We start from the raw sequence: 72,089 nt of genomic DNA on the forward strand, positions 1-72,089 counted from the left end.
CTTAACTACTTCTCCCCAAAGCCCTGAAACAGTGGTTATTTAACTGCTTTTGACGGTTGCTGAACCCTTTTGGGCACCCAGGGTATAAAACATCTGCTAATTATCGCAAACACATCCTAACACTTTTAAATTTCTTGAACAAAGGCAACAGATGTGGCGAGAGACTATCAGTGAACACTAGCTTTTGTAGCACAGACAGATGAAAACTCAGTTTTAGCCCTCAGGCCTTTATCAAGGGGAGTGCAGGAGAACAGAGCCTTGACTCTTTGATAGAGGCCTTAGGGTTGAAACATTGGGGGTTTCATTTGTCTCTGTTGCAAAAATAGTTATAGGTGCATTTAAATTTGTCATGAAACTTTATACATATATGTTGTTAAGCCCTTTTTGTCTCAATAGCTGTGCATTTAGGGCTAACAATTGGACAGCTACTGTGCATGGCCTTGCTGAATTCAACCAAAGGCTCTGATCCTGCAAGCCTGTGTAGAACAACTTGCAGCATTGGACCCCGAGTTTTGGTTTTGATCACAGATTTTTCTCTTCATTCTTCGAAATATGCATTGCTAAGCCGCCCACCTAAATGGCTACCTGCCTGTATAGGACACTAAGAAGATGAGCATGCACCTAGGCTCCAACCCTGTGAAGACTTAAGGTATATCTACACCTCAAGTGATGGTGTGATTATAGTATGTGTAGGCATACCCGTCCTTGCTAGCGTGGGTAACAATAGTGGCAAAAACATGGCAGCACAGACCAGAGTGGGCTAGTACAAGCCTGCTGGGGACCCCAGGTACATACTCTGGTTGGTAGTCCGAGCCTAAGTCCGTTTTACCACATCTTCACTACAATTGCTTCCTGTGCTCGCTAGATTAAAGATAATAAAGGTATGCTTCCATGCATTGCAATCATACCTTAAATTGCAGTGTAGATTTACCCATATGGCCATGATGTTAATAAGATTACTTGCAGTGAGTGAAATTAATCATGTGTAAATTGCTGCAGTGTTGGGGCCCTAGTGAACTATCAGCTAGTATAGAAGAGGAGAGGGGGCACATTTTAAAATTGCCATTGATGTTCAGGTTTAAATATTTAGTATATCACATTCTCTGGAAACTTTCTTCAGTTCTAGGTTAAAAATTCAAACTGATAGATTCAAGTTGGCTAATAATCTGGTGGGTTTTTTGTTGTTTTTTTAGAGAGACAAGGTGGACGAGGTAATATCTTTTATTGGACCAACTTGTTAGCTGTGAGCAAACTGCACAGTTGAAATAATACCCTAGACTCATTGCTGTCAGTGGATAGTCTCACAGTGTTCTTTCCCAAAGCAAAGCTATTTGTGGCCTCTTTTGCCCAATACTGGCAAATTGTGAGCTTTCTTTGCATAATAAAGTTGGGGAATTTGCTTCCCACTATGTACCATATTAGCTCATGACACAGAACTGATGTAATTATACAATGTATGTGATTATATTGACATTGATTTTAAAAAAGTGCCTCATATGGCTGCTTCTAAATGGGTCAAATGTTGACATTGATTTTTACACAAAATTTCTGTTGATTTCAGATGAATTTCCATGTGTAAAATAATGAGGTTAGTTCAATCAGTTCATCCTTGAAGACTGTGAATGGCTAGCCAACTACAAAAGCAGTTTCTCCTCCCTTGGTTTTCACACCTCAACTGCTAGAAGAGGGCCTCATCCTCCCTGATTGAACTAACCTCGTTATCTCTAGCCTGCTTCTTGCTTGCATATATATATGTGCCCCTGGAAATTTCCACTACATGCATCCGACGAAGTGGGTATTCATCCACGAAAGCTCATGCTCCAGTACGTCTGTTAGTCTATAAGGTGCCACAGGACTCTTTGCTGCTTTTACAGATCCAGACTAACACGGCTACCCCTCTGATACTTGACACCATGTGTAAAATGATGACTGGATTTGGCTCAAAGTGTCTGTAAAAATGTTGTTCACTTTTATATTTAATTAAATAAGAATAATACAAATATAAATATCTTTGTCTTGTTAATAAACAGTGCAATCAAAGGGAGAAAACATGCTGTATTATAGCACAGTAAAATGAAAGGATAATTTCTAGCTCCCTTTGCCCTCAGGTGACTGCTTTTTGTGGAGATCTTCAAAAAAATTATTTTAAAAAATCAATTTTTTTTCTTGGAATGTCAATTCCCCTTTGTTAATATGCTACAGCATCCTGGTTACAACTTGCAAAATTTCAATGGCAAATTATGAAGGAAAAAATTCTTTTGCGTGCTATTGGATGACCCACTGTGTAATCCTAGGGGAAGTATTAGCTGACTTTATCATGAGCTGGCTTTCTCTGCTCTCATCTTAGAACACAGCGTGCATCTTTCTTTCCTTCTCTTCACATTCTTATAGTGATCCCTCACCCCAAAGAAATGGTGGTGTAGAAATATGCCAAGCTATAGACTTGCCAAAAGGGGAAGGAAGCTCTGGGAAGCTGTATAATTACTAATTTTGATCTTGGGGAGGAGGGCAACCAAACTATTTCCTGTTTCCTATAATTAAGGACCTGAGACTCAGTTCCTCCACGCACACTTTTTTGTTTGTTTATTTTTAATGTACTTTAGTCTACATGGAGTATTATCCACTACTTTTATTTCTGTATCTTAGGCCAAAGTCATATGTGGTGTGAGCTATGTAGATGAATATCAGACACTCTGGTGGTAAATTTTTCTCAAGTTTTGCACTGAGTATAATAAGGGAATCAGAATTAAGTGATCAGAACTTTATATATTAAGAAGAAAAAATAACTGCTATATTTTATAATGACTTGAATGGCCACCAAAAGATTTCTACATCTCATGATACTCAAACCAACAAATGATACACACACACACACACACACACACACACACACACACACACACACACACACACACACACACACACACACACACACACCCCTCTGAGTTAGACTGTACATTCTGTGAGGCAGATACTCTGTTTTCTTATGTTTGCAAGTTACCAAACAAGCTGTCAAAGTTCAATAAATAATTAAACAAGTAGATGCAGCCTACTTCCCATGTAAGTTGGAGATCTGGAGAAAGGGGTAAACAATGAAGTGGCAAAGTTTGCAGATGATACTAAACTGCTCAAGATAGTTAAGACCAAAGCAGACTGTGAAGAACTTCAAAAAGATCTCACAAAACTAAGTGATGGGGCAACAAAATGGCAAATGAAATTTAATGTGGATAAATGTAAAGTAATGCACATTGGAAAAAATAACCCCAACAATACATACAATATGATGGGGGGTAATTTAGCTACAACTAATCAAGAAAGAGATCTTGGAGTCATCATGGATAGTTCTCTGAAGACATCCATGCAGTGTGCAGCGGCAGTCAAAAAAGCAAACAGGATGTTAGGAATCATTCAAAAAGGGATAGAGAATAAGACGGAGAATATCTTATTGCCCTTATATAAATCCATGGCATGCCCACATCTTGAATACTGCATAAAGATGTGGTCTCCTCATCTCAAAAAAGATATACTGGCATTAGAAAAATTTCAGAGAAGGGCAACTAAAATGATTAGGGGTTTTGAACATGTCCCACATGAGGAGAGTTTAAAGAGGCTAGGACTTTTCAGCTTGGAAAAGAGGAGACTAAGAGGGGATATGATAGAGGAATATAAAATCATGAGAGGTGTGGAGAAAGTGAATAAGGAAAAGTTATTTATTTGTTCCCATAATATAAGACCTAGGGGCCACCAAATGAAATTAATGGGCAGCAGGTTTAAAACAAATAAAAGGAAGTTCTTCACACCGCGCACAGTCAACCTGTGGAACTCCTTGCCTGAGGAGGTTGTGAAGGCTAGGACTATAACAGGTTTTAAAAGAGAACTAGATAAATTCATGGAGGTTAAGTCCATTAATGACTATTAGCCAGGATGGGTAAGGAATGGTGTCCCTAGCCTCTGTTTGTCAGAGGGTGGAGATGGATGGCAGGAGAGAGATCACTTGATCATTTTCTGTTAGGTTCACTCGCTCTGGGGCACCTGGCATTGGCCACTGTCAGCCACGGGGTGGATGGACCTTTGGTCTGACCCAGTATGGCTATTCTTAATGTTCTTATGTTGTGAAATATCTGTGTGGATCTGCATATCTGAAGACTGTCTAACAACATTTTTTTGAATAAATAATTGGGTCGTCTCAATCCAAAAAGGTCTAAGTAGATTTGGGCAAAACAGTTCAAAACCTTCTAGAACCTTCACTGATGTTTAGATCTAAACTTTCTTGTGGAGCTGAAATACTTTGATTAGACTTTGCTCACTTCTGGTTTCCAGCAGGTACCAGAAACAGTAATGTAGATGAGGAGGAAAAAGGAGACAGTTCTCACAATGATTTGGGGAAAAGGCCTATTCTTCTTCTCCCTGGAGAGGATTAGGGCACTTTCCAGCCACTACTCAAAGAGGAAAAGAGCAGAAGGAGGTGCTGGCTAGTTTATCAAGGGAGGCAGGTGTGGAGGAAACAAAGTTTGGTGAAGATGTCAGAGTGGGATGGCAAGTTGGTGAGCTGTCCCCATAAAACTGTCAGGAAGGGGAAGCCAATGTCTATTGAGGGAAAGGGTTTGTGTAGCAAGGGAGGAATATGGCAACTACTTTGATGGCCAGGATAATTCAGACTAACTTCAGATAAACATCACAATGCAGCAAAGCAAATTTCCCTGTATCATACACCCTGCAAGAGTCCTGTCCTGGAGGAACCATGTCTAAGAGTGAAAAGATAGTTTATGCTTCATACTAATCCATTCCTTGGTCTCTGCTGAGATTCTCAACAAACGGTCAGTTACTGCCAGGTATGATAGTCACTTTTGTGATGAGGACATATGTTCAGTAGGAACAGGATCAAGACCAATTCATTTCACAAAGAACATCAAAATGTTCTGTCATCACCAATCTTGGCTGCACAATCACTGCCAATCTAGGCTAGATTTGAGTTTTCCTTTTGCTGGCACTGATGCTAGTGTGGTATAATGGTATTATAGGTATAAAGGACTGGTACTATCTGTGTCTTAATTCTGAAATTCCCAACTTTTGTCACTTTAACTCCACTTTAGCACTCAAAATGGAGGAGGAAGTAACTTAGGAAGCTCTCTTCCCATTCACTTCTTTTGTGTTCTGCACACCCTTTTCTAACACCTAGCACATCTAGAGTGTTACATACCTAGTAATAACTCCCCCACCCACTCACCTTTTTCAGCCAAGAGGAGTGAGAAATATTGGCATGGACTATCCAATATTATCTTCCCCATCTGAGTACTGCTAATATTTTTGTATTTTATTTTGGTTGGCACTAGACTGCTTGCCCACTGTGCTGCTGCAAAGGCAGGTGTTTATGATTTTCTCAGTCCTTAGAGAACTCAGATTTGCTCAGTAGCACAAATATGTTTGCAGTACATAAATATTATTCCACTTTAGCAGCTCATGCTCCAATGATACTTGTGCTTTTGGTTGCCACCTGCCCCTTATTTGCGTAATTTGTCCTTACAGTATTTATATTTACTTCCCTGACTGTACTAATTTGTTCTGGACTTTTAAAAAAAAATATTAAAATTGCTTGCCAGCGCTCTTTAAGAAAAAACAACCCCGAACCTAAACACACAGCAGAACAGTATTGATTTCACAATAGAGAGGCACAAACGTCAAAACCAGCATATAGTAAACTGGATTGAGTAGAAAATGTGGGATAACACATACTGGCACCGATATGCTAGAGAAATTAATTGTAATAGTTCCAATATGAATTTAGATAAGATCTTTCTGATTTTGTGGAAGTTTAAGGGGATGAGTGAATTACTGCAGATTTTAGACCGTTACATTAAATCTGAAGAAGATAAAAACAGGACCATTACAAACCATGGGCTATCTCATGCCCTTCCACAGAAAAACGCTTGCCTCTATTTCTATTTTGATTTTGACCACCAGTGGAGCAGCCAAGGAGTATGGCCTTACTGACAAGTTGGTGCCTCAGGACATAGGTATGAAGATCTGGACACTCAGTGACCCTCCTCTGGAGCCCATAGCTAGCATTCCTCTATCATCTCCACACCAGCTTAGATGGGGAAATCTTTGAAGTTTTAGTGGGATGATGCAGGGAAAAGGAGCTTTCCCTGCCCATCCACCAGCCTCACCCCTTCTCTACCCATTTTTGCCCCAAATCAAAGAACTGCAGCTGCCTAAGATATTCTGACACATCTTGCTCAGGCTACCCAGAATTATGAGCCACTGAGTTACTGCTCTGCCTCAGCAGGAGTGAACTTTTCTGCTGCTAAGCTGTGTGTCAGCTACTTATCCCACCAGTTTGTCTGCCTTGCCAGCAAACTTTTCAGGGCTCTGGCTGTCCAAACCTTTCCCTGCAGGCAGGGGGGCTGCAACAATTTGTACAGTGGGGGTGCTGAGAGCCATTGATCCAAACTGTGACCCTGGATATGATGGAAACCACATCAAGCCAGGAGGTGCAGCAGCACTCCCAGCACCCGTAGTTCCAGTACCTATGCTTGCAGGGGTCAGGAGTAAGGCCCTCAGCTGCACCTGCTCAGTATTCCTGACAACCTAACAAGTCACCCAGGCTGCCTGATGGACCACCCTGCCTCATTGGCCGGTTCTTAAACCTAGCAGCCGCAGTAGCTCTCTGGCTGCTCAATGCACAAGCCCCTGGACTCTGCCTCCTTGTGCTTGTCTCTCCAAGCCCTGATCCTCCACAGCTGCAGCCCAGACCCTCGCCTGCACCCAGCCTTGTTCCATCCTGTTCATGCCTGGCTCCTGCTTCAGAACCAGCACTGCTCCTGCCTTCCCCGACTCCTGGTAATCTGACTCTCACCCTCACCTCTGACTCCTCCTCAAACCTTGGCTCTGGCATTCGGACTCTGACTTCAGTTCTGATTCCTGACTTCCGACTCTGACTTCTGCCCCTGGCCTGTGGTATTTGGACTCTGACCATTAGGCCTGTCTCCCGCTCTGACCACTAGCCCTGATTGACTATGAGCTGGTCTGTTGAAGTAGGTAACAATCAGGGAAACCCAATTTGCGAGTTCCCCGGAGACATCTCCCTGAAGTGTCCAGTCCTTTTCATTGGACACTCACAGAAGTTAAGTTCAAAGAAACAGTATATACATCAGTCTGTTAGGTTAGCTGAGGACCAATCCTCCACTGTTAATACACAGCACTGAGATGGTTTGGTAATAAAATGAGAATGAGTTTATTGATAAAAAGCAGATATTTAAGAGATATCAAGCAAGAATCAATGAAACAGATTTGGTTACACATAAAACAAAACGAAACATGCTTTCTTGTGACTAAAACTTAAGTTTAGCATGTTACAATCTTTGACTAAGCGGGTTTGCCGCTTACATCAAAATTTCAGCAGCTCTTGTCTTTCAGGCCAAGAGGGTATGGCTTTCATAGGCTCAAAGGGCTGCTGTCCTCTTATGTCTCCCCAGTGATTGATAACTATAATGGCTTTTTAAGAATGTAAGAACAGCCATACTGGGTCTGACCAATGGTCCATTTAGACCAGTATCCTGTCTTCTGATAGTGGCTGGTGCCAGATGCTTTAGAAGGAATGAACAGAACAGGTCAATTTATCAAATGATCCATCACCTATTATCCAGTCCCAGCTTCTGGCAGTCAGAGACTTAGCCCCTGTTATGTTACCCAAAATCTATTGTCTCTGTTTGAAGAGCCACAATGGTTTCCTGGGTGCAGATTCTGTTCCCTGATGTGATCATTAAGTGGTCTTCTCCCTGGCTTGTTTAGCTTGATGATTTTGTTTACCTTATATGTAAATGTACTTTCATTGTTCTCTGGCTTACAAAGCTTGACCCAGACATGAGAATCCATAGTCCTTTGTCTAAGCCAAACTTGTTTATCTAGCTTTCCCCAAAACACATTTTAGGAACACATTGCCAGTACATATGAATAATTATTTACCCACCATCTGTACATACATCGTTCAATGATATTTGTGACCAGCATGTCACCAGTTTACATATGATGCCTTATGTAACACCTTGGAGTTATATGTTATGACAACAGGGCTTTGGGGCAATGAGTGTGTCTGATGTGATGTGAGTGCAGTGTTGTGGGCCCTCTGTCAGTTGGCATTAATGGGCTTCCAGGGTCACACTCTCATTGGGGCTTCTGCAAGGTTGGGGAGATTGGGAAGAGGAAATGCAATATTGCTTCAGTACTCCAATCCATCTCTTACCAAAAAGTGGGCTCTACAGCATTTTACACTGTTATGATCCAGAGGATACTAGTCTATCTTTTACTCTACTTTACCTGACTCTTTTCTGATCTAAATCTATGGAACCAGAATTCCATGGAACATCTGTGTAAGACCATTCCAGGAGACTGATAAGAGTATACCATGGGTGCAGGCTCCTTTTCTTCATGTATGGAAAAGAGGTTATAAAGCTACAAGACTTGAGCCCATACCCTCAGCTGACATAAATTGATGTAGCTCCACTAACTTAAGTGGAGCTACACTGATTTACCACAGCTGAAGATCTGGATGACTGACTTACATTGTCACATCTTCCTTTGACAGTGCAGGATTACTTTCCATATTCTCTAGTGATTTTTCTTCTTTCTCCTTACAGAAATTCTGAGCATTTAAAATCTGATTTAGAATAATCAAAATTCCAAATCAGAGGTCTCTTTCCAACATTGATTTACTCTCAGAGGGTCATTCCTAAACACATTCATTACAGACACACTCCACAGGTGCACAATAACACATCAATCACTGGGCTGTTTATGTTGGGAGACACAATTGAAATTGAACAATATAATTCAATACAATTACTGTTCTTTTTATTTATTCATTTAAGCTATAGTTGCTCAAGCACTATAAATAGAGCTGCTGAAAGCTACTGCTCTCATTATTTTTCCTCTGTTTCATGGCTGATCTATTTGAACTTCTGATTATTCTTAATGCCAGCAAAATGATTTTATTGCTATGAAATAATTAAGAGAAAATGATCACAAAGAGGGGTGTATGAAAGAAAATATTGGATCAAAACATAGCCCGGTGAGATTGACAGTATTGTTAGTTTTTTAAATTGAAAATATGCACATACAAAAAACCCAAATAATAGGATCAAAATAAAATGCTCTTATGTTCTAAAATGTATGGGTTCTCTTTGCCCCTGGTTTCTATTGGGGGTAATCCTAGCAGAACCTGGGATTGGAGGTACCTATTAAGGCAAGCCACACTGAAGGGTGTTGCAGTTGGGCCAGGCTAGCTCAAAAAACCCAATATCTGATTGAAATCCCAGGAGTAAGATCCAAGCTTCAGGGTTTGGTCTTCTTGGTCTCTCTGCCTTAAACTTTGTCATGCTAACTGCAGGGCTTGAATCCCAAGTCAACTGTGCACCAAAACAGATTCAATCTGCATCCCAATGGGGGAGAAATAATGGTATGTCTTCACTACCCGCCGGATCGATGGGCAGCGATCGATCCAGTGGGGATCGATTTATCGCATCTAGTCAAGACACGATAAATCGACCCCCGAGCGCTCTCCCGTAGACTCCTGTACTCCAGCGCTGCAAGAGGCGCAGGCAGAGTCGATGGGGGAACGGCAGCAGTTGACTCACTGCGGTGAAGACACCACGGTAAGTCGATCTAAGTACTTCAACTTCAGCTACGTTATTCATGTAGCTGAAGTTGCGTAACTTAGATCGGTTCCCTCCTCTTCCCCCACCCCAAATGTAGACCAGGGCTAAGTAATGTGTCCAGAATTGTTGTGTGTGTTTACGGAGGGAATTAAGGAATGGAGGCTTCCTGTTAAATGGGGTGGGGGCTGAGAAGTGGGGAAAAACATGCAATGTTCACAGCCAGCCTGCAATAAATGGTTAATATACTATGAGGCTTGCAGTCAGTACAAAACAATGCATTCTCCATCCCATGTAGAATTAGGGCAAGAGCAGTAAGCATCACACTAGTATTGGTGGGCACCCTGGATTATGGGTTCTCCTTGTATCTGCTGATTTGGCAGCATTGTGAGAAGTGACTGGAACCCTGCTCTCCTCAGAGCCCAGAACCTGCTGGGTTGGCTGGAGAGGCCATTTTAGGGATTCCCTAGGTGGGATTCCTCCATTCCCTAGGTGGGATTCCTCCATGTGTAGTCCAGGTTGAAACTTAATTCTGTCCTTTCTCTGTAGAAACCCTGGGGAGAGTAGAGAAGAAAACAGCCTGTGCCAGCTGGGACCACTGTGAGTGACCCAGGTTGAATCCCTTTGGCGCACACTGGCCTCAGATGCCACTGGTGGTCTGATATGCAACCTCATCACCAAGAAGCAAATCTAGCTGTATATATTTAATTCATAAGGAGAAAAGGCTATTCATACAGGTAGGTCTGAACAATGTGGGATCATTAACAAGTAGAAAATATAGGAGCATGCAGAGAAAAGTAGCTTGCAATTGGGTCGATATGTTCATTTATTCAGTACCAGAAGACACCTCTCTTTATATACATCAGATTGCAATCTTATAGCTTTACTGTGTCCATCCCCACCTTGTTCCCTTGCCTAGGTATATAGAGAGCAAGCATTGCTGCTGATGCTAGATTTTTCAACAGGGCCATGACCCAGCCACCTTCTGCACATGTCAGCGGGACCTCGCATCGCATGTATGGGAGGGAGTTCATGGTACACCACCCGGCCATTCCTCCATCTTAAGGATGCCTTCCCTAGATATATACCACAAACGGCCTCCGGTAGCAGGGGCTCTTGTAGGTCTGGGGGTGTAGAGCTGGTATTTCACGAATGAGGTCATATGGCTGCTTTGCTGCCACTGTAGTGGCCACAGGGCAACTTTGAACTGTATTGTTCACATGAGGCACAATGCATAGGCCATTGCCGCTCTGCGCAGCCCCCTATTGTTGTCTGTAGCTTCAAGACACAACAGAATCTTATGGTAACTCTCTCCATTTATTGAATTTTTTTTCCCTTTTATAAATAGTGTCCTGCTTTAAAACAAACATGTGAATCACGAACTCTCATTCTGCAGAGTCATTTAAAAAAAAACTTTAAAGAGGGATGGGAAAATCTTTGATTTTGTTAGGAATAGTTTTCCTGCGTGCAGAATATTGAATGAAAAGTTCTCAAATTAAGTGAAACACTGGTGCGGCATCCCAAGAGTTTGAATCTAGGTCCAAAGGAAACTTTTTTGTTTGTTTGTTTTTTACTTCCTTGCGATCCAGTTTCTTTAAGTCACATACACACTTTTCTATTTTTACTTTCCAATCTGGGCCTCTTTCCAAATGTGAAGTTGTGGAATTCCTGCACTCCCACGTATGTGAAACCCAGACTGAACCCAAAGGTTTGGCTGGTTTTAACTCCCTTTTTCTCCACACCATGCTATTTTCAACAAAATGTGCAATCTAATGTTGAGAACAGTTAGATTTCTTTACAAATAAGAAACTCTAAAAGATCCTTTGGATTGGTAATGAAATATCACTGAGAGGAGAGCCCAGAGAGTTTATGATTTGTCTTGGATCAGAGCCTAATTCAGTCTATACTAGGATCCAACATCAGGTAGGATTGGTGTATCCTCCATGCAGTCTATTCAAGTTAGGGAACACATTGTTCTATTTTCACTGCTCCACAAAAGCATTAGTATATTGAAAAGCTCCACTCTTTATATTTTATTCAAGGAAAAAAATATGTTGCCAGTGCCTTAGCCTTGAAAGTGACTAACCTGATCTACAAGCCAAGTGAGTGTGTGTGTGTGGGGGGGGGGGGGGAGGGGAGACAAGGAAGAAAGCCGCATTCCCCTCCTTCCATTAGTTATTTGATTGACACCAGACTTGTACTTCACTTATTTATCTGCCTTTTTGGTAAGATCAGAATGTGCTTGAATCTCTCTGAAGGTTAAAATATGTTGACTGAATTTTTTTCTGCTACCAATGCAAAAGACTAGCTAACAGCATCACTGACTGTCAGAAGGAAGCCAGCCCCTACATTTCTTATGATAATGAAACTCATTGGGGTTTTTCTTAACTTATATACATCATGGTACCCTTACCATGTACAGTATGTCACATCAAGGATAGGAACAACAGGCATGCCTGCCATTAGATCTGTCAGGCTTTGCAAACACTTGCCTCTTTCTGCTTCTTTCTCGAATTACTAGATTTGTATTGATTTGTGATGATATATGGAGGGAGACAATGATTTTTAATTTTGGTCTTTTTTTCTCCAAATCGTCCTCATATTTAGCTCAACTTCTACCCAAGATGCCTGGCTGTCTACCTAAGTGACCTCTTGCCTATCTTCAAATCCTAACTCAAAGCCCATTTTTTCCCCTCTGGCTGCTGAGTCCCATAACCCTTTCTATTAAAACAAAATGCTACTGCCAAGTCTTCCAGTTTCCCATGCTTAGTTTTTTGCCCTAAATCTTGCCTATTACATCCCTTTCCTCCTACTTCAGCATACAGTACTGACTGATATTTCCTGCCTTTCTAGATTCTTACACCACATCATCCCTGTAGTATCTGGGAGCCTACATTTTCTATTGAAAGCTGTTGTATCTGGTGTATTCGTCACTGCATGGCTATACTCTAATCAATTGCAAAGTCTCTTGTGATATTTCTGTATGAATTGCTGTATGTTACATAAAAATAAACTGACTGACTTCTGCTGTACTATTTAGGGGAGTTTTGTTGTATCATGAGTGCTTAAAAACATTTCCTTTGTTATTTGTAGTCCAGTGATCCTGCAAAATGAGGAAATTCGCTTTCTTTCTGCTTTCTACACCTCTACCTCGATATAACGCTGTCCTCGGGAGCCAAAAAATCTTACCACGTTATAGGTGAAACCGTGTTATATTGAACTTGCTTTGATCCACCGGAGTGCGCAGCCCTGCCCCCCCAGAGCACTGCTTTACCGCGTTATATCCGAATTCGTGTTATATCGGGTCGTGTTATATCGAGGTAGAGGTGTATTTTGTTCTACATTTATATTTAAATCTTTGGAAAGGTATGGGTGGTTTAATGGCTTAAACATCTTTATTATTACTATTTATTTATTATTTGTGTTACTGTAGAGCCTAGTAGCCATAGTCAGGGACCAGGAACCCACTGTGCTAGGTGCTGTACAAACTGAACAAAAAATCATGTTTTCACTACTGCCAAATTTGGCTCTGTGTTGCACCAGTACAACTCTATTGCTATCAGTCACGTTGCACTGGTGTACTGACAGCAGAATTTCACCCATAGATTCTTTAGAACTACAGATTGACTCAGCCCTTCATGTTTCTGAGCTAGATAATTGGACTGCCATGCTGTTTGCTAGGGAAGAGGTATTTCAGAGAAGACTTTAAAAGGTCTTCATGGAGAGTAAAGGTCCCCTTGTTCTTTTTGCAACAACAGCAGATTGCCATGGTGTTCTTGACCAAAATCTCCCTTTCCCCATAGTCATTTGGGGGCACTATTCATTAGGGTGGTTGCCATATTGCACTCTAAAATTATTTCAATGATGTCATAACATTAAACAGTATTGGGATGAAGGCCATCATAGACATATGAAACATTATAATGTTTGTACTGAAGCTGCCTAGGAGCTTGGTAATATGTGTATTAATATGGCACTGTATCTCTCTGTATGAGAAGATCCTGGAGTGAATATGGAGCTGTAGGAGGCTTGCAGTGCATCCAAAATGTGTGAACAAGTACTATAACAAGCTTTGTGTGCATAACTTTTATGCAGGGCCATTTTAAGTTCACAGACATTCATAGAGAGAACTGAACCATAAACTATTGTGCTGCATAGCTGGAGGGGGCGGGGGGGGGGGAGAAATCCTCTCTGTTGTTTTTAGAGAGGGATTTAATTAAATACTTTTTTTTTTTAGTTAAGATTTCTAGACCTCTTATAAATAGAAGGGTGCATCTCAGCTTGATTACCTCAAAACAGCTTCCTGCAACCTCCCACTAGGAAGACAAGCAATTAGTATAATCACAGCAATAAGTCAAAGTCACTTGCTGTTAGAACTTGGATTGCAACTTTTCCTTTTTGGATTTGTTGCTGGGCTATCAGGAAAAGAATAGTATAATACAGATATATACAGCTAAAACACATTACCAGGCCATTCTTCCTTTCTACATGAAAGTTAAAATAATGCCACGAAATGGTCCAACAATGCTGTGAAGCACCCTGGCTAAGGTGGGGGCAATCTTTTGTATTAAGAACAGTTCTGTAGATGGAACTCTTGCCAACGCACTATAAAGCAAAAAGGTCTATCTGTGAGTCCATCTGCCAGTAGTACAAGGTGACTCAAGAGAAGATTCCATCTCATTTTCTGCCAGAAATAATGTGAGAATCCAAAAAATATAGGCAGAAAAATGTTATAGGAACATTGAGGGGGGAGGTGGGGGTTGTTTTTGTTTTAAGAATGAACTAGTCCGCTTTTGGCTAGTTAAAAAAAGTACTAAGAATTGATTTTGAGTAGAGACTGGTGAGGATATTGGATAATACGCACATACCTAGTGAGCCCCCACTGTGAGCTAGTGGGGCCTATTGGTAGACCCTTCTCCAAGCAGTGTCTGTTAGCGCACTCTTGCACCCTCTTCTACTCTCCCTTTGGCATCTCCAAACACTCCGAGGGTGAGGCTATGTAAGGGGAAGCAGTGTCCTCTATCACCTCAGTTTCTTCCAACTGCTTGCTGTTAATGGAAGTGAACTGTTCTGGTCTGTTTAGATCCTGTTTTTTATTCTCTATTCTTAGTGTTAATTTTTAGTTGTTTAGTGAGAAGCATAGGTTTTTAGGTCGTTTAGTAGCTCAGTTCCAGGTTATTGTGGAACTGAAGAAGACAAAGCCAGAACTGAAGAGGTGTGCTTTGTGTCCTGCTGTCTTCCTGGAGCTGGACAACCATGTTATGTGCCTCAAATGTTTGGGAGAGGGCCATTTTCCTTCTTGGTGTTCCATCTGCTGGAGTTTTATGCCAGCGCTTCTCCCTCTGGATCCAAGATCTAAGAGGCCAGTTTTGGCTCCTTTGAAGGTTAATGGCTACAAGAAATCAGAAACTGTATCAAGCCCAGCTACAGTTCTTGCTACTTCAGCCGTCAGGGCTTTGAAGCTGCCTATCTGTCATGTCCAGTGTCAGATTTATCAGATTCATCTGATTCTGACAGCCGCTATGGTTACAAAATCAAGGATGGCTCTGGTCTCAGCTTCTGTTGTGATTAGGGCATGGGTCATCAGGCCTAGTAGTAGGAATCGGAGTAGTTGGAGTAGGAATCGGGATCTAGGAAATCAAATCAAGAGGAGTTCCAAGTAGGGTTGGCAACCCTCCAGGATTGGCCTGGAGTCTCCAGGAATTAAAGATTAGATAACCTTTAATTAAAGATTAATGTAATGAAATCTCCAGGAATATATCCACCCAAAATTGGCAATCCTAGGGCCAGGGTCAGGAGTCAAGCTTGAGGGTCAGAGCTGGAGTCAGGAGTAAGCAGTAGGGTTGCCAATTTTGGATGGATGTATTCCTGGAGATTTAATCACATGACATAATCTTTAATTAAAGATTAACCTTTTATTCCTGGAGACTCCAGGACAATCCTGAAAGTTGGCAACCCTAGCGAGCAGGGAAGCAGATTAGGACAAAGAAGGGGCAAGGCTAGGAACAAAGCAGGCACAGGCGTGATTGCAGTTGCAGGCATAATAGTTGAGCAGCCAGCGACTTGCTGCTGCTACTAAGCTTAAAAACAGGCCTGCGGACTCCCTTCAGCTAGTCAGGCAATCCTACCACAACCCAGCTTTGGCCATTGATCTGCCTGGAGGCTGGGCTGGCTAGTTCTCAGGCTCAGCTGAAGGAACTGGCTCACGACAGCTTTGGGAGCTAAAAAGATAGATCTGAGTATTTCATCGGACTTTGTGCCGTCCAAGTCTTTGGCTCCAGCCTTCAGGTCTCTTGTTGTTTACCACTATTTGGACAATTGGCTGTTGAAGGCTGTTGTTCATGAGGATCCATTAAGTCATGTTGCTTTTACAATCACCGTTTTTTTCGACCTGAGACAACTTCTGAATGTCAAAAAGTCAAAACTCTGTCTCGCTCACAACATTTTATTCATAGGCTTCATATTAGATTTGGTAGTAGGGACAGCCTTTGTACCAGAGAACAGATTTTTTTTTTAAAGTAGTGCACTATGTTTTAAAACATTTAAATATGTCAGACTCAGAAAGTAATCTTTTTTCAGTGTCTCATGGGTTTCATGGCAGCTACTACTTACATGACTTCATTCATGTGTCTCAGAATGAGGCCAATGTAGCATTGGGTGTCTCAGGTCTACAGACTAAATCTGGACAATTTTCAAATGTTAGTCAGCATGCCTCAAGACATGCTGGACTCATTGCAATGGTGGTCAGTCAGAACAAACATTCTCAGTGGTGTCCAGTTCCACTCCCTGTTACCACTGGTGAGAGTAAGTTCAGATGCATTAAACAGTGGTTGGAGGGTGCATATGAATCATCTTACAGTTCAAAGTCACTGGACTTCTTAGGAAAGAGATTTGCACTTCAGTGTGTTGGAGTTGAGAGCCATTTGTCCGGCCTCAGATCATTCTTCTCTCACTTGCATGGGAGCATTGTGCAAGCACTGAAGCACAATATGTGTTTATGTATTATATCAACAAACAGGGAAGTGCTCACTCCACTCAGCTATATGCCGAGCCAATCAGATTATGGGATTGGTGTATTCTTCACAATGTTTATCTGGTGGCCCTGGGTTCAGCACGAGAGAATAACCTTGTTGCAGATCACCTCAGCAGGGACACTTCTCAAAGGATCAGTTGATCCAGAGCATATTTTTCAGTTGGGGTCTGTTTGCTATGAGGTTCAGCAAAAATTGTTACTTTTTCTGCTCAAGAGCAGGCAGGGACAGTCAGTCCTTATCAGATGCTTTCCTCCTGCACTGTGGAAGGGGCCATCTGTATGTTCTCCTCTTTCCATTGATCCAGAAGGTAGTGAGGAAGATACATCAGGATACAGCTTTCAGAAAGCCTTTGACAAAGTCCCTTACCAAAGGTTCTTAAGCAAACTAAGCAGTTATGGAATAAGAGGGGATGATCCTCTTATGGATCAGAAACTGATTAAAAGAAAACCAAGGGTAGCAATAAATGGCCAGTTTTCACAATGGAGAGAGGTAAATAGCAGGGTCCCCCAAGGATCTGTAATGGGACTTGTGCTGTTCAACATATTCATAAGTTATCTGGAAAGTGGGGGTGAACAGTGAGGTAGCAAAATTTGCAGATGATACAAAATTACTCAACATAGCCAAGTCCAAAGCTGACTGTGAAGAGTTACAAAGGGATCTCACTAAACTGAGTGACTGGGGAACAAAATGACAGATGAAATTCAGTGTTGATAAATGCAAAGTAATGCACATTCATTCTAAATTACTTGCTCCTCCTCAAGAAAGATGTTGGAGTCATTGTGGATAGTTCTCTGAAAACATCCGCTCAGTGTGCAGTGGCAGTAAAAAAAAAAAAAGCTAACAGAGTGTTAGGAACTATTAGGAAAAGGATAGATAAGACAGAAAATATCATAATGCCACTATATAAATCCATGGTATGTTCACACCTGGCATACTTCATGCAGTTCTGGTTGCACCATTTCAAAAAAAGATATATTAAACTTGGAAAAGATGAGGAGAAGTGCAATGAGCATGATAGGGGTATGCAACGGTTTCCATTCAAGTAGAGATTTAAAAGCCTGGGATTGTTTATCTTGGAAAAGAGATGACTAAGGGGGGTTATGATAGAGGTCTATAAAATCATGGATGGTGTGGAGAAAGTGATTAGGGAAGTGTTATTTACCCCTTCACATAATACAAGAACCAGGGGTCACCCATGAAATTAATAAGCAGCAGGTTTAAAACAAACAAAAGGAAGTACTGCTTCACACAATGCAGAGGATACCTGTGGAACTCATTGCTGTGGGATGTTGTGAAGGTCAAAAGTATAACTTGGTTCAATAGATAAGTTCATGGAGGATAGATCCATCAATGGCTATTAGCCAAGATGGTCTGGGATGCAAACTCATGCTCCAGATGTCCCTAAACTTGAAATGTCAGAAGCATCTGCCACTGGCTACTGTCAGAGATAGGATACTGGGCTGTCTGGAGGAATCTTTATATTTCTTCCTCTCTCTCCAGATCTTTTGTCTCAGCAACAGGGCAGGATTCTTCATCAGGATCCATAGTCTCTTCACCAGATGGCTTGGGTAATCGAATTTGACCCTCTCTATTCTTGAACCATCATATTCCTCATTAGTGAAGAGTGTATTGCTTAATTCTAGAAAGCTGTCTACCAGAAAATGGTACCATTTGAAGTGGACCAGAGTTTTGCCTTGGATTAGGGGAAAATCTTATTCTTCTGTCTCATCTTCCATACCTTGTATTTTAGAATATATAATGCACTTAAAAACTTAAAGGTTATTTAACTCATCTTTAAAAGTTCACTTGGCAGCTATCTCTGCTTACCACTTTTTAGTTGATGACAGATTGCTGTGTGTGCATGATATGGTTAAGAAGTTTATGAAGGGGCTATCCAATTTGTATCCTCCTTTGAGAAATCCTGTCCCTCTTTGGAATCTTAATTTGGTTTTAAACATACTCATGAAGCCACTTTTTGAACTCTTGGCTGAGTGTTCTTTTTATTATTTATCTCTTAAGATGACATTCATTAGTGCCATCATATCAGCCAGAAGGTTGTGTGAATTAAACACTTTGATGACTGATCCACCTTTTATGTCTTTTTATAAGGTGGTTCTTAGGCCTGATCAAGGTTTTTCCAAAAAGGGTTTCTGATTTTCACATCAATCATAGAATTCTTTTGCCAGTATTTTTTCTAAAGCCACATACTGATAAGGGGGAAGCTGCTTTACCTACTATGCACTTGCATATTATTTAGATAAAACTAAAATTTTTTTGAAAATCATCTTGATTATTCACGTTTTATACTAAGAATCACCTGCGTTATTCAGTGTCTTTCTTCCCAGACTATTTCTAGATGGATTAAACAATTTATTATCAAATGTTCCACGTTAGCAGAAATTCCTGTACCTATGAGAGTATAATCTCATTCCAGTAGAGCTGTGGCAGCTTCTTTTGCTTGCCTTAGCAAGTTTTCTCTGTTACTGAAATTTGCACAGCTGCAAACTGGAACTCTTTTATTAAGCATTATGCTCTCGATTTGGCCTCAAAGTCTGATACTAGATTGGTAGAGTGGTACTTCAGTCTCTATTCAGTTAAGACTCTGTTCCCTCCTCCATGTTATTTCAATACTGCTTATCAAACTACCCTTAAGTGGGACTATGCAGAGCCACTTGAAGAAGAAATGAAGGTTATTTACTTGTAACTGGAGTTCTTCGAGATTGCTCTGCATAGTCATGCTTCTCACTTATCTTCCCCTCTTTCTCAGAGTCCTTTTTTGTTCTGTGTCTTCAGGTTGGTGATGGAAGGAACTGAAGTAGTAGAGAGTGCTGCACTCCCTTATATAGCCTCGCCCTCAGAACGTCTGGAGATGCTGAGGGGAGAGGTGGGAGGGGACATGGGAGCACTCTAATGGACATTGATTGGAAAGGGTTCTACCATTAGGCACCATTGGAAGGTACCTAATGGTACCTAATTCACACCAGAAGTGTGAATATGCAGAACCATTTCAAAGAACCAACCTTCATGTTTAGTCCAGTCGAGGCCTAAGGCCTTAGTATTCAGGCTCCATGGTCAGAAGTAGTCAAAGAAACATAGGAATGCTCTACCAGATCAGAGTCGTGATATATCAAATCCGGTATCCTATCTTCCATGGCCAGCAGTACAGAGGCTTCAGAGAAAAGTGCAAGACCTCTCCCTCCACAACTGAGCATTAATGGAACAACCTGCCCATGAGGAAGTTTCTTCCTACCCCCCTCACTCAGAGTCTGGTTTATGTCCTGAAGTTTGAGTTTCATATCCATTACAAACTATCAATTCCTCTGCCCCCTGAAATAAAGCAGGGAGTCTGAGACTGTTTATGACAGTGAAGGGCACATTTAATTGCTACTGGTTAGCTGCCTAGAGGGGAAGGGCTTAACTGTTTCATCTAGGTAGAAGGTCAATAACTCAGATGTGGTAGGGCTGAGAAGCAGAGTCTGTGTTGACTGGATGGGTCAAGCACGTTTTTTCTTCTTTTGGAAAGCAGGGAGGCGGGGGCGATCAAATTTGTTATACATCCAGTCCTCATTTAGCCCTAACCACCACCACCCCACATCTAGATGGTGGCACTGATTGGTGACACAAGAATTTTAAGACACCTGCAGTGAGTGAGTCGTGCTAGTAATTTCTAGAAGTAACAACTTCCACAGTAATGGTTTCTGGCAATGAAACTTGTAGCTTTTGAGGCTAGTGTCAAATTATGCTGCCTATCTTGTAGAGCTGTTCAAAAAATGCAAGTTATACTTTGCAGGAAATTTTGAAAAAAATTGTGGGTGTAATTGTTCAAGAAAAACATTATTTTTGGCTGGCTGGGTAGGGGTGGTTCATTTTTGGTTTTCAAAAACAGTATTCAATAAAAATGCCAGTTTTCTGTAATATATATAAAATCCCATTTTGTTTTTGTTTTTTTGGCTTCCAGTTTTTTATCAAAAGCCATTTTTTCATTGCAAAAGTGTTTCTACAAGATTTGTGTTTGTGTGTGTGTGTAAGTGCAGGTTTCTGTCTGTGGATTTCTGTGTGTGTGTTTGTTTTAGAGTACTTTGCTGGTGAAAATGTTGTATAAAAATCATAATACTGTCCTCTTTTATCCCTTCTTCCAGCTCCTCATTATGTAAATAACAGCAGCTTATCCTCAGCAGTAAGGGTGTATGGGAGTCTAATTTAGTATAAGAGGGCCTCATTCTGCCCTGCCCATTTAGAGATGTAGCACAGAAGTGCAGCCTTAAGGGTGAGGGGGTAGGCACCGGTGGTTTTATGGCTGTGCATATGAACTTTTGGTTCACTGTGGATGCTCGATCTTACAGAAGCCTGTCCTGGGATACTGGGGGGCTTCAGTGAATCCCTATAACACTATAGCTCCTCTTCTGCCCCCTCCCACTCCCAGCCCTGCCCTTGACTTGCAAAGGGGCAGCACAGGGTTGTTTATGACAGCCACAGTGAGGGACAAAATTTGCCAAAACTGAGTGTAAGTATGTTTAAGGCAATAGCTACACTTAAACTGCTATAGCAGCACAGCTGCAGCGCTGCAGCGCCACAGTACCAGGAGGACATTGCTGTAGGGAATCCATCTCCCCAACCATCTCCCCATCCATAGGAATCCATCTCCCCATCCATCTTCCAATCGACCTAGCACTGTCCACATCAGGAGTTAGATCAGCATAATTATGTCACTCGGAGGATGTGAATTTTTCACACCACTGAGCGACATAGCTATGCCAATGTAAGTTCCCAGTGTAGACCAGCCCTCAGTTAATGTAAGGAGTCTAATTTACACATCACCTCTGAATTTGTCCTTGGAACTGTAAAACACTTGGAATTCAATCATGGCAATATAAAGCACAAATTGTTGTAATGAACCATAAACTAGTGTCTCTGTTTTGTCCATGGTTTTTAATGTCTAGCAGAGTAAGGCCTGGTCTACACTAAGCGGGGGGGTCGAACTAAGGTACGCGACTTCAGCTACGCGAATAGCTTAGCTGAAGTCGAAGTACCTTAGTTCGGGCTACTCATCAGTCCAGACGCCGCGGGATCGAAGTCCGCGGCTCCAAGGTCGACTCCGCCACCGCCATTCACGGTGGTGGAGTTCTGGAGTCGACCGGAGCGTGTGGGAAGTTCGAACTATCGCGTCTTGATTAGACGCGATAGTTCGAACTCCGAGAAGTCGAACTCTCCGTGTTGACCCGCGCGGTAAGTATAGACCTACCCTAATGAATTTAAGTTCCAAGCTCATCTTTTGAAAGTGCTGTTCAGGTTTCTTTGAGGATGAGGACTGAGAAGTCAGATATGGAGTGAATGCTTTGTGAAAAGTATTTACCCACAGGTGATCTGGTGGTTTTGTCTTTATCACTTTCTGGGTGAGTTGATGTGAGAGTATAGTGATTGTCTGGTTTCACCCACATAGTTGTTGTTGGGGCATTTAGTGAGGTACAGCACACGTTGTGATAGGCATGTGGATCTTGAAAGGTGTGTTGTGCGGGTATTAATCATAGCACTGAAGATATGTTTGCAGGTTTTGCATCAGTTGTTATGGCAGAATCTGGTGCTGCTTTTAGTTTGTGTGTCCTGGCCTGTGGGGAGTTGCATCTGATGATGAGTTTGAGGGGTTGTTTGAAGGCCAGAAAAGATGGGGATCACATCCTGAAAGAAACCTTGCCAAACTCCCCAAGTATAGGTTGCAATTGTTTGATGGTACCCGTTGTGGGTTCCAGTATGGGATGGTAGATGACAAGTAGATGTATTGTGTGTGTGTGTGTGTGTTGAAGCAGGTTCTCCCAGGATATTTAGGTGGCCCATTCCATGATGTGATCTACTTCTCTGATGTAATGTCCTTGTTTAGTGAAGGTGGTTTTGAGTGTGCTTAGGTGTGTATCCCAGATAGACAGAGATAGGGTCAAGGACTAAAACCTGGAGTAGGAAAATAAAATAGGATGCAGACAATAGATCAAACTGGGCTGGGACAAAATTCACAAATAAATATACAGGACTGTCAAAGGAAAGCGAAAGAGCAAGCACTGAAAATGCAAAGTCAAGGTTGAGGAGCATTTCCATCAAAGGCATCAAACCATACAATATTGATACAGGTCAGGGGATTTAAAAATCATAGACGATATATTTTCATTTCATAAGACTGAAATAGTAACAATTTACATTGAGATGAAAGAGTGGATACAGTAAAAGTATCAAGGCCTAAATCTGAAGCAGTAGCCAGAGAGCTTTACAAACTTCATGAAGGAATCACCCATTACTGAAATGTAGCCACCTTTGTGGAAAAAAAAGCAGCAGCTGCCTCGCAGTGTACAGTGTTACTAAACAATACGTTAAGACAGAAATTTGGGAAAATACTCTATATAATTGAAACAGCAAGAAGATATTTGGTAGGCAGAAGGCAATTAAACTTATTTTGGCTAGGATGCTGGTGCTAACACACCAATATTTGGAAAAAGTGCCTGGGAATTTTTAATTTCACAAATAGTTAGGACCTCAGTTTTACATAATAATAAATAAAACATAATAATAATTGGAGATATACCTATCTTCTAGAACTGGAAGGGACCTTGAAAGGTCACTGAGTCTAGCCCCCTGCCTTTACTAGCAGGACCAAATACTGATTTTTGCCCAGATCCCTAAGTGGCCCCCTCAAGGATTGAATTTATAACCCTGGGTTTAGCAGGCCAATGAGCAAACCACTGAGCTATCCCTCCCCCATCTAACCCAAAAGAGAGCACCTCCAATAGCATAAAGTCCCCTAACCCCTCCCAGGGGAATGTGTTTAGTACTGACTCAGAGGTATTCTGTTGAATCAGCAGTGCCACTTCCTGCAGCACCCTATGTTTTCTTTGGAGGTCTCCCATTAAAGTTCTGTTACCCACACATTTTTTTATTTTGCAGGAAATATCTAGAACTCCTCCTGTAGCCCTGTTTCATTTTGTTTAGTGGCTCAGCTAACTGCAGTTGGGAGAACCATGGATAAAGCTGAAGCCCAAAGAAGCCTTTGGAAAAACTCTGGTTCTTAGGTTTGTCCCTGGTCAGGGCACATGGTTTACTGAGCCATAGTCAGCCTGAGTTCTGTTACTGTTGTCATTCATCAGCGAGCCCAGAAAACATCAAAACAATTCACCTACTCTGGGGTGAGTATGTCAGCTCTTTCCCTGGCAAGTGATACTCATCTATTGTCATTCCAGTGTTGAGGGGAGGGGTGGATAATCAGATGGAGGCTCAAGACATATTTGTCAGTCTAGCATGGGCTGCTCTCCCTGCCAAAGATAAGAATCCTTTCACCAGCATGCTTTAAATTACTAGCTAATCCATCCTCAGCCTGTGCCTTGTTCATAGGCTTGAAACGGATGGCACCCCACTGACATGTCAGAAGGCTGGGAGATGTTTATGAGAATATTGCCCTGTTGACTTATTTGTCCTTTGTGTGAGGTTGTGAAATTGGATATGTAGATGATAGAGCCAGCTAGAAATTCAAAAGACACAGTTTGTGAACGTGTGTTTATTAGTTCTACATGGTGTGGCCTGGCCATGTTTCTACTTTTTTAATGGTGTCAGGTATCAAGGGACAGCTGTGTTAGTCTGTATCCACAAAAACAAGGAGTCTGGTGGCATCTTAAAGACTAACAGATTTATTTGGGCAAAAGCTTTTGTGCATCTGAAGAAGTGGGTTTTTCACCCACGAAAGCTTATGCCAAAATAAATCTGTTAATCTTTAAGGTGCCACCGGACTCCTTGTTGTTTTTACTTTTTTAATGCATCCTTGAACACCTTTTTTATTCTCACAAATATTTGAGGATGGGCTGTTGTGCGCATAATTACCCAGCTCTCATGTGGACAAGCTTATTGGTGTGTGACTACCCAGTGTGCGATATCGCTGGCTGATTGTTTTGCTGTCGCTCAGTTGGTAGATGGATCAGTAGCCTCATGCAGTGCCTGTTGGAAACATTGTGGTGGCTGGAGGAAGTGCTATGCCATGAGAGCAGCATGTTTCTCTTGGACTCTGCAGCGCAGTCTGTCCCAGGGTTAGGTGCAGGGCAGCAGCCTGCATCATTTTATAATGGAAGATTCAGCTACTGAACTGAACTAATTAAACAGCAAGCAAATTTCCCAGTAGGTCTCAGTAGTTAAACTGAATTTTTAATTTAAAAAAAAATTAATAATACTGAGATGGTGCCAACTCATGCCCAGGCCCTGGGCCTCACTGAACACAGACAAATGCAGTAACTGGAAACCAGTCAGGCTCACCTGTGTGTTAGTATTGTTAAAATAGAGTTATAAGAATGTTTTTAGTGTTTAGACTTTATGAAATGCTTGCAGAATGCTGCATGTATTAATCTGACTTATATCTGTGTCCCATGTTATAAGGTAACATTTAAATATTTGCTCTGTAACTATAAAAATGTTTGCTAAAACTAAATCCCCCATAGTCAGGGGAGAACCATTACCAAGTGTGAAATGCTAGTTTGCTGTAAAAAGGTGGAATGTCCTCTCCAACAAAAGACGGTCTATAGACATCAGACAAGCCACTTGTTCATTGCTTCCCTCTTATCCCTGAGGAGAGTGTATGCACAAACCCTCATCCCATCACAGCTTGAACGCTGAGGAAAGGGGATAAAAATCCCTGTTAACGAGAAATTGTTAATCCTATGCGGCTTGAACTCTGAGAGGTGAAGATTTCTAAGGCCATGGCTACACTTGCAAATTTGCAGCGCTGCAGCAGGGTGTGAAAACACACCCTCTCCAGCGCTGCAAATTGCGGCGCTGCAAAGCGCCAATGTGGTCAAAGCCCCAGCACTGGGAGCGCGGCTCCCAGCGCTGTACGTTATTCCCCACAGGGAGGTGGAGTACAGACAGCGCTGGGAGAGCTCTCTCCCAGCGCTGGCGCTTTGACTACACTTAGCGCTTCAAAGCGCTGCCGCGGCAGCGCTTTCAAGTGCAAGTATAGCCATAGCCTAAGATAAACAAGAGGCCCCAGTTGTTTTGCCTGGGTTAGCCCTAAAGGAGTTTGCATACTATAGAAGTTTCTATTACCTTTTGAAACCCAACACTGTAACTCATTTGTGTATGCATGTGTGCCTGCTTTAACCTAAATTACTCTTGTATTTCTTTTTCCTAATTAACAAACCTTTGGTTGGCTTCTTACAGGATTGGCTACAAGCATTGTCTTTAGATTGAGAGCTGAAGTACTGTTGACCTGAGTAAATGACTAGTCCTTTGCACTGGGAATAACCTGAATATTGTTGTGATTTTTGGTGTAAGGAACCATTTAGCACAAAGACAAGCTTGCCTGGATGGCAAGTCAGACCAGAGTGCCCAAGGAGGCTGTCTGTGACTCCATGTTAAGGCTGTTAGAGTGCTTTAAGAGTGCACACTTGTTACTTGGTTGGCGAAGTCTAATTATAGAACATACAAACAGTTTGGGGTCTGTGCTCTGTTCCTGGACATTCTGCCCTGAGGTGGCACTCATGCTTGACAAATACCATTTTGTGCAGATTCCTACAGTCTTTTTTCTCTTCCAATGGCTTGATATTTTTATTTCACAACATGTTCCTATTTCAAATAAAAAAACCAAAATACTGACTAACCCCGTGAGTGACCAGATATATAAGGATGCTGCTGATTTTTATTGTATTTAAAATGAGTAAAATGATAATGATCTGACACCAACGAGAGCATTTCCATTAACTTCATGGGGCTTTGGTCTGTGTCTAGGGCTTTGCTGCTTAGGGAGATGTGCTTAAAGCTGTGAATGCATTTAAGTGCTTGCATGTCTTAAGTGCTTGGTTGAATGAGGGCCTAACCCCCTCCCCCAATAAACTACTAGTCAGGAACAGCAGCAGTTGGCAGCCTGCTTCATCTGCTGGCAGGGAGGTCATTTCTTCCCTTAATGCTCTTGGGGAAGGTGACATGCAATGTAAGGTCAGCTGAAGTGGATACACATCTTCCTAGCTGGGAGAGAATTCTGCCAGTGTTCTGATTATTATGGAAGAACTCCTTCACCAATAGATTGATACAGCACATGAATCAGGATGCACATAGGAATTGGCTGTCATCAGCTGCCTTCCTCACATTTTGCCATTATTTAAGACCACAAATTAAAGTAAGAAGGAGGAGCTCATTAACTATGCTTCTATGACAGCCTGTGATTTCTCCAGTCTGGTTGTCTCTCAGTTCTATACATGCACATCACAGCATACTGATGATGATCCAGCATGAGCTGAAGGACATGTAATCAGAGGTTGCCCAAATGTCCATAGTCAGATGGACTATCAGAGCAGTCAGAGGCTCCTGCTGTGTTCATTGCTTGACAAAACTCTGGAACAGCAGTTTTTGGGGGGAGGAAAAGGCTTAGCACGTTCTGCTCTGGAGCAGCATCGACCATATGTTCTCTATAGAAGAAGGGGAGAGAAGGTCACCTGCCATCATTTTTGTATACACAGCATTCAGTAATAGGACCTGGTAGTGAGTACAGGGCAGTGATTGATGCCCCTCTCAATGCTTCCAATAAGGGTCAATAAAGCCTTGAAGGCAGTTGGCCTTTTGGGGGGCATTTCAGGTTTTGGTATTGCTAGTCTGAACAAAGCATTGTCTTCAGCAGCTCATTGTGGTCTGTAACTAACTGAAGTCCCAAGTTGTGGTGATAAAAAATATATGGATGCTGATGTTAGGACTTGCCTCTTGCAGCTCCCTGCAATTGAAAAGTCTCTGTTTGTCAGACAAACTTCTCCCTCCTCCATGCAAACAATTTTTTCTTTATTTTTAATTTTCATTGAATTCAGCAAGTTTAAGTTGCACACTTCTTAGCCTTTGCAATCATTTAATCTTATCACTGTTATCCTCCTTTCTCATATTTTCCAGCTTATTCCCACCTGCTGCAATTTATCTTACCGTATCTCCCAGAGCACTCAGGCAGGATCGTGGCTCCAGTGTGCCAGGCATTGTCAAATGCATAGTAAGACACAGATTCTCTTCTCGGCAGAAGCTAATGTAAATGTTTGGTTTTGGTAACTTTTCTCACATGAACACTCCCGCAGAGTTCAAAAATACAGAATAGTAGAGGAAATAGTTATATCATAGAGGATGGAAAAATATTCAGGATAACAAAGGAGACATATTCATAATTAAATAGGATAACTTGAGGCTCCTGGAATTGGTGGCTTTTGTGGACCAAATGCACAAAAGAAAAGTCTCATATTGTAAGTGAGAGCTGCTAAATTGTTCAAGTGCTCTTTAGGTCAGAGTCAAGAGAGAGGTGACAGACAAAAGGCACCTATGCTCTTCTTTTTATAAAATAAAGAGAAATATTTCTGGAGCAAAGATCCAGATACTTAGTTGAATTCATTATCACTAGAAGCTTCACATTAAGATAGGATGTAAATTGGATGCTGTAAGCCAGACCATGAAAGGACGGAATTGATAAAGGACAGATTATTTTTGCTTTCAAGGTCAAATGGCATTTAAAAAACCATTTTTCAGACACAATGGAAAATTACAAAGGCAGACTGCAGATTTTCTGATAGTCTCAGTAGCCATTTCTTTATAGCAAAATAGAATGAACTGAAGATGTTAGTTCCTGTTTTTTATATGTTTTACTACCCCATAAGTGTCTCTAGTCTACATTCTAGCTCTTATATTTTCTTCATAACTATTTAAATAGTGAATTCAGTGTCTGTGGAATGTGCAAGTCTGACAACACTGGAAATTAAAGTCTTGTTTATTCATAATGCAGGGGCAGCAGCACTATAAACGTCACCCCATCCCTGCCCACTGATATTCCAATATTCCTTAATATTGACCAAGAGAGACCACATCTAAGGCCTTGTTTTCACTGCTAAAAAAACTGTTTTTTTTTACCTCAGGATAACTAACGTGATCTTTACTAAGGTAAAAACATAATGATGACAAAGCCCTTTAGTTTTACCATGAGATAAACTCACTGAAAGTCAACCCCAGGTGGAGGTATAGGGCTGAATTGGTGTGTTTACCTTGTGATAAAACTAATGTATCTCCTCTTTGCTGTGTTTTTACTTTGGGATAGTGCATGTGTGTTAGCTACCTCAAGGTAAAAAAAAAAAATGCTACTTGTTTAGCAATGAAGATAAGCCCTAGAAAGAAAAGGTAGTTCAAGTGTCCATGCTCATCCTATCCTTGGCCTTTCTGCTGAGACTGCCAACAAATGACCACTGGACAGCTGTTAGGTGGTAATAACTTTCAGCCCCCAGTCTACAGTAATACAAAATCAGTATTCTGCTGTTTGGAATTTCTTATTCATGATGGGTCAGGTCCAAGTCACATGAATGTAAGGGACATGAGGTTGTGGTGATCCAGATCAAACTAATCTGCCATCATGAACTGCCTAACAGAGGTATAACTCGGTGTACTGGTAACAGGCAAATTAGGGAGTCTGCCTTTTAGATAAAAATGTAGGTTGGGATTTTTAAAGGAGACTAAGGGAATTAGGCACCCAACTCTCACTGGAATTCAGTGGGAGTTGGAGACCAAACTATAAGGCCGCTTTGAAAAATCCCACTTATTTATGCTTAAAACAATATAAAATTGCCTCATCCAGTTCTCCCCTGCACATCTACCTCCTCTTTTTCACTTTTACTCTTTCCCCTTCACTGTCTCTTTCACTTGCTTTCTGAAAAAGATATGGAGCTGGCATCAAAGGTCAGGGCTGGCCTTATCCACTAGTGTCAGTGCTGCCATTCACACTCCCACAAATGTCCTTTTAGCATACATTCAATTAACCCCAGTTAAGTACTCTACTGGGAGTGGCATGTAGGCTGCAGAAGAGCTTCTGTAGTGGCCCAGCTTTGAGCTCTAACATCAGATGAGGATGAAGGCAGGGCATAACCTACCCTCTTCCCTGACACAAGCCTAAATCTAGCGAGACACAGACTGAAAATTTTCTGCATTTGTAGCTCAGAAATTGATTTGAGTTTTAATGGTTTTAATTTTTAGCAAAATAGTCTATTCACATCTGAAATATACCCAACCTTATATACATGTATGTGTAGTCCACTCTTATCCTTTTCAATGCCTGAGGAATACTTCAGTGTGTGTCTATCAAACATAAATACATAAAAAGATATATCATTTACATGTAATTTATATGTAATATGCTGAACCAAATTTATCCCCAAAATAACTCCAATGACTTGAGTGGACCTACACCAGGGATTACATTGTCCAATTATACGTTCAAAAATAGGCATATTGCTTTATGTGTACTTATAAATCTATGCTCAAACATGAGTCACCCCATGATGATCCTGTCTACATTCAAAAAATGGCTTTGTAGGTGCATTTCTGGTTATGGACAGTTACCAAATACAGTAATCCATCTATTTGTATAGCTTTTCTTAGCATAGGTAACATGACTGCCTTCTGCAAAAGTTACAGAAATGTGTTCCTTTGAGTTTTACTATTACTGTGTAATGGGAAAATATTTTTGGTGTTCCCTCATAATCCTATTTGGAATGTGTTACAATACATAAGGCTGAAAAGCCCCTCCTTCTGGATGTAGAACCAAATTTTTCAGTTTAAGACCCCACAAATTATCAACTTTGATAGGAGTAGAATATAAGGTGAAATACTATACACCTAGGGCTCTATCCTGCTTTCATGCAATGAATGACAAACATTCCAATTGACTTGAGTTGTAATCAAGATTGGACCCTAATGAAAAGTGAAATGAATAGCATATTCCAAGACTGTACCTTTTGTGATATCACAGTGTGAATCAGTAGTAGCTACTGAAGTCAGTTGAGCTACACTGGTTTTAAAAAGGGTTTAAGATAAGAATTGGATCCATTATATGCATGTGCAAGTCTAATATATCAGTATATGGGCTCTAGTGGCTGAAAATAGGAAAATCTATCTAAATAAAAAAGTGGTTCCTGATTTTTCAGGTTTACATCAGGTCTTGCCTGGTTTTCAAATGTTTGCAGATCCAGCAGCCTGAATTCCCTGTTGATGGTAGTGTAATGGAGTTTACATAGGACAAGAAGTTAATTTTATTTCCATACCAAAAGACAGTAGATTGAGAAAATTGTAAAGTCACTAAAATCATGAAACAGAATGGGTGGAAGAACAGCCCCCCTGCGGCAGACCATGTTAATTACCCTTGCAGCTGGGAGATCAATTTGCATACATATTCTTTGAAGCCTGTCAGGTACGAATTGAACCACTGAACTGTTATATTTGATAATCTAGCTCTCCAAAGCATTTTTGCTAAAGATGTTATGTTTCACAGCACCAGTTATTTTTCTATCTAAAAATAAAGAGTTGTACTTAATTTTTTCCTATATAAACACTTCTGTGTTTGTGACTTCCTGGAGTACCAGGCTAGCTAAATAATCTCATTAGAAGCACTGATACTGCTGATTAAACACAAAAGAGATATGGACAAATAGCCTTGGTGACAAATGAAAACTGAGAAATTAAAACTTAAAGCTCCTGGTGACAGGCATGGCTCAGGGGATTGTTAATGAGATATGGAACTTTTCAGCTCTAGGGCATGTATTCCATTCTATTCTGTGTTCGTAGTGACAAAGTTGTTACCATCTGATGACCTGCTTGGTGGCCTGAATGAACCAAGTGTGTAATCTCAGTTAACTTCCCAGTGGATATTCTGTTCTATTTCAGTTCTTTTATAATACCCATCACTATAGTATCTAGTTTCCTAGATCATAAAATTGCCCACAAAGGACAACAGTTGGCACCCTTTGATGGCCATTTCAACCATAATCTGAGATTTATATAGACATGGGAGGACCAGATCCTCAGCTGGTGTAAATCAGTGTAGTTCAGTTGAAGTCCAGTGAAGCCCAGGGCTTAAGTGGGACTAATGATGTTCATAGGCTGGCACTGTACACAAAAATTTGGTCCCAGGATATTAGAGAGACAAGGTGGGTAAGGTAGTATCTTTTATTGGACCAACTTCTGTTGGTGAGAGAGACAAGCCTTCGAGCTATGCAGGGAAAGGTACTGGGAGTGTCACAGCTAAATGTTACAGCTAAATATTCCTATCCACAGCTATTCCCACAGCTAAATATTCCTACCTCACAGAGTCCTCCAGCCCAAGCTAGCAATGAAGTAGCCCCACAGCCTGAACCCCACCAGCATGAATCAGCTGGCATGAGTCAGCTGGCACAGGCTAGTCACAGGTGTCTAGTTGCTGTGTAGACAGCCCCATAGTGTCTAGCAAAGTTATGAATTTAAGCTCCCAGACTAGTCTTTTGAAGGTATTGTGCAGGTTTCTTTAAGGACAAGGCTTGAGAGGTCAGATATAGAGTGATCGTTTTGTGAAAAGTATTCACTCACAGGTGATATGGTGTTTTTGTCTTTTATCATTTTTCTGTGTGAGTTCATTGAAGAGCATTGTGATTGTCTGGTTTCATCCACATAGTTGTTATTGGGGCATTTAGTGCACTGGATGAGGTACACCACATAATGTGGTAGACATGTATAGGATCTTTGAGTGAACACTTTTCATAGTCCTCATCCTCAAAGGAAACTTGAATAACACTTTCAAAAGTTGAGCCTGGGAGCTTAAATTAATAACTTTGCTAGATCCTAAAAATCATGGTCTTCATAAAGACACTGGATTCAAGTCTCATTATAACAATCCATAAACCGCTAATCCTCTTTTTTGGTCCTATGATTGCAGGGATGTTAATACACCACATCACCTTAAATCAGGGGTGGCCAACCTGAGCCTGAGAAGGAGCCAGAATTTACCAATGTACATTGCCAAAGAGACACAGACAAGCGGGAGCCAGACTTAAGGGTGTGTGTGTGTAGCGAGGCGGTCTGGTTCCCCACCGCCCCGGAGAGGGACAAGCCCCTCCGGACACCAAAGTGGGTGGAGCCAGTGGAGCTTGCGCCTGCCCCCCCAGAGGTTAGGGCGCAGGACAGGAAATACAAAAGCCCAACCCCAGAGCTCACTAGAGGCCTGGCCGCTGGAGAAGCCAGACGCCTGTGACCTAGCTCTCGGTGGGGAGACTTCTGCAGTCTGTGACCGACCCACGGACTGGCCAGACCAGCCGAGGCCTGATGCCGACCAGACCCCGGGAAGAGGTTAAGCCTGCCTGTGGCAAGCTACCCAGAAGACCTGCCAAGCCTACCGCTCGCTGAGTACCTTGAGGAGCCCATGGTGATTGATTCCATGGAGGACACTGTCCAGACACAGGTACCTCTAGAGGGGGAGGTAGGAAGTAGCCCGGGGGCAGCCGACCCTAGTCTGTCTGCAGCACACCCAGAGCCGATGTCAGTGTGTTGTGGCCAGGATCCCCACTGACACAGCAGCTGGCCATCTGCCACTGTTAGGGCCCTGGGCTGGGATGCAGTGGAGTGGGTAGCAGTCTCCCCCTTCGAAGCCAGGGCGTAGGCCTCTGGAACTCATTTGTTTGCTCAGCCCCTGCATAAGGGCCTGAGCCATAGACTCTCGACTTCCCCGCCCTGAACTAGGGCCTGGGTCTGCGGAATAGAGCTGTTTGTTGGTCTCTACCATTGCCGCGGCGTGAAACCCCGTAGCCAGGCTAGTTCCCCCGAAATAACCTGACGGACATAGCGAGGTGGTCTGGTTCCCCGCCGCCCCGGAAAGGGACAAACCCAGCCGAACCCTTCTACACATTCCCTACACTGTCTACCCCCATAGCATGCCCTGAAGCACTGGGACCTTGCGAATCCCCTTTCCTACTCCCTGGCTGGAACTGCCCTTTATCCCCAGAACAGCAGAGGACACTATGCTCACCCCCACACTTCCTATAGCAGTGTTTGTACCTACACTGGGAGAGAAAGCATTCCCCATCCTTAAATGCAAAGCACACATTGGCTTTTTTAGCAATATTTTGAAAACCAGGTTTTAGCACCAGCACCCTGCTGCCTGTAAATTCCAGCAGGGTGGGGCAATAAGGAATCACACAGTTCCTTATATATTTTCCCCAGGGTAAATCAGGCTCCTCAGCTGGCCTCTGTCATACCTTAACAAAGTTATCCCACCATATGTAGCATAAGCCCTCGCTATTAAGTCCTCATGCCTGAACAAGGAAATATACCTCTTGGGGCTCCTCCCACAAATTATACTCACATAAATGCGAAAGGCTGCAGACCATGTCTCAAGCATTTGAGGCACCTTAGTTCTGCAGGGTTTGTCCTCATCTTTGTGTGTGTGTGTGCTATTTTCTTCCTACTTTGTCTGCTCTTCCCTGAACAGTAGGTAAATAAATCCACAAATTCCTTTCTTAATTGCTCCATATTTCTTTGCAGGATATCAGTCCCACCCCAAACCTGAGAGTGGACCAATTTTGTCAGGCAGGCTGCCCAACCTATGGGCCACCAACGCCAGTGATTTTTACCAGGTCACCACATATCCCTTAAGGAGGAGGATGTCCAAGGGGGGAGTGACCGGGGCCGCCACCCTTGCCGCTGAGTGCCAAGGTACACAATCCCCTCCGTCACTATCTGCAGGCCACTGGAGAACCCCACCACTGCATCCTGAGGTGGCCTGCTGGACTCTTGGCAGGTTATGGGAGCAAGGTAAGGCCCGGGCCTGTCACCTGCTCCTTGTCATCCTTGTCCACCTCAATGCAGGTTTGACTCTGACTACTCTCAGACCCTGAATCCATCCTGTGGACCTGCTGTATGCGGGGTTCAGGATCCCATCCAGGAGGAATGCACTCCTCTGACTCACTACCATTCGCAAAGCAAACTGTCCCCACCGAGGTCCCAGCTCCTGCCAAGCTGCTCCCCTCATCTTGTGACTCTCCTTTTGCGCCAGTTACAGGCCATTGATCTTTGCCTGATCTCCATTCCTGTGAAGATTGATCACATCCTTTCCCACGGGGTTGCACTCCCAAGCCCACTATTCCCCAGCAAAGCTCCCCAAATGAACCCTTGCTCACCTCTCTCAGTGCCTCCATAGGGCAGGGCTGGGTCCTTCCCATGCCTGTATACTACCTATGCTGACTCCTGCCTCCTCCTTGCCTCGAGAGAGCTGGGGGCGGGGGGGGGAGGGGCAGGGAAGGGAAGGGGAAGGACCTGGTCATTCTGTGTGGCTCCCTCAGAGCAGCTCCTGGTGCAGGCATCTGCAGGTCGCTGGCTGTACCCTTGGCCAAAGCCCCATGAGCCCTTTCCCTCCCCGCACCAGAAGCTGGATTGGGGGCGGGGTGCAGCCAGACGCAAGGAGACTCTCTGCCCCAAGGAGAGGGGCTCTAGAAACCTTACCAGACTTCATTTGCATCTTTAGGACTGCTGCTGCTGCTGGAAGGTGGTGAGTAACACTTTCTCTACTGAAACAAAGCCAAGAGAGGCTCCACATGGCCCCTGCAGCAGGTAAATCCTGGGAGCTGGGGAATGCTGGCCAATCAGAACCCCTTTTCCCCAGCTAGCCAATGGGTGCCAGTTACTCTCAAGGGAGGAGCTACCTATTGACCTTTGGCAAGTGTCTCCGTCCCTTGCTGCTGAGACTGCCCCCCTTTCACCACTGGCCCTATCAAGTTCCCCCACCTGTTGATGCTGGTGGGTAGCATCTTCAGTTGACCCAACATTATTCTATTGGAGGGCTTCCCTAGTAAGTAAAGATGGAATAAACAGTCATCTGTATCCAAAGGAACACAGCCCTCACAGCAGACAGATCTCTTGGTCCTGCACCAATAAGATGCTGAGTTCATAGGACTGTCTTTAACTCCTATATTTACAACCCCCTCCCTGAGATCAGATGGTGAGCTTGTGTGGCACCTTTGAGACTGGTTTCCCGTAATGAAAACTTTCTGAACATCTTCAGAAGCAGCTAGTGAGCTGCACCCTACTTCTGGATATTTCTAGACCCTTCTAGCTGAGTTGGCCTGCACTGATCTCTGCATATGTGTAGAGACACAGAGTATTGCAACTAAAATGCATGTCTCCTCCCCACTGCTTCTCTCCATCTCTTTGGCAATATAAAATACATGAGCTACAAATAGAACTAAAAATCTTGCAAAAACTTTCTACAACCACCTTCTCCTTATGGACAGTAAAAATATGGTACCAAATATGGGCCCTGGTGATGTAATGAAAAGTCTATGCAAGTTCCAGTGAGTTTATGGATGGGCCATAGTATTCCTTGTTACAAACATTGGATAAATATTTTTAATCATTGCTGCCACCAGGAGAAATCAGAAGTGAACATTCATGGCAAGATTACTTTAGTAACATGGAGAGATGCTTCATCTGCAAATCCACTCAACTTCAGCATATTTCAGACAACATCAAGAAATGAATTTATTAATTCATACCCTCTGAACTTAAAGGGCAAGGTGTATTATATACTACAGTGATTGGCTCAATATAAATGTGACAGACAGATGATAGACAAATTATTATTATTACACTGCACTGTTCATAATTCACTCTACAAGAAAAGTGACCTTGGTAAAGTAGCCACGATCTGAAGTGCAACTAGTTAATATCAGGAAAGGAAGGGGACTCAACAAATACAGCCTCATGATTTGCCATCAAGGTTGTCTAATTTTCGTTTGCACCTCCTTTCTTTTGAATTCACCTTGGTTTTCAAAAGCAAAAGAGATCTGTAAAGGTTATATGCAAATGTTTAGTAAATGCAGCTCCTTAACTTTCCCTCTGCATCCTGTCACTATAACATAAAACAAATGAACAAATGCTTAGGCTGATTGGTTCATTTCATTTTTCAGATTCAACTGTGTTATCACAAACATTTGGCACTCTTATTGAACTCTTCTGCACCTAAGACCCTGACAGGAGCTGTATTTCATACATCACTCTTGGGATTGATGTCCCCTAATTAATCTTCATCACAAGGGAAATCTAACCAACTGGAGGAGAATTTCCAGCTAGGAAATCTGTTAGAAAACAAAGCTTAAAGTTTACTGCCATTCTTACTTTATGCTCCTTAACATTGCTGTACCTAATTCTGGTTATGATTAAGGCTGTCCAATGATTTTAAAAAAGTATCATAATTAATCACACTATCAAAAAACAATTGCGATTAATCACAGTGTTAATTGCACTGTTAAACAATAATAAAATACTAGATATATAAATATTTTTGGATGTTTTCCACGTGCCACATAAATAATAATATAAAGTGAGCAGTGTACGCTGTATTCTTTGTTGTAATTGAAATCAATAAATTTGAAAATCACCATTCACAAAAGTTCATTTACGCAGGTGACATCTGTTGCGATACCCAGACCTGGACGTTTCATGAGCTTGATGCCACCTTAAGCCCGGACATGATAAAGTTAACTGACTACTGTAAGACTTGGTGACTCCAGCCAAGCGTTATAAAAACAGTCTCCAGTTTGTTCCATCTTCATCATGCCAGAGCAATCCAAGAACTGAACGTTTATCTGAATGGTCAGAAGGTGAAGCATGAAGTAGAAACCGGTCTATATAGGTGTGACTTTAGACTGCACACTGAGTTACCATGCCCACCTGAAGAAGACAGCAGCTAAAGTTAAGACGCGCAACAATCTTCTTAGCAAACTGGCAGGTTCGTCATGGGGTGCTTGTGCTCCAACTTTGCGGACGTCAGCTCTTGCCACCTCATATTCGGTGGTGGAGTACTACACATGAGTTTGAAGTCGATCGTCATACACCAAACTGGTGGATATGCAGTTACATGCCGCCATGCGTATCATCTCTGGCACCCTGTGTCCGACTCCACTCCCATGGCTTTCACTCCTTCTCATATTAGACAAGAGGTTGTCACTGGCAAGTTACTGGAGAAAGTATGTGCCAACTCAAGCCTGCCACTGCACAATGACCTTTTTAAACCACCAGCTGCACATTTGCCATCATGTCGCCCATTATGGTCTCATCCGCCACGCCAGGATGTTAGAGTGGAAACACTCTGCTGAGAGGAATGGATATCTGTTATAATCCCCAACCAGTCCCTCATCGCTGACCCCACAATTTGCCTGCTTGGTTTTGACCTGCCCCATTGCCAATGGTCCCTGTGGAACAGGTTCTGGACCGGGAAAGGCCTCTGTGCAGCCAACCAGTATCGATGGGGCCTTTGTGACAGCCCTTTGTGCAGTTGTGGTGCAACACAGATGATGACACACATTGTTGATGAGTGCCTGCTGACTAGGTTCGGTGGTGGCCTAGAAGAACTGCATCATGCCACTGAAAATGCCATCGCTTGGCTAGACAACTATGCACACACTAAATAAAAAGAACAGGAGTACTTGTGGCACCTTAAAGACTAACAAATTTATTTTAGCATGAGCTTTCGTGAGCTGCAGCTCACTTCTTCGGATGCATAGAATGGAACACACAGACAGGGGATATTTATACATACAGAGAACATGAAAAGGTGGAAGTATGCATACCAACAGGCAGAAGTGAGCTGCAGCTCACGAAAGCTCATGCTAAAATAAATTTGTTAGTCTTTAAGGTGCCACAAGTACTCCTGTTCTTTTTGCGGATACAGACTAACACGGCTGCTACTCTGAACACTAAATAAAATACATTGAACTGGACACAGGTTAGGGTGTTTCTACAGAGGAGTTGGAATTGGTCAGAGAAGTAATATGGTCTTTCAAAGGGGCAAAGAAAATTACTCAGAGAGAACTACTGGTGGTCATGGGGCACCTAAAGTTTATATGCCAGGTGGTGGCTCCCAGTCAAGCATTTTGTGCTTGTCTAGCATCTGAGACCTCTGAAGTGTGAGAACCCCACCACTTTATAAGAATGACAAGGGGAATGAACAGTACTTAATTTGTAATGGAAGAGGTGCTGGGGCTCAAACAATTAGCTGCCAGGACTCAAGCAGTTTTTTACATTCATAAATGGTGCAGCAAGCCCAGAGGTACTGGGGCTATGACCCTCCAAGGCTAGAGGTGCTGGGGCTCAGCCCTGGCACAAATTAAGCACTTGGAATGAAGGAGGACTTAGAAGTGTGGGAAAGATTCCTGGAAGAGTTTAATGGGGGTTTCGATAGGGCGTTCAGACTGGTTGCTCGAGACTGAGCTGCAGATACAATCTGACTCCTTGGGAGGTATAGGTTTTGGTGTTTACTTTCAAGGTGAGTGGTGTACACAGTGGTGTACACAGAGGTGGCCAGAAAGCTGGAGGGCTCAGGGTATTACAGGGGACATCGCCTTCATCAAGTTTTTTTCCTATACTGGTGGTAGTCACTAGTTGGGAAGAAAACTTTCAGAACAAGAAAGTCTGTTTCTGGTGTGACAACCAACACATGGTGCATATTGTAAATATACAGTTGGCTAAGGGTATGTCTACACTACCAGATTAGTTCAATTTAAGTTAATTCGAATTTTTGAAATCGACCTTACAAAGTCGAATTTGTGTGTCCACACTAAGGACACTAATTCGACTTTGTGAGTCCACACTAATGGGGCAAGCGTCGACATTGGAAGCGGTGCACTGTGGGAAGCTATCCCACAGTTCCCGCAGTCCCCGCTGCCCATTTGAATTCTGGGATTTCCCCACAATGCATGCTGGGGGGAAAAATGTGTCGAGGGTGGTCTTGGGTAACTGTCATCATTCAACGTGCTTTCGGACGTCTCAAGGGGAGGAGCTTACTGACTCGCTCGAATCTCAGCGAAACCAATATCCCCATTGTTATTGCAGCTTGCTGTGTGCTCCACCATCTCTGTGAGAGCAAGGGGGAGACCTTTATGGCGGGATGGGAGGTTGAGGCAAATCACCTGGCTCAGCCAGACACCCGTGCGATTAGAAGAGCCCAGCGGGAAGCGCTGTGCATCCGGGAGGCTTTGAAAGCTAGGTTCCTCAGCGAGCAGGGTAACCTGTGACTGTTCAGTTTCTTTACAGAGAAGCTGAACCTGCCCCTGTTTCAGTTACTGTTGACTGTCCTCTGCAGTTACATACCCCGTTCACCACGTTTCCCCCTTTCCAATACACGTTTAAAAATAAAGTAAATGGAACATTGTTAATGAACAACGTTTTCCTTATTAATGACTTCGCGTTAAAGGCTTGAAACAGGGACGCAGACTGTGCTGGGTAGGGTGTGCAGTGATGGAAAGACCGCTTCTACACTCGAGGAATGACAGGCTCCTGCTCCTAGAGCGGTCTGCAGTGCTGGACTGGTTGTTTCAACAGAGCCTGCCAACCCTCCTTTTCGGGACTCTGTGTGCGGGGGCTATGTGACCTTGTGGCGGGGGAGGAGGGTTACAGATTCCCCTGCTGCGTGGTTCTGTGGTCCAGGACAAGGACTGCTGCATATGATCTGTAACCGCCTTCCCCCGCCACAAAGTCATGTAACCCCCCCCCCTCCACAGAACATGAAAAGCACCTCCCAGACCAACAAGGGTGCCTAACTGACTGCATTGTGTGTGGGACCTGCTGTTGATCCTGCCCCCGTGTCTGTGCCCTGGTAATGGTGACTGTCCTATGCAATTACCAACCCCCTTCCCCACCCCCTTCACACAAAGTCTTTTTTAAAAAAAATGACGGAAACAGTAATTAACAGCAAGCTACTTTAATAATCAACTACACAGTTAGGGGATGAAACTGGGATTGGGGCTTGGGTGGGCCAGGAAGGGAAAGACTTCTCAACATTTAGGGAATGAGAGCTTTCGGGTAATTGAGCACTCTGCAGGGGTGCAATGACAGTTTTCACGGCCCCTGGCGCCCCTCCTTCTTGTTATTTTGGGTGAGGGGGGGATGGGACTTTGTGGCAGGGGAGGGCAGTTGCAGATACAGTGCATGGGAGCTCTGTCCTCCTGCCTGCGGTCCTGCAGAACATCCACAAGGCGCCGGAGCGTGTCCGTTTGCTCCCTCATTAGTCCAAGCAGCATTTGAGTCGCCTGCTGGTCCTCTTGACGCCACCTGTCCTCCCGTTCGCTGTGTGAGTGCTGGTACAGAGAGAGGTTCTCCCTCCCGGGGCATTTCCTGTGTGGCTGGTCAGAGCATCCAACCTTGGACTGCTGTCCAGAGCGTCAACAGAGTGGTGCACTGTGGGATAGCTCCCAGAGCTACTAAGGTCGATTTCTGTCCACACATAGCCTAATTCGACATAGCAATGTCGAATTTAGCGCTACTCCCCTCGTCGGGGAGGAGTACAGAATTCGAACTAAAGAGCCCTCTATGTCAAATTAAATGGCTCCCTGGTGTGGACGGGTGCACGGTTAATTCGAATTAACGCTGCTAAATTCGAATTAAAGTCCTAGTGTAGACCAGGCCTAAGACTGCTTGATAATCAGGCTGCTGAGGGGATTCATTTTGCACCGCCTGTGGTTTAACATCCTTTTTCATGCAGGACATGTCTCAGGAATGGATAATGGTGTTACCAATGATTTCTTGATTTCAGAATGACAGATTCTGGGATCTTGCCCTGTTGGCCAGCAGGGATCTGTGGACCATGCCTGAACAACTCTTGCTCATGACAGCTGTGGGACTAGTTGAGGAGTTGGTTGCACTGTGGACTGTGAGGGCCTATAATGCCAGCCTTTCAGAGTTAGTGGGATTTAGGGACTTAGTGTGGGTAGCTCATACCTACATACCAGGTAATGCAATTTGTGGTGCCTTTAACCTATCATGGGTTGGCTCCCTCCACTATCTCTGGCCGGCTAGCAGATCTGTCCTACTGGAGCAGATTGGCTGGTTTCCCAGACTCATGCAGGCATTTCATAGTATGGAAATGTTAAGCAGGGTGGTCCAGGAGGGGTGGGCGCCAGAGAGATGACAGGTTACCCATAACACTGGAAACCCTGACAGAGTTATCAAGGGCTCTGTCATGGGTCTGCAGCTATGAGAGAAAGAGGCCATTTTATAAGGCAGCATTTGTTGTTGCCTTATTTGGTGCTTTGAGAATGAGTGAGCTGGTGCCTGGGGCAGCTGCAGACAGGTCCCAGCATGCATAAATGTAACAGATGTGCAACATGGTGTCCTTGCACTTAAAGTACTCAAAAACAGACCAGAAGGGAAGGGGGGCTTATGGTGTTGAAAGAATGTGAAGACAAGCACTTGTGCCCCATAAAGGCAGTGAGCCTTTCTAAAAATGCAGGGCCTGTAGCCACGCCTCCTGTTCATGCATGGTGATGGCAGCTTCCCGACAAGGTACCAATTCAGCACAGTACTGAAAAAACCCTTGTGCTACTGCAGTCCTGACCCGAGTGAACTTGGTATTCATTTTTTCAGGATTGGAGCAGCAATGTCCGGTGGCTGCAAGGGGTTTTGGCCCATGGCAGGTGCAGGAAAAAGGGCACTAGAAATCAAGGATTTATGTCCACACCAAGGAAAAGATGTCAGGGAACGACAAAATGTAACTAACCCAATTTGCTCATTTGTTTTAGAAGCTACCCAGAGCATACATAATATCTGGATTTGCGGCACTCTATAGTACATTGGGCCCACAAAAGGACAGTCAAGATGGCAGCTGGATCTCAGCTGGGCTTCAGGGTCAAAGCTGTTCGCATCCAAAAGAGGCATGCAATGGGATCAGCTCATGCCACTTCTGCACTCACTGATAGGCTAGGATTGGGAGCAGACCCAGCTCTTCTGGGCAAGGCTAGAAAGAAAGTAAATAGGGAGATCACCAAGATATTCCTGGAGACAAGGGGGTTCAGTGTTACAGCATAGGGATGTCCGCTACAATTGGCCTGAAGTTTTCAGGGATGATAGCATACATTTGTCAGATGGAGGTGTTCACATATGACTATGGAACATGAGGGCATGGATTGGGCAGGTGGTGTGTGATACCAGGCAGCGTCGTTGGGTGGGAGAGTGACTAAGCTAGTTGCTGGCGCCCCCTGTGGCCAGTTTTCAATGTAGTTAAGAGAATAAAATGAACAGTGCCTAGAGATAAAAGACCTGGGATTTTGTGATGGGATAGGATGAGACCTTGTGGCCTTTGCAGGCTGAGGTCAGACGGTGTGGCTCTTACAGACTGAGGTCCCCACCCTGCTGCACCCTCTGTCCCCCTCAGGATGGGGAGAGTGCTAGGCTTCTGAGATAGCTGAGTTTTTGGGGAAGGCTGAGGAGAGCCTACCCTGAGCTAGTTATATCATAAGGAGCCCTGTAACCTCCACACTGGAACCAGTGACATACCTGGTATGGTAGAGTATGGGTGATGGGTGGGTAGTGCCCCGCCCCAGTGTTAAAATTGAATATAAGTTGTGACCTGGTGCTTAATACCATGTATGTGTCTGTCCTCATTTTGCTGCTGTGTCCATATCAGTGTATTTTATGGACCTAGATGGGGAGAGGTTTAAACTGGGATTCTGTCTCAGTTAAAGAGAGAAAGGGGTATAGCTTAATGAGGTGAGAGGTTGTAAATTCTTACTTGACTTATCTTGGGTTATGAGGAGAAGATTGTGCCCTGTAGAGTGAACACCTTGTAGAGATCCAGGGAATGGATATTTTATATGCTGATTCCAGTACCACTTACCACTGTACCGCTTAGGTAAACTGTGACCTGTATCCAATCTCACCTGAAACTGAGGAGACCAGACTGTTAACCCACCAAGGACTGGAATGCTGCTAGCTATGAGTATCCCCAGACTTTTGTTTTCTGACAAGGCTCTGAAGTGTTTGGAAAAGAACTGAGATGCTGCTATTCTTCTCTAGTGCTGAAGAGACGGGGGCATAATAGAGCTATACACAATATTACCTCAGGATCCTCCTCGCCTCTTATTAATGTGCATGTGAATCAACGGATTGTTTGAAAGCCTACTGCCTTTGTCTCTTTTTTGTTAGATGGTAATGACCAAGATTTCTTCCATGCTGGTGGCAGTGAAGGCAAATTAATGAAAGATTTCTACATAGCTCTTAAGAGCAAAAGTCTGCAGAGATCTGAGGGAAGTTTGCGCTCGAGATGCAAATGACAAGCCTTCATCCATTTCCCATATGAGCCTGTACACACATTATTATAAGAATAACTGGATTCTTTTAGAAGGCCACCTAAATCAGAATGACCAGAAGGTGAGATTAAATGGATTAATAATGTACATTGAGTGAGGAAATTTATCTATTTATTTTAAAGATAGACATTTTTATGGTGCTTATCACTCTGGATAAAGATACATCGAAATACCTCTAAGAAGTAGAGGTTGCTGGCTCTCTCTTATTAAGCTGTTTGCATTGATATGGTTCTGGGGCTTTAGCCATTCTGAGAGGATGTCATTATGTCATGGTTATTTGGGGAAATGCTAGCTTAAGCAGTTGTCTTGGTGCATATATGTTAAAGTTTTTAAAGTTAATTGTCAATCCTACCTTGAAAGTAACATGGTTAATATTGGATATGGCTGAGATGTCTTTCATAATGCACAAACCAGATGTAGCTTAGTTTTTAATGTGCATATTTTGCAAATAACTGTTCATGACCAACATGACCATCCTCAGTGTAATACTTCCCTCAAAACCTCTTGCTTGTATCAAATAATTCAGTACTAGGGACCAAATGTTTAAAAAAGGAGAGGTGTTTAGCAATAAAAGCCAGAGTTTAGCAATAAAAGCCAGAAATTCCTGAATACTAATTCAAGCTGTGATGCTGACTCCCACTGAAGTCATCTATTCTTGATATCTAATCTGGGATATGGTGCAGATGTTTTGAGGCCTTGGACAAGTCATTTTCTTCCTCAGTTTCCTTACCTGTATAATAAGGATAATAATCACTACTTCACAGGGAGTAAATTTTATCCTTATGTAGAGGACAAGCACAGGGCCTATGCAATACTTGTGCCTTCACAATAAGGCTTAAGTGAGACATAAGTGGTGTTTAGGCCTAATGCTGGCTCTCTACATAGGAGAAGTAACTTTAAGTTTGTAAAGTGCTTCTAAGAGATCAGGCACAACTGACAACAACAAATATGATAGGACTGTGAGATGGATGAGGCTTCCTACAGCACCAATAAATCAGCAGGTGAAACTGATAACAACAAACATTGTCCCAATGTCACAGAGAGATATGAAAGGCTGGGGGAACGTTCCAGTGAAAATGACTGTGAGGTTCCCAGGGTTGCAAGCCAACAGGTCTAAGTGTACACATGAGAAGAACATACAGGCAAGTGGAATTGATGAGTCAGTGCTGTATGTGCAACAGAGTCTACAGACACACAAAAAACACCCTGTCATATGCCTAAGGTGGCAGGTTGTGATTCTGCAGGCCCCTAGAGGCAAATACTCATCTGAATCATGTGCTATTGTAACATCAACAGACCCTTGTCAGTGGTGGAATTGAACTCTGGACCTCTGAAGCTTAGTGTATGAGCCTGTACTGCGGGGGAGAAGGGGAACCTTTTTGGCCTGAGGGCCACATCGGGTTTCTGAAATTGTATGAAGGGCCTGTTAGGGGAGGCTGTGCCTCCCTAAAGAGCCAGGCGTGGCCCGGCCTCCTCCCCCTATCCAACCCCCCCCTTCTCACCCCCTCCCCCGTTCCTGTCCCCTGATGGCCCCCTGGGACCCCTGCCTCATCCACCCCTCCCTGTCCCCTGACCAGCCCCGAACCCCCCGCCCCTGACTGTCCCCCGCCGCCCCATCTAACCCCCCCTCCTTCCTGACTGCCTCCCTGGGACTCCTGTCCCATCCAACCACCCCTTCTCCCTAACCGCCTCCAGAACCCCTGCCCCTGACTGCCCCCCCACCCCATCCAACCCCCCCCTCCTTCCTAACTGCCCCCCTGGAACCCCTGTCCCCATTCAACTCCCTGTTCCCTGTCCTCTGACTGCCCCAACCCCTATCCACACCCCCACCCCCAACCACCACCCTGAACTCTCCAGCCCTCTATCCAACCCCCCCTGCTCCCTGCCCCCTTACCGTGCTGCCTGGAGCACCGGTGGCTGGTGGCACTACTGCCACAATGTCCAGAGCACCAGGACAGGCAGTCATGCCTCCCGGCTGGAGTCAGCCATGCCACCACGCAGCACAGAGCACCGGGTTAGGCTGTGGTTCTGCAGCTGCACTGCACAACAAGAGCTCGCAGCCTCACCACCCAGAGCATTGCACCGGCGATGCAGTGAGCTGAGGCTGTGGGGGAGGGGGGAACAGCAGGGCAGGGGTCAGGGGCTAGCCTTCTGGGCCAGGAGCTCAGGGCTGGGCAGGAGGATCCTGTGGGTCAGATGTGGCCCGTGGGCCATAGTTTGTCCACCTCTGCTCTACTGCATGAGCTAAAAGCCACATGGCTCTTAGCAAAGGCTGTAGCATATTCATCAATCTCTAACTGGGCTAGGTGCCACTAGACGGGTACAGATCACCACACCAAGCAGGCATGGGTTACACTATGTGCTTTGGTACCAAATTAGGTATCTCAAAATGGGGTGTGGGAGACTCTCCCAGGAGTAAGAGATGTTGAACAAATATAGGCTAATGAGGCCCTCAGAGAAACATTGTGATTGTGGTATGAATAAAGATTATTGTCCAGAAGAGGAAGTCATATGTCTAATTGAATCAGATTAAAAAAAAAACACACTAGGACAAAGGTAACAGTAAACTCCTTATCTCAGAAGAGATTGTGGGGGGAAAAACAGCAAGCAAATGTTAGACAAAAAGAGAATGTTTAGAATGGGTAGCAACAAACACAGTAGTTATCTACCTGTGACCTGATGTCAGTACCTGAATCCCAAAAATAAGGTATGTAAATCCTACACCATCATCAGGGCTGAAATGCACCCTTAGGAGAAAATCAAAATATGCATTGGGCTTGTCAATACACACACTTAGTTCGCAGCATGTTAAGTTGTAAATTTACTGCTCACTAGCCTGCTGCACGTTAAGTGTCCATGTGGACTCTGCTACCATGCTCTAAAAGTTCCCTAGTGCACTTTACTCTCATTTTAAAGTGGGGTAGCTCAAAGAGCACTCTTTAACTTTGGGTGCCTAGCAGCAGGGTCCACGTGGACACAAAGGGTATGTCTACACTGCAGTTGGCTGGTGTGAATCCCAGCATAGATAGAAAGACTTATGCTAGCTCTACTTGACTCAGTGCACTAAAAATGTTGCAGTAGGGGTGACCTTGTGGGCTCAGGGCCGCTCCAACCACCAGGTGAACTAGGCGGCCGCCTAGGGTGCCTAGTGGTTGAGGGCGCCTAAAAGCCCACTCAGGTGAGGAGGTGGAGTGGAGGTGAGCTGGAGCGGGAGGGCACGCGGAGGGCCGCCCGCAGTAACGGGGAGGGGCGCACAGGGGAACCGCTCCCCACCTCAGATCACCTCCACTCTGCCTCCTCCACTGAGCACACAGCCACCGCTCTAATTCTCCTCCAATCGGCGCCGCAAGTCTGGGAGGGGAGGAGAATTAGAGCAGCGCCGGCGTGCTCAGCGTAGGAGGCGGAGCGGAGGAGAGCCGGGGCGTGCTCCCTGGGCGGTCTTAGCTGCCGCAGAGTTGGGGGCTCCCCAGGCGGGGTTAGCTGCTGTGGAGGGAGAGCTCCCTGGGTGGGGTTAGCTGGGGGGGGCCCTCTCCGGGTGGGGGGGCAGGCTGGGCTAGCTGCCGCTGCAGGCGAGGTTAGCTGCAGCAGGGTGGGGGGCAGCGGGTGGGGGGGTGGCGCAAGGTGGAAGTTTCGTCTACGGCGCTAAACGTCCTTGCACCGGCCCTGTGTGGGCTAGCTGCCCAAGTCCAAGCCTGCCTGACCCCCTGGGTCCAACCTCGGGTGGCTAGCCTGAGCTGCCACCAGTGCCACAGGGTCCACACTGCTATTTTTAGAATGCTAGCTCAAGAAGCACTAGCACAAGTCTGTTTACTCAAGCTAGGAATCATACCTCCCATGCTTAGTGTGCAGCAGGCTCATGTGGAGTGGATTTACACCCCCAGCTTGCCGTGAACTTAGTGTTCGTATAGACAAGCCATCATAAGGAAATGAAAGGTTACATGACGTTAGGACCATGTGCTCCAGTACATGGGTAAACAGCACCCAGAACATCAAAGACTTTGCTGAATTGCTTTCATGAATTTTCTTCCTTCCTTTTCTTCAGGAAATCTCAAAAGAGACTGAATAAGAATAAAATAATGCCAAAATGTGGCCACTGAAACCTACCTGTATTACCAGACTCATTTATGAAAGATGGTTAGAACTAGCCTCAATCATCCTTGCGGGGACACTGGGTATTATCTACTCAGATTTAAGCTGCCAATTCAGGAAAGCATCTCCATCCAGGTCAACACTTAAACTGGTGTGTAAGTCCCTTTGACCCAATAGGATTTAAGCATATGCTTAAAGATAAGTCGGTGCTAAAGTACTGTCCTGAAGAGAAAAGGTCTTAAGCATATGTTCATGTGCATTCGTGAATCAGGCCTGACGTGATTACTAGAGAATATTCTTGGCAAGTGAATTTTGAATTTGTAAAATTGTTTATATTGTTTATATTTGCCATTAAAAAAAGAATGCCTACACAATGGCTCTGAACACCCTGAAAATAATTAGACATACAATAGCCACCCAGAGCATTAATACTAATATGCTGAGAAATTAACTCTGTCAGTAGCAGCCTGGAATATTTTTTATGCTCTCCTGGAATTCTCTTGGGAACATAGTCACATATACTCTGCCTGAGATGTTATTAACTGACATTAAGTCTCTGAGCCCCTTAGGCTGTGGCATTTTTTCCTGCTACTTTCCTGACCATTAAACAGCCCTCATATATGTGATCTGGAAGCCGTTGTGCTTAGACTTTCCTTAATGCATGCATTGAACTGTACCTCGTGCTCTGTTGTTGTACCTGAAGCTGTGCAGGTTTCATATGACTTGCACTATTAATTATGTTGCATTATGATCCTATAATACATTTAAGAAAGGCAAACATCAATTATTTATTCCAAATAAGTGACATCTACCTTTAAAGCTTTCCCATCTTTGCTCTCAGGTATCCAGTTTTAACTCCCCCTTCAGTCATGACCATCTACAGATGCAGGACAAATTATGGCCCCCTGTCCTGTGTGCTCAGGGGGGTGGATTCAGGTATCCCTTTATCCCAATGGACCTTTGTTGGAGGTAACTGTTATTTAGTGGCCTGCACTTCTGTAAGTTGAGGGGCTGCTTCACTTCCAGTGGTACCGAACATCCCAAAGAGAGGGAGTAGTCTGGACAAGGTGGAAGACTGGATACAGTTTGACCTCTGTGCACCAGCTGGTTGTTGGGAGATAGCACTGTGAGGATCAAAGCTACACTTGTTACACAGATATGTGGTAACTAGCTTGGGAAAGCACACTCTCCACCAGTGATTCTTTGCTGCCACTCTCCACTCTCCACTCTCCACCAGTGACTCTGAAAACATTAAGCCTGTCCCTACACTATATAGGTATAATATAGCCATATATGATGGTCCTTCAGAAAGTGTGGAGCCTGACCCATTTAATGATATGCTAGGGCCCAACAGATTTCATAGATCCAAGTATTAATACTTTGACATGTTTCTTTGTTAGAAGCCATTTTTTTCATTAGTGCAGAACTTGTATGAGAACATATTGAGGTGAGTCAGTCACCAAAGATTTGAAAAGTGAAGAAGAATGAAATCTGAGCAGTGATCAAGTACTTCCATAAGAATGGCTTGTCCCCAAAGGAAATCCATGAGGACATGGTGGCAACACTGGTGGATGATGCCCTTTCATATACCACAGTAAAAAAACTGGGCTGTTGAATTTAAGCGAGGGAGAATCAGCACAGAGGATGATCTAAGATCAGGTATACCTCCAGAGAGTACATCACACCAGAGAAAGTTGAGGTAGTCCACCAAATGGTGATGAATGACAGATCATCATCAGCCAGGCACATAGCAGAGACAGCAGGCATCAATGCTGGGTCATAGAATCATAGAAGATTAGGGTTAGAAGAGACCTCTGGAGATCATCTAGTCCAACCCCCTGCTCAAAGGACCAACCCCACTAAATCATACCAACCAGGGCTTTATCAAGCTGGGCTTTAAAAACCTCTAAGGAAGGAGATTCCACCACCTCCATAGGTAACCCATTCCAATGCTTCAACACCCTCCTTGTGAAATAGTTTTTAATATCCAACCGAGACCTCCCCCACTGCAACTTGAGACCATTGCTCATTGTTCTGTCATTGGCTACCACTGAGAACAGCCAAGCGCCATCCTCTTTGGAACCTCCCTTCAGGTAGTTGAAGGCTGCTATCAAATCCCCCTCGCGCTTCTCTTCTGCAGACTAAATAAGCCCAGTCCCCAGAAAAATCATGGACCAGGTCCTCAAGGAATCAGTTTTGAAGCACTTGAAGGGAGAGGAAGGTGATCAGGAACAGTCAACATGAATTCACCAAGGGCAAGTCATGCCTGACCAACCTGATTGCCTTCTATGATGAGATAACTTGCTCTGTGGATATGGGGAAAGTGGTGGACATGATATACCTTAACTTTAGCAAAGCGTTTGATATGGTCTCTCACAGTATTCTTGCCAGCAAGTTAAAGATGTATGGATTGGATGAATGGACTATAAGGTGGATAGAAAGCTGGGTAGCTCATTGGGCTCAAGAGGTAGTGATCAACAGCTCAATGTCTAGTTGGCAGCTGGTATCCCAGGTTGCAGTGGCCGCAGTGACCAAATGAGGCTTTCAGCTGCTTCCCTATCCAGTCTATTCACCAGATTTGGCCTATTCCCTAAATTGAAGGAAGAGCTCAGTGGGAAGATTTTCCATGATGAGACAATTGCAGCAGTTGAGGAGTTCCTGGACATGCAGGAAAAGGACTTTTTCTAGAAGACAGACATAGCCAAACAGCAGTTGCACTGGACCAAGTGCTTTGATGTCAAATGGGATTATATGATAAATAAACAAACAATTGAATGCAAATTATATATTTTTTGTGAGGTGAGAAACTTTCTGAACACCCCACATATCACCATGTAGACAGTGTATCTCTTCCTTACTTCCCCATGTGGCTTTGCCTTTTTGAGCTATACAAATGTCCAGTTCTTGGAGTCATTTGTGCTAGATTATTTTTAAACTTGCAGGCTCAGAACTGAAGTTTCCCATTGGATGAAGCCAGGGCAGTACCAAAGCAACAATCTCATTTTACCTTGCCTCAGAACTGTCACTTTATTTTTGTATTTTACAGTCCTGCAGTTCCTCCTACGCTATCACTGAATACATTAAATTATATAAAGGCACAATCCTGTGACACCTCTGAACCAACCTCTGAATGGAAATAATTTTTCTCTCTCTCAAAGATAAATGCAAAAAGTCTGCATGCAAATACTGTTACAGATCTGATTAAATGGATGGAATCAAGGAAAGTCAAGAGCAAAGATGGCAGTGTCCTCCTTTCCTCCCTGACTTGTGCTCCAGTACTAGTGAATATGGATGGTTAAATGGTCTTTGAGCAGCACAATAACTGGGTGCTATCCAATTTTGTTAATATTTCTAAACTATAGCAGAAAACTAACCCTTTGCATAAGGCTCAGGACTGAAAACAGGAGCTTTTGGTTCTTTTTTAAGCTCTGTCATAGGCTTGCTGTGTGATCTTTGCAAGTGACTTAACATCTCTATGCCCCAGTATGAGATGTGGATAATAACACTTACCTGCCTCACAAAGGTATTTGTGAGGTTAAATTAATGAAGGTATTTCAAGATCCTCAGACAGAAGTGTCTACATCATTGGAATAGCTGGCAATTGAAATGTGGGTGGTTCCCAATTTATGATGGCTGGGCAATGAATCACCCCCACCCCCTGCACACTGCACCAATAAAGGGCACCTAGCCTGACCCTAGCACAGAGAGCCAGTCTCTGCTTCCCACCCCACTTGCCACAGCATAAGCTCCCTGCAGGGATAGGAGGAGACCCTCCTTCACAGCAGGGAGGCACCAACTGGCTCAGACACCCCGACAATGAGTGTCGGGACTGGGGGCAGGAGTAAAGTCTGGGGAAGGAGGAATATGTCATATATCTGCTCAGTCCAGGTTGGGGCTGGGGCATTTTGAGGTCCTTGCCCCACCTCCCAATGTCACTCCCCAGGCCCATCCTCACAAAGCCTCCGGCATAGGGAGAAGGCTCCCTGTGCTATTGCCTGAATAGGGGGGATGCGAGGGGGCACTGCTGGTGTCAGAGCTGAAGCTATGCAGCTCCCTCTGCTGCTGCTGCCGCTGCCACCTGGGCTGAGGGTGGGGAGAAACATGTAGGCAGGGGCGGAGTTGCTGAGTCACATGACCTGGGCTTTTCACAGTGCACCTAGAGTGACCACACCAGCAAATGTGAAAAATCAGGACACGGGTTGAGGGGTAATAGGAGCCTATATAAGAAAAAGACCCAAAAATTGGGACTGTCCATATAAAATCGGGACATCTGGTCACCCTAAGAGCACCTCCCATTTGAGAGCATTCACACAGGCTCAGATTCGAGTGGGTCTGGGTGCTAAGGTGCTAATTGCGTGAGCCATGGCCCATTCAGACCCAAGTATGGCTACACTCCTGCTCTATATAAGTGCAAAGTATGATTATTACATAAACTGGACATTTTCTTCATGCTTTTCTTAGATTTCCTTTAGAATTATGCAATATGCATTGACAGCATGCACAACAATAGGTCCTTCAGAACTGTTTTTTGTTGAGCTTGTCAAGGTACAGCTGTGCTTTGCATAGTCTTTCTATTAGGAAATGACATACTACATCATAACAGTTCCATCAGAGACATTAGGGTGTAAGCTGTCAATGTGTAATAGGATTGCTATGCATTGCATAGGGTGGTGCTGCACTAATAATGCTGAGCTACATTTAATATAGTATAATCTAAGAGACTTAAATATTGTCTTTGTAATGGATCTGTAATGCATGCTGTGTTTTAAAATATTTTGGAAAGTTCAGTATCTGCTGTTGTCTGCATAAAGAGCAGATGCTTCTTGTAATGTAAATAAATAACTTGGCTGTTTCACTTTTTGTTGTTGCAAAACGCCACCAGAAATGTCCTAGTCAATATTACTGTGGAGTAATGACCTGTAAATATCCCTGCTTACAAATGAAGTTGTTTTTGATTAGGGGAGTACAAAACCTGCCAATCTCTGAGTAAATAATACACCCACATTGTTTCAACTGGTTTAATCAAATCACTGGGTTCAGAGGCCCGGAACCATGTACCGTTTGCTTTCACAATGGTGGCAAGGGTCATGCCAGTTTCCAGTGTGCTTATTGTCTTTCCAAAATGTGCAATTTATAAACAGTTCAAAAAAAGCACATTTGAAGCCTTATGAAAATAACATGTTATTTTCACAAAGTGTTGGTCAGAGTACATTCACTCCCCCCTCCCCCCGAGCCAGCAAAGGGGAGCCCCACAAATCATTTTCAATGACCTCTCCAGAAAGTTCACCAGGCTGTCTTGATTAAATCCAGCATTGTTTTGGGAGGGATCTTATTTTAGAGAAAGGATTTGTATGTGGTGGTGGGGTGAATAGTACCATATGAATTTTTATTTGTTCCATGGGCCCTATCACCATAGTACCTGACCTCCTCACAATTATTAATGAATTTATCCTCATACAACCTTGTGAAAAGGTGAAGTATGATTCTTATTTTATACATGGGTCAGCTGAGGAAGAGACATGAAGTATCTTGCCCACGGTCTGTGGAAGAGCTGGGGCCCAAATCCCACCCTCTCAACACTCCAGCTGGTTTGTGTGGATTTAGGCAAGCTCTGAAGGCACCTACCAGATCAAGTCCCACAGGGGAATGCCTAATTTCACCTGGTTGGAGGCTCCTGGTGGGGCTTAGGAAGCTGGGCACCTAGATTAGGTGTTACGAGCATTCTCAATGGCAGAAAGTTAGGCAACTAGGGGACATTTATGGCCAAAAATTAGGTACTTCCAGGGTTAAGCAGCAGCTGAGCAAGGGTTCTGAGGATCCCAAGTAGGAGTTAGATACCTAAGTCTTTTTCTGCATCTGGGCCTGGGAATAGAACTGAAATTGCATGATATCTGTCTGGTGCCTTAATAACAAGATTATCCTTCTTCACTATGGGCTAGGTTCTTCCACCCTTATTCATATTAAGTAGTACCTTACATTGACTAGGACTTTACTATTTACTTGTGGAGTAAGTAAGGTGGCAGAATTGGATCCAAATATAATATTACAAAACCAACTATAATGCATGGTGAGTACACATATATGAGGTATGTCTGTTTCCTATGAAAGAAATAGATACTCCAGATAAAGTTCCAGAAAGACGGGGAATAATAAAAGAGCACAATGATAAATATAAAAAAGCTTTTGTGAATCTAGAATGCTAAAAGACTGCCTCATTAAAGACTGAATAACTTTTGGGCACAGCAGTAAAAGGATAAGTGGAAAGCTACTCAGGGAAATGGACCTGGCACGTAAGCAGCAGAACAAAGAGGAATACAAGTAACAGCCTTTGAAAGAGGCATGGAGCATGTGGCTGTAAACGCCACGCCTAAACAAGCAAGGAAGAAGTTGACAGAAAATGAAAAGGCAAGGTTAAAAAATAGACCAAATAGGGGACAATGTCACTGATGTGGCAGATAGCATGAGTATAGGAAATGTCCAGTATTAGAGCAAACATAAAGAAACCACTTTGCAAATGTAGGCAAAGTAAAACAATGGAGTGAAAGGGAAGAACAGTTTATATATGCAATAAAGAATGACTAACAAAATACATAGAAATAATCTACACATGACATAAAAACTAGACACCAAACCTATGGACGCAGCAGGTAAACAAACTGGCCCGGCCCACCAGGATGCTTACCCGGGTGAGCCACATGCCAAAGGTTGCCGACCCCTGTTCCAGACAGAAAAGTATCAAAACTGATCGAAAAAGTAGCATCCAGTTGAAGCCAAATATATTGCAGAAAATAAATGAATCTTAGATTGTAAGCTCTTCAGATCAGTGATAGTGTCTTTCCTGTGTGTATTGACTGTTATAGATACTTCTTCAGTGTTTGGCTGACTATCTCTGCTCTCCCTTTGTATTGCTGCAGCACAGGTCCCCTCTCTGATTCCCCGATTAGCCCTCTGTCTTAGCTGCAGTAATAAATGTGAGTTGGAGGGGACATGTTGTCTTGACGTGGAAGGCAAGCAAGTAGATTTCATTTTCACTGGCTTCCAACACTTCTGCCCCATTCTCTTCAATATGATAGATTCATGGAGACCCAAAAAGCTGGGGATATAGCACAGGTGAAGAGATTATGCCTGCTCATCTGCTGAACCTATAGCTTTAGGAAAAAATAGGTAGATTTTCCTAGGAAACTGGGAACCTGGTAGATTGTAGCCAAAACTGGGAGTAACCCACCAACACGATGGGTATGTCTACAGACTACATTGTATCTCTGAAGGTGCTCCTAGAGAGGTAGACAGACATGAGCTACTGTGCTAAAGTTATCAGTGTAGCTAGGGTAGCATGGGAAGTAGCTTGGGCTATCCACCTGGGTAAAACCCACCCAGACCCGCCACTGCCCATGCTATCTTGTTTACAAAGCTAGTTCAAATTCATGCTTGTCTGTTTACCTGGGCTGGGAAGCACACATCCAGCTACAATGTAGACCTATCCTTGGAGACTTAAGAGCTGGGTGTTGCTGCTTGCATATTTGCTGGTCACCAAGTATAAACAGGGAATAGTTAGTCCATTGGATAAACAGAAGTCCAAGGTTCTTGCAGTTACTCAGAAGTTTGTACTACAAAACATCAAAACAGAATCATTCATTGAAGCTGGTGCTATTTTAATCTCTTGACCCAGTTTTGTTTTTCTGTTCTGTTTGTCTTCTCTGGAAATGTTTAACTTATTTAGTTAAAATTAGTATTGTGTTATGTAGATTCAGTGCTAGACTCCTGGGATTTTTCCCAATAAAGCTAACCTGATCGTTAGCTATGATTGCTCAATAGCTGCATAACTTTGTCTCTCGTGTTTCTAAACACCCAACTTTCCCCCATCCTGGGCAATTTCTCCAGTTGTATGAAACCTTTTGAGTTGAATCCCACAACTGCCTTTAAAGGAACCTGCCCAGTGTAGAGCTGTAGCTGAACTATTCTAAACATTCACAGGTTCATGCTTGCATATGTCCAGCACTTTCTATAAAGAGGCTGCAGACTGCTTACCCTCTTTTCCCTCCATTGTTGCTACAGTATTTACAACTTCTATTTTATTCCATTCATGTTCTTATACCACCTGTATCACATTACACAGCACCTTCCAGTAGTGCTTTAAGCAATCAGACTATACAGTTCTCACATGTTCTCTCATCCTCTCCCCAGGAGGAGCAGCATGTGCGGTAAAGTGTTTTATTTCGATAGGGCTTTAGGATTTGGGTTAGTTGGTTTTGATTTAAATATAAACTATTTTTAGTATCTTCCATATGAGCGAGGAGTTTTATGATACTATTTTCTATATAGGTCTGTTATATACAGGTTCTTGTACCTCACTCATCACGTAGTAGCTGAGCATCTTCCAGTAGTGCATTAAACCATGTGACTACACAACTGTTTAAACATGTTGTTTATTCTTTAATTTTCTTCCAAGGAGAAGTGTGTAAGGATCTTGCTTTGGTTGGGTTTTAAAAGTATGCATGTTGCTATGAATTTACGTTAGAAAAGGCAAGATCAAAGAAATGTGATTTACACTTGGAACAGAAGGTGGTGAGGTGTGTGATGGTCCTTAGTTCCTAATGGAGTTCATTCCACAGTCTCTGACCTGCCCCTGAGAAAGTTCTGTCTTTAGCACAGATGAGCTTTACCCTTATTGTGGGGTTTTATATCCCTCATGGACATTGACTCTGTAGCTGAAGTCCTTCTCCGTCCACTCATTTACCTTTCCCACCTCCCTCACTCTTCCTGACTCTTCCAGTTGGGACCATCCCTATTGTAATTGCCTGAGTGGAATGTTGGGGCAATGCCACATTTCTGAGATAAATGAAACCTCCCTGTTCAGTGCCGCAGTCTGAAATTTTTGGTCCCCCCTCTTCACAGAAAATGGGCTTTGGTCTCATGAAATAAGTGTATCTAGCTCTAATAGCCCCACTAACTATCATGCCATACACATATATTTTCAGTCTTTAGCATTTATACTGAAGATGATTAAGAGATAATTACTACATAAAACAAAATAGCTAACAAACAAGTAAACTTATGCACATGTACCTTTTCTATTTATTACACTCAAACTTCAATATGAATTAGGAAAAACTGAAATTTAATCCCAAATTTTTCAAATCCAGTATTTAAGACAAAACAAAACATACTCATATGGATCTAGTAGGTATCAATAAAAGTATATACTGTTACTATAATTCCTTGTATAGTTCTTAGTGCTTTGCTATTCATATTGTATATTTTACATGAGTTCCAGCATACCGATCCCTGAATAACTTAAATAAAATAGACACAAATTTGTTTAAGAGACAGAACTTAAAATATCTTACATTTTGTGTTTATTTATCTTTATATAAGGTATGATAATTATTTCTAGTGACAAATATGTAGGTTATCAAAATGAATGTTCACATGTTACGTATACAATCTATGTCTGGCCTAAACAATACATTAAAGATGCAGAAAAGTAAGTTGAATAGTGAAAAAACGCCACATCGTCATATTTTGTAACTGTAAACAATTGTTAATTACAGTATAAATATCAAAATGATATTTAAAATTTTTTCCTAGGCTGACAATTCTAGGAAATTTTCAGAATTTATGCCACTGTATTACCACAGAATATATAAATGAAGTAAAAATATACCTGATTAAAGTAGTACAAGAGATTTTGCCCCTGTTCTACTTCCTTTTAATTGGCTTTGTTTCTTACCATAATTATTGTTATTATAACCATGACTCTGAGTCTGATCCTGCAGTATCTTGCTCATATGATTAGTTCAGAATCATGTAAGTAGTGTAATTGATGTCTGTGGGACTACTCAGGAAAATAAATATTATTTGTCTGAGTATGTATTTGCAGGATTGTGCTCAGCAGGAAGATGGGTCATAAGATAAAAGTAATCAATAAAGAGAAAAATGTCAAGTGCATCCTAAATTTGGTTGCTTTAATTTTATCGTCTCACTTGGGGTTTTGGGTGTTCAACACCTGTGTAGATCTGACTCCAGGAGACTCAAAATTAGTGGACACTTGAAAAGTACAGTGTAATTTTCTACCATTGGGCTTGAGTCTTTTTTCAATTGCACCAGCATAAATTGGGTGTAAATACCACTAAAGTTAGCAAAGTTACTCTGGTATGAAGTGTAAGTGACAGGAGATTCAGGCCTATTGAACTAGATTCTGCTTTCATGTACATGAGTGTAAATCCATTGGCATATAATTGACAGTAGAATCTGGTCTGTTGCATTTAGATTGATACCAGGAATGTGCAGAAGTGTTATCTCTGTAGAAGAAGAGTGTTATCACTGTTCCAGTAACCTGCCAATATGAATACCACAGTTACCATCCAATGTTCACAGGATTTGTGTGTGAGGAGGGAGGAGAGGGAATCTGAGTAGTGTTGTATTTTTGTTTAATGTTTCCTAAGGGTCACTAGTGGACAATTAGGACAGTCCTAAATAAATCAGAAAAGCTGGTTATCTTGCAAACAGGGTGATACTCATCATGTTCTTGGTTGTAATTAATGCCACCTCATGGCCCAAATTAGTAGGGGTGCTGAAGAAAAGTGAGCCATATCTCCTCATTCTGGAGGACAAGCTTATCACCATAGCAACACGCCTGATCTCAACCAGCCAAAGGGGAGGGAATCCCAAGATCACCAGTCTCTTCCACAGTATGTTGCAGCTGAACCACCTTTAGCTGGCCGGAAATTTCATTTTGATTGACTAGAGTTTTCATAACCTTTTTAAAATAAGTGATACTCAAACTGCGATATCTATCACTTGATATATTAAGAGCAGGAGGTCCAAAACTACTATAACACATGTATTAATAATATTGACTCACCCAACAACAGTGAGTGAACATTTAGTTACGAAAATCTACCTTTTAAGGAGATACCAGGAAGTCACATTTTTACTCCTATAAAAATAATATTTGTATCACCTCTTACGGATCTATAGTATATATCTTTCAGTGCTCCACATACAGTGGCATATTGTAAATAACAGTCTAGAAAACACATTACCCTCTTGGATGATTTAAATGTCTTGTTTTCTCATTTTAACATGTGCACTTTTGTCCATGGCATTTCTGTCTAAATTGGGGTCTGAAGGACTGATTTTGATCTCATACTTGTATAAATCAGCAATAACGCCACTGAAGTTGATGGAGTTTCACAGTGATTAGATAAAGTTGGCAAATGGAATTAGAATCAGGCCTTCCAAGTGTTTTACTTTCCTTGTTTTGTTCTTTTGTGTAAGGGCTTAGACATATGTGTGTGATGAGGAGAGGAATTTTCTGGGTGTGTTCTTGAAGACATATCAACTGCAGTGTGCATGAGACACATTTACAGGTGTATAGATTATTTCACAAAGTTAATGTAACCACTTTATTACTGTTGTCTCCCTGAAGTGTTTCCATTTAAACATCTTCATAGAATATCAGGGTTGGGAGGAACCTTAGGAAGTCATCTAGTCCAACCCCCTGCTCAAAGCAGGACCAATCCCTAGGCAGATTTTTGCCCCAGATCCCTAAGTGGCCCCCTTAAGGATTGGGCTCACAACCCTGGGTTTAGCAGGCCAATGCTCAAACCACTGAACTATCCCTCCCCGCTGTCTAGCCCCCACCCCTGTCTCTTCCAATTCAGATTCTGTGTTCCTGTATCTAATTTTAAATAGCCTCTGAGGCTATCCCTTATTCTGAGGACAATGAGGATGAAGGTGGAAAAAAGACTTAGATTTGGCCAGGAAGAGGTCACTGTTGACCTTAGTTAGGGATGCCTCAGCAGAGTATTAGGGGTGCAAGTTGATTGCAAAGAGTCAAGGAAATAGTAGTGTAGAAATTAACACAGTGGAAGTGGAACTTGGATGTGAAGAAGATGACGAAAATGGGGTAGCAGCTGGAGAGACAGAAGAAGTCAGGGGAGGGTTTTTTAAGGTAGTTGAGACAGTGGCATATTTCAGACTCAGGTAAAGCAGTCAAATGAGATAGAATTTAAGAATGAATTAGAGAAGATGGATGAGGGAGAGTGTAAATGTCAGGAGGCAATAAGAAATAAGGTCAAGAGATTGGAAAGGGTGTTGGAGGGACATTTAGGTGTTGGAGTTCAGGGTGAAAGAGGAGATAGCAAAGAAAGAAAGAGGAAAGCGGAAGCAGGTGGCGAGTAGAATGAAAAGTTGGAGGATAGCTTATGGTTGATAGCGTGATACTCAATCTTTTCTCTGAATAAATTTGCAAGAATTTGTGCTGAGCATTGTCAGTGGCTTTGAGGAAATAATTGCAGATGGAGAGGAGATAACAAGGGCAAAGTAGGTTTTTCTTGTCCCAACCCTGACTGGAATCTGTCATTCTCCATTCTTGGGGCTGCATAAAGTGGGTATGCTAAGCTCTAGTGCTGTCATAACTCTCATTACATGCTCAGCCCAATTGGTTTGGTCTAAAATTGGCAGATGTGGAGCTTCTGAGAGGTAGAGTTCCTTTACACTTCCGCTTTTCAAGTGGCTTTGCAGCAAGCCATGGTGGAGCTGTATTCCCTTTAAATTTTTGTGGGGAGATGAACTTTTCTATAGTGAGATGAGCTGCATGTTGCAGCTTCCATGATTTTCCAAAGATTATATGGTTAGGAAGACCATGAACATTTTTATTTATATTGGGCTCTCGGGTGGGAGAAATGTTATCTATCAGTGACTGATGTTATAGAGGCACTAAATAGATATAGAATTAGCTGAGGGATTCTTTTGAACATGGATTCTGGTGAACTTGCTGTGTTACCCCTCTTTGGGGCCTCTTAAGAACTCCCCCCAGTCTTTCTTAGGACTACCACCAACCACTGCTTGGGGCTAGATTACTAGCCGAAATCAGTTCAAATTAGTCCTCAGTGTCCCTAGAATAAAGCTCATTGCAGCAACGCAAAAACTCATACTCATGTCTGGCTCTTCTGCCACACACGGAGCTCTTATTCAGCCCCCGACTGAGCAGCTGATCCTGTCCTTTCTAGCAGGAGCTCAGTCTTCTGACTTTGGCTTCTTTCTCCTTGTCAGCGCTCTTCTTGTTCTAAGGGAGAAGATAGCAAGTTATATTGCTCTTCTCTGGAGAGCTTCCCCTCAACTGGTTGGGAGAGAGGGGAGCCCTGGCAAACCCTATAGTAAAGGGGTCCTGGTTCTTAGCCCTTAAAGGAACAGTGTCATGGTTTTTCCTGTTGTCAGGACCTCAGCATTTAGCACAGGCTTGCCAGGTCCTTAGATGGCATCCTTAGCCACTGTGCCACAACAATGCACTGAATGGCTGCTGCTGACCAACAGCCTTAGTGCTAAAGGTCTGCAGGCACACAGCAGCTATACCCCTGATTGGATGGACAGGCAGCACTCTCATTGAGTGCCTGCACTATATAAAGGCCCCAACAGGAAGAGGGACCTGTCTGAGCAACAGACCATTGCCTGCTGGTTGCTGCCTAGACTGCCTTGCCATACCCAACATTGTTGCCATGTTGCTTTGCATAACCTTGCGACCTTGCCTCTCCAACCCATTGACCTGACCACTTGTATTGAATCTTCCAGCTACTGACCCGAGCAGGAACTCCAGTGATTTCCCTGGACTGCCTCCAATATGGACTGATTTGCCAGCTTCCTGACGGCTCGTGCGCCCTTGACTACTGTTATGGATCATCCAGCCTCGGCCACCAAGCATTACACCTATCCAGCTATTAAGTCTCTGGGACTGCTTCCTCTCTTCCTGCTACAAGGCCATTTGTTTATTTTAAGATCTCTGGAATGGGTTCTTCTGGCCCTCTCTGGCATTAACGGCCAGTATACCCTTTTACAGGGAGAATTTATAAATGACTCTAGAGTGTCATAAACACGAACACAAAAGCATTGTGTTAGAGCATGAGAATGAGAAAGTGAAACTGACATAAACCAGGGAAGTGAAACTTTCAGTCTACTATCATTTTCAAAGCTGAGTAAAATGTAAAAAAGTAAGTGGTATTCATTCACTTTTAGTATTCTAAGACAGCAGTTTAACAACTATGGTTTGTGAATCACTGGCTGCATGGTTCTGGTGCTCCTTGTTTCCAGTTTCTAAACTGCATTAAAAGACAGCTAAAACATAGCAAATGATTTTCTAATATTAAATGTCTGTGTAAGCATGTTGCTGTAGTTCCGCAGGGATGTCATGCTAGAATGAACTGAAGAGGAGGTGGTCTGCATAGTCATGAATGGCAGAAAGGTGATCTCTCAATTTAAGATGTGGTTCACATTGCAAACTAATTTGAAGATAGCAGATCCAAATTGTTATAAATGATAGCAGGCAAGTATCTTATTATTTTGTGGTAAATATGATTCTTATTTTATACAGAGGATGAAATGCCCAAAAATACTTATCTAATGAACTTATCATAATTGAAAATTAAGAAAAATAACCTATTATTTTTAATGTTAAAATTAGATAGACGTGTATAATATAAACCTTGCAGTCAGCTCCATTTGGTATTATTGCATTTAAACAGATTCATGGGCACAGTGTGCCAGTCTGGGAGCAATTACAACGATTTGATTTTTATCAAAACATTTATATTGAATAATAATTTTTTTACGTTTAATTAACAACACATAAAAAGCTTGATATTTTAATAAAACATCAACATTTTTCACTGCAATGCATTAGGTCCCCTTCAACTGCCAAGTAAACAGTGAATGTGTACAGTGTGGCAACTGTTTGACATGTCAGTTGTTTAATCATTAGAGATAGACAAATACTGCAAACTATTTTTCTGTGAATATTTGCTTGAATTTAATGCTCATGCCCCTTTTGTACTTACTTTCAACAAAGACTTGAGCAAATAGGCTTTACTTGTACAAATATTAATGGAGGGTGAAATTCTATCCTGTGCAGAGGAGCAATGCAAAGTCCTATTTTGGTGCAAAAAGGGGTGTATATGCCTCTTGGGTTGTCTCTCTCCACAAGGGTGGATTTCACCAGAAATATAAATGCTCTGGACAAAGATACAGTGTGACCATGCTTTTCACAATTAGGACCACATACATGTAATCATTTTGTGTCAACCACTGTTGTGATGAGAGAAATTTGTAGGCCAATGAATACAGTAAACTAGGTATATTTTAGTTGGGATGATACCCTGCGCAATACACTAGGGGCAATTACATGAACCAGACAAGGTTCTGACTGTACCTTTCTCAATTCTTCAAATGGCTTATATACACATGAAAGAAAATTAAACTTGAGCTCAGTTTCCAGCCAATACATTTGACAGAAAGCTATTTTTTTACAAGTATGATGCCTTGGGAAAGATCTGTGTGTTTAAGAAAGAAAAATAAAATAAAATGTTCTAAATTCCCTAATCCTATTTATCTGCTATTACTCCCTAAGAGTCTCAAAACCCATTGAAAGTGCTATGCTCATCCAGGCAGGGAGCAGATATGACACCATCTGACTAACCTGACCAATCACAGTTAAACCATGATGTTCACATTTCTACTCTCCTAGTCTGGCCTCGTCAAAAACTGTTTATAATCAATCTGAAGAGAAATCAAGTATGGTAAAACTGAGGTGAATAAATTCAAGAAAATCTGGATCTGCTCTTGGATATTCTGTAAGCATTAAAAGCGGTTTCGTTAGTTTAATACATTGTTAACTGTCAATTATTCATCTCAGTCTAGTGATTACTAACAATTACATTAAATATTAAAGTGTTTTAAACAGGTGATGAGAGTTATAGTATTAATTTCACAAGTGTCTAACCACCACTTTTGTGTTAGATTCCCAAGGGGAGTGGTAGAAGACCCAACACTTAATTTAAACTTATGCTGGACAAAGTACTTAATGATGTATGGTCTCCTTATATTCAAGTGACCGAAATTAAATTCCAGAATAAACGTTTGAATGATAATAAGCAATTGATTGAAACAGACAAAAGGCAAGGAATCCAGTGGAAGGCTAATGCTCCTCCAGTAGGTCATAACGTTCTGTGGGAGGTGAGAAGGGAGAAGTGGGGAAAAGGGAAAAAATAAGAGGAACTATGATGTGAGGCCCCAACTTGGGAATTTCCCATTAACTTTTCTCACTGAGAAGCAAACTTTAGCATTATTTATTTGTAACTTTTTATAATTTCCCTTTTCTGAGGGAAAATAAAATCTTCACAAGAAAGATTTTAAAATTTCATACTTTTATCTATTGCCTTCCAATTTATGGTCTCTTGGGCAAACGGGCAGTTTTTCAAAACATGTATCATGTCTCTGACAGACTGGAACAGCTTGCAGTCTTTCCAGTCTAGTGGCTTAAATCTCTTTTTTTGGTGTGGGTATATATCTATATCCTCTATATCTATATTAAGTCATATTATTTAAGTCCTAGACTGGAGTGGGTTCTGATTTATATGCATTTAGACACTTAGCTAAAGTGTGACAGTGTTGCAAGCAAAATTTTTTCAGCAAACATGTCAATAACGTTTACTGCAAGCGTGCAGTAGCCAGTTGTTAACTTACAATAGCTTTGGCTCTGCAGTAATAATTAATAAAACACCAAATGCAAATTGGCCATGTTATGAATGAACTGCATGCTAAATTTCATTTCCTGCACCAAAGCAATTATATCAATGCACACTCACTATCTGAAACACTTTTTTTTAGTACATGGGTAAAAATGTCCAAATGAATTTTCCCACTAAAACATTCTTGTGTACGTGGGGAAATTGACTGGAATAGCTATAGTGGAATAAGCTATTCTATAGCAGAGGAATTATTCTGAAATAAAGTCACTTTTATGCCAGAATAGAATGTCCACACAAGGAGTTATTCTGACATAGCTATCACAGAATAGTTTATTCCGCTATAGCTATCATGGTCAATATATGTGTATAGACAAGTCCTTAGTTACAAAGAATATGGTCTTGAGCTTTAACTCTTCATGCCAAGATGTTGCCTAGAACAGTGGTTCTAAAACTTTTTTTTTCCGCGGACCACTTGAAAATTGCTGAGGGTCTCAGTGGACCACTTAATGCTCTTTCCAAATGTTGTTTGTACCATTAACTAACTGTTGTAAAGTGCTTTGGATAATATAATATATATATATTAAAAACTTAATAATAATTGACTATTTTTGTTCTACAAATAAAAGCACACAACTCATATTTTCATATCAGTAGTTTTACCTTTTTAATGCGATGGATGTGCCCTCTCTTCCCCACTGCAGCAGCCGCAGAGCTGGGAAGGAGGGGGGTCTTTCCCTCTCTCCCCCACTGCAGCAGCCCCCGAGCTGGGGCTGGGAAGGAGGGGGCTCTCTCTCCTGCCACAGCAGCCACAGAGCTGAGGCTGGGAAGGAGGGCCATCTCTCCCTGGCAGCTGCAGCCCTGGAGCTGGGGAAAGTCACCTCTTTTTTCTCGCCGCCATGCCCTGCACATCCCAAATTCCCCCCACCCCCTCTTCTCACCCCACCTCCCCTCCCACCTACCCCTTATTCCACCCAAGGCCACCACCTCACCTTACATGTGCATCTTCTCCAGGGTCTGGGAACCTAATTAGTGGAGCTACACCTGCGCAGCTCCACTAATTAGGTGGGTGGCACTTCATTCTCTCGTGTGCAGCTGCCTAGGTGTGCATCTTAGAGGGAACTATCCATGGACCACCTGAATGTAGCTCGCGGACCACTGGTGGTCCATGGTTTGAGAACCTCTGGCCGAGAGCATTTCTTTTAGCTTGCATTATAAACTTTTGAAGATAGGGGTTTATGAAGGAAATAAATGCTTAGATGATGATGGGTACTTAACGAGGCATGAATAGCACTGCTGCAAAATGGCAGCCAGGTGCTTCCAGCTGATTTCCATAAGTGATTCCATATATTGTGTGCGTGAAAAAATGAAGAAACAGAACTCTAAGGTGTGGAGACTACTGAGACAGAGTTCTTTTGCTGGGAATAAATCACAAAGAGTGAGAGTAAAGGTTTCAATTTCTTCAACTTCTCCGGGCCTTTAAAGGATTTGATGCCCCTAGCAAGTTCTGAGTTTCAAGGACCAACATGTGCTCCATATTTCATAGACCGTTTCACATTTTTGATCTATGATACTCCATATATATTTAAAAATAAGAGTTAACTCTTACCTACAGAATGATAGGTCTCAGCTTTTGGACTTATCTGAGCAAGAATCTCTAGGAAACCATGTATACTGGGGAGAAATCATGTAATGGACCTGCTTTTTAACCATGGAGTGAAACTGGTTTATCCCAAAACAGTGTGAATATTGTGTGCCTGGACAGTTGCTAAACTATTTCATGAAGACTACTAGACTATTCTCTAAAACATATGTTTTAAACACCATTTAAAAATAGTTTGGTCCCATCCACATTTGCTAGGCAAATGGTTTGCAACAACAACTTTTACACCATATTTTAAAATAGTTTCTTCTAAATATGAAGTTGGGGCTTCAATGATACAATTGGAGGTTACAGTTCTGGCAGTTCCAGCTCTGGTAGTAGGAGAAATGGAGCTCAGTAGACATGATGATTCTGTTCTATTCTACATAAGTTCCTAAACCACCCTCACCACTGTGCTATTTGAGCACCTCTCAAAAGTGTTTTAAGTGATATTACTGTGATGAGTTGGGTCACAGAAACCCCCTTGGGAACTACCACCTGATGTGCTGATACTGCCTTTGAGCCTGTTTTCCCTGGCACCTTGGGACTTCAGTACCTTGCCTGGTTGTGTCAGAAACACTAGCCTGCTACAAACACAGACCCAGGTCTGAATCACATCCCCAAGAAGCTGCAGGCTTAACTGAAAACAGCTTAATAAGTGCTCCTGTCTCCAACACCCAGATACCCAGTTCCCAATGGAATCCAAACCCCAAATAAATCCGTTTTACTCTGTATAAAGCTTATACAGGGTAAACTCATAAATTGTTCGCCATCTATAACACTAATAGAGAGATAAGCACAGCTGTTTGCTCCCCCAGGAATTAATTGCTTGCTCTGAGTTAATAAGTAAAAAGTGATTTTATTAAATATAAAAAGTAGGATTTAAGTGGTTCCAAGTAATAACAGACAGAACGAAGTAATTTACCAAGCAAAATAAAATAAAACACGCAAATCTAAGCCTAGTAAGAAACAAATTCAGGTAAATCTCACCCTCAGAGATGTTCCAATAAGTTTCTTTTACAGACTAGACTTCCTCCTAGTCTGGGTCCAGCAATCACTCACACCCTTGTATCAGAGTAGCAGCCGTGTTAGTCTGTATCCGCAAAAAGAACAGGAGTCCTTGTGGCACCTTAAAGACTAACAAATTTATTTTAGCATGAGCTTTCGTGAGCTGCAGCTCACTTCTTCGGATGCACAGAATGGAACACACAGACAGGAGATATTTATACATACAGAGAACATGAAAAGGTGGAAGTATGCATACCAACAGGAAGAGTCTAATCAATTGAGATGAGCTATCGTCAGCAGGAGGAAAATAAACTTTTTGAAGTGATAATTAAGATGGCCCATAGAAGGTGTGAGGAGAACTTAACATAGGGAAATAGATTCAATTAGTGTAATGACCCAACCATTCCCAGTCTCTGTTTAGGCCACAGTTAATTGTGTCTAGTTTGCATATTAATTCAAGTTCAGCAGTTTCTCTTTGGAGTCTGTTTTTGAAGTTTTTTTGTTGCAAAATTGCCACCTTCAAGTCTGTCACTGAGTGGTTAGAGAGGTTGAAGTGTTCTCCCACTGGTTTTTGAATGTTATGATTCCTGATGTCAGATTTGTGTCCATTTATTCTTTTGCGTAGAGACTGTCCGGTTTGGCCAATGTACATGGCAGAGGGGCATTGCTGGCACATGATGGCATATATCACGTTGGTAGATGTGCAGGTGTACGAGCCCCTGATGGCGTGTCTGATGTGATTAGGTCCTATGATGGTGTCACATGAATGGATATGTGGACAGAGCTGGCATCGGGCTTTGTTGCAAGGATAGGTTCCTGGGTTAGTGTTTATGTTGTATGGTGTGCGGTTGCTGGTGAGTATTTGCTTCAGGTTGGGAGGCTGTCTATAAGCGAGGACTGGCCTGTCTCCCAAGATCTGTGAGAGTGAGGGATCATCTTTAAGGATAGGTTGTAAATCTTTGATGATGCTGGAGAGGTTTTAGTTGGGGGCTGTAGGTGATGGCTAGTGGCGTTCTGTTCTTTTCTTTTTTAGGCCTGTCCTGTAGTAGGTGGCTTCTGGGTACTCTTCTGGCTCTGTCAATCTGTTTTTTCACTTCAGCAGGTGGGTATTGTAGTTTTAAGAATGCTTGATAGAGATCTTGTAGGTGTTTATCTCTGTCTGAGGGATTGGAGCAAATACGGTTGTATCTTAGAGCTTGGCTGTAGACAATGGATCGTGTGGTGTGACCGGGATGGAAGCTGGAGGCATGTAAGTAAGTATAGTGGTCAGTGGGTTTCCGGTATAGGGTGGTATATATGTGACCATCGTTTATTAGCACAGTAGTGTCTAGGAAATGGACCGCTTGTGTGGATTGGTCTAGGCTTAGGTTGATGGTGGGATGGAAATTGTTAAAATCATGGTGGAATTCCTCGAGGGCTTCTTTTCCATGAGTCCAGATGATGAAGATGTCATCAATGTAGCGGAAGTAGAGTAGGGGCGTTAGGGAACGAGAGTTAAGGAAGCGTTGTTCTAAGTCAGCCATAAAGATGTTGGCATACTGAGGGGCCATGTGGGTACCCATAGCAGTGCCACTGACTTGAAGATATATATTGTCCCCAAATGTGAAATAGTTGTGGGTGAGGACAAAGTCACAAAGTTCAGCCACCAGGTTAGCTGTGATATTATCAGGGATACTGTTCCTGATGGCTTGTAGTCCATCTTTGTGTGGAATGTTAGTGTAGAGGGCTTCCACATCCATAGTGGCCAGAATGGTGTTTTCTGGAAGATCACCGATGGATTGTAGTTTCCTCAGGAAGTCAGTGGTGTCTTGAAGATAGCTGGGAGTGCTGGTAGCATAGGGCCTGAGGAGAGAGTCCACATAGCCAGACAATCCTGCTGTTAAAGTGCCAATGCTTGAGATGATGGGGCGTCCAGGATTTCCAGGTTTATGGATCTTGGGTAGCAAATAGAATATACCTGGTCGGGGTTCTGGGCATGTGTCTGTATAGATCTGTTCCTGTGCTTTCTCAGGGAGCTTTTTGAGCAGATGGTGTAGTTTCTTTTGGTAATCATCAGTGGGATCAGAGGGTAATGGCTTGTAGAATGTGGAGTTAGAGAGCTGCCTGGCAGCCTCTTGTTCATATTCCGACCTATTCATGATGACGACAGCACCTCCTTTGTCAGCCTGTTTGATTATGATGTCAGAGTTGTTCTTGAGGCTGTTGATGGCATTGTGTTCAGCACGGCTTAGGTTATGGGGCAACACACACACCTTCTATGGGCCATCTTAATTATCACTTCAAAAAGTTTTTTTTTCCTCCTGCTGACGATAGCTCATCTCAATTGATTAGACTCTTCCTGTTGGTATGCATACTTCCACCTTTTCATGTTCTCTGTTTGTATAAATATCTCCTGTCCGTGTGTTCCATTCTATGCATCCGAAGAAGTGAGCTGCAGCTCACAAAAGCTCATGCTAAAATAAATGTGTTAGTCTTTAAGGTGCCACAAGTACTCCTATTCTTTTCACACCCTTGTAGTTACTGTCCTTTGTTCCTGTTTCTTTCGGGCATCTCTTTGGGGTGGAGAAGCTATCTTTTGTGCTAGCGAATACAAAATGGAGGGGTTTGCCAGGGCCTTCTATAGTCTCTGTTGGGTAGAAACCCCTTGTGTTTTCCTACACAGAGTCACAGCTACAAGATGGAGTTTTGGAGTCACATGGGCAAGTCACGTGTCTATGCATGACTCTTTGCAGGCCGACGCCATTGCTTACATGTTAGTTTGAACTTTCCCAGGAAAGCTCAGATATGGATTGGCATCTCTCAAAGTCCATTGTCAGCTTAATTATTTCTTGATTGGACACTTACTGAGAATAGTCTTTTCTCAAGAAGCTGACCAAATGCTTCACTGAGGCTACTTAAAATCAAACAAGTACATAGCCAATATTCATAACTTTGGATACAAAAATGATACACACCTACAGACAGCATAATTATAACCAGCAAACTACAACCTTTCCATAGACACCCCACTTGGCCTCCTCTATACAAGACCAGGTGCAACAATGATCTATATGGTCACAGTTCCTGTCAATAACATCACAATTACTAACATCTGTCACAAGTAGAACTCTTTCTACTTTGTGTCCCTGGGGAAAAGTTACATGAGATTAAAAATATATGCATACATGTTTATTTCATGTCTGCTGTGCTATGTTTTTATAATTTGAAAGCGAGGGCAAAGAGGTGCATCTTGTATTTGAAAATAAAAAGGGTGAAGTTTGTGGTGGCAAATTAGGGTAAATAATTATACTTTGCAATTATATAGGACTTTTCATCCATAGATCTCATGATGATTTAATTAAATAGAGATAGATTTAGCTAAACAGAGTCATAGTCTTTCACCCTGCAAGCCTGGAAATATTGCAGCAGTTGTCTGAAGGACAAAAATGTTGAGGATGCCATTGTCCTAAAGTAGGGCTGAGAGGGGCTGGTGACAACATGTAACAAATTATAAATGGTATTTAATGTATTTCAAAATAGAATGGGTCAGCTCAATGGAGCTAATCATAGAGTAAAGGTGCTACTCAGTCGGAGTAAGGGTATCAGATTCTGGTCCAGGATGATTGTATTTTCATTGTCAAATCATCATCTTTGTGCCTCATCACTCTTCATTTGTCCCACAATTTAGGAGCTTAAGTTCCACGTTCAGAAGATATCCATTGAGTGATGGTCTGATCAGACAATCTTTGCTCTTGAGATCAGTCCCATTGTGTGAGTAGAACTGCAGGACTGGGCCCTTAGAGAGGTGTGTTGGTGGAGGCTGTTGTTGAAATTTTACTCTCCTCTACCTTTTGGACAATTTTTTTGTAAGACAATTATCTGCATAAGCTGGAGGCTTCTGCATCCATTCTGTTGAAATTCTGTTACAAAGGGGTTTAAAATATTGTCAAAATATTTTCTAGCTTTCCCCAAACCTTGGTAAGGTAGGTAAGGAAACAAAGATAGGGAAACAAAGGCAGAATTTTTAAATAACTCAAGCCAGGCTACAGAGAGAGTCAATGTCAGAACTGGGGTTAGAATGCTGGAATCTCTTCTCAGTCTTGTGTTTAGTTCATTGTTCTATTTGGATACCATTCCAAGTCCTTGGAGGTCACAGTGTCTTCTCAGCAGAGCAACCTCCTAAGCTGCAAGCAGGTGACTCTGAGGGAGCTTGCAAAAGTCCTAGGATCACCAGTGGCCAGCTAGAACCTAAGGGCCATCACTGCTACTACTGGCACAAACAGATCCAGGCTTCGCCTGAACATCAAGCCTGGGTTTCCATTGAGCCCAAAGGACAAGTAGGAACTGTTGCCTATAGTAGGGATTATAAATGGCTTTTTATTCCTTGGTTAAATCAGTGAAAAACTTCCAATATTAATGATCCATTTACATTTCCAAGAATATTTTCACAAGGAATAGTGCTAGAAACTAATTTTTTTTTGTTATTTAAAGATGAAATTAGTTTTATTACCGGTATTTCTAAATTACCCAAATTATGAGGATCTGTGGGATTTATGGGGCCATGAGGCCAGGTTAATTGATTTAAATGGAGTGGGCCCTTCCCTTTTTTACTGTGTATGTGGCCACATACCATACTTCTTTGGCTTTTAAATCAATAGCTCTTTTAGTTTGATGCAAAATCCACCATGTGACTTGTTCTCTAGCAGTTTATTCTTTCACTTGCCTCCCCCTCTCTCTTTGGCCTGGTCTACACTGGGGGGTGGGGAGGGGGAGATCGATCTAAGATATGCAACTTCAGCTATGAGAAAAGCGTAGCTGAAGTCGACATATCTTAGATAGACTTAGAATCACTTACTTCACGTCCTCGCGGTGCGGGATCAATGGCTGCCCCTCCCCTGTCGACTTTGCTTGTGCCTCTCGCCGAGCTGGAGTTCAGCAGTTGACGGGAGAGGAATCAAGGATCAATTTATCGCGTCTACACTACACGCAATAAATCGATCTCCGATAGATCGATCGCTACCCTCCGATCCGGCAGGTAGTGTAGACGTACCCTTTGTATAATAGCTTGGTTAGCTTAAGCACTCAAACCTCCTGTGGGAATCTGTCTGGAACAACAGGCTCCCTTTGCATGCATGCTTCCTTTCATTTCCCCATCTGAAATTGAATGATATATTTTTTACTCAAAATATTCTGATGTTGTTCTTTGAGACTCAGTTTGTCAAAATCACACATTAGCAAAGATTTTGACTAGTACAATTGCATTT

The 72,089-nt window shown here is 42.8% G+C and overlaps 1 long non-coding RNA gene across 2 annotated transcripts; it reads left to right on the forward strand.

Moving 5' to 3' along the window:
* Nucleotides 1–10,205: 10,205 nt before the first annotated feature.
* Nucleotides 10,206–36,839, forward strand: LOC123365608. Of its 2 annotated transcripts, none has more exons than XR_006577655.1 (5): nt 10,206–10,387; nt 32,394–32,915; nt 33,995–34,264; nt 34,974–35,059; nt 36,415–36,839. It is a non-coding gene; the product is annotated as an uncharacterized LOC123365608 (long non-coding RNA). The 2 variants fall into 2 exon arrangements; XR_006577654.1 differs by lacking the exon at nt 10,206–10,387 and adding an exon at nt 23,625–23,850.
* Nucleotides 36,840–72,089: the final 35,250 nt, after the last annotated feature.

Source organism: Mauremys mutica, chromosome 3 (genome assembly GCF_020497125.1).
Source record: "Mauremys mutica isolate MM-2020 ecotype Southern chromosome 3, ASM2049712v1, whole genome shotgun sequence".
NCBI classification, from domain to species: Eukaryota; Metazoa; Chordata; order Testudines; family Geoemydidae; genus Mauremys; species Mauremys mutica.